Source organism: Triticum urartu, chromosome 4A (genome assembly GCF_056163025.1).
Source record: "Triticum urartu cultivar PI428250 chromosome 4A, HENAU_Tu73, whole genome shotgun sequence".
Classification (NCBI taxonomy): Eukaryota; Viridiplantae; Streptophyta; class Magnoliopsida; order Poales; family Poaceae; genus Triticum; species Triticum urartu.
This window is the reverse complement of record NC_141876.1, coordinates 161,922,000-161,994,088: the sequence shown is the minus strand read 5'-3', so window position 1 is coordinate 161,994,088 and position 72,089 is coordinate 161,922,000. Positions and strand designations below refer to the sequence as shown.

Genomic DNA, 72,089 nt, shown 5'->3' with positions numbered 1-72,089 from the left:
ACTCTTGCATTCTTTATAGACTTTACTGTTTTGGGAGATTGTTCTTATGTTTGCATTGTTTGCATATGTTTGCTTGTTTAATGATTCTATTTGAGGATAGGAGTACTAAATATGCAGAGGCATTTAGTGTGCAATGTTGAATAATAATTTTAGCGATTTGCTACAGTAGAGAATGATAAGGTTTTTGCACTGGTTTATACTAACTTATCTCACGAGTCCTTGTTGAGTTTTGTGTGGATCAAGCTTTGGAGATTTAGGAAAACCGTGATATGAGAAGAATTAAGGAGACACAAAAGCTCAAGCTTGGGGATTCCCAAGGCATCCCAAGATAATCTTTCATGAAGTCTCAAGCATCTAAGCTTGGGGATGCCCCGATAGGCATCCCACCTTTCCTCTTCAACAATTATCGGTTAGTATCGGTTGAGCCTAAGTTTTTGCTTCTTCACATGAGTTGTGCTATTCTTAGAATGTCATTTTATTTTCATTTTACTTGCTGTTTTAATAAAATGCTTAGATCTTAAAGTTTTTAAATATAATAGAGTCCTCAAATAGTTACCAGGGAGGCTAGGTAAGCGGCATTCACATCCCGTCAACGAAGCTCTTTTCTGTGGAATTGCTCTAGTGCTTCACTTATATCTTTTTGAGCACGGTGTGCTTTAGTATTTTTGAAGAAATTCTCTATTGCTTCACTTAAATTAATTTGAGAGAAAGAAATATTATGCTCATGATCTTCACTTTTCTCTTTTTGGAGTAGCTTGTCATTTACTCTTGTGCTTCACTTATATCCTATGAGTAAATTGTTGAATAAATTGAATGTCATGAAGTTAAAATCATATCGTTGGGTTTAGAAAGTGAAATATTTTGAGGCTTGACAATCACAATATTGGTCATACAAGCAATTCACGAATAATTAGTATAAGGAAGAGAAATTTCACATATAAATACACTATCATGGAAATCTTTTGTGATTGTGAGCCCCCATCAAAATATTATATGCCAAAATTGTTGACGTTGGATAAGGAAGACAACATAATGGTTTATGTTTGTTCATATTCACATAGAAGTTATATTGTCATAGATCCTTCAACATGTGGTGCTTGCCCCCCATCTTTGCTAGCCAAAAATTCTGCACCAAGTAGAGATACTACTTGTGCATCCAAAAAAACCCTTAAACCCAAATCTTATCTTCAAGAGTCCACCATACCTACCTAAGGATTGAGCAAGATCCTTCAAGTACGTTGTCATAGGTGCAATAAGGCAATAAAAATTGCTTCTAAAAATGTTAGATCATTTAGTGTAAGAGAAAATTGAGCATTGTACGAACTTGTGATGGCAAAGAATAAAAGCGACAGACTGCATAATAAAGGTTGCTATCATAAGGGGCAATGTAACGTGATGTTCTTTTGCACTAAGGGGTTGAGCATACAAACAAATAAGCGCATGGCAACATCTTCTTCCCTCTATGGAGGGCCTATCTTTTACTTTTATGTAATTTATGCAAAGAGTCAAAGTTTTTCTCTCTATTCCTTTTTTTTCTCTTTTGGCAAGCATCATGTGGTGAGGAAAGATCTAGGCACATATGTCTGGTTGAATATGGGTAGCATGAGTTATTATTGTTGACATCACCCTTGCGGTGAATACCTTGGGAGGCAAAACAATAAGGCCCTATCTTTCTATGTGTCCGGTTGAAACGTTTTGCTCATGTGTATGCGATGAGTGTTAGCAATCATAGAAGACTATATGATGGTTGAGTATGTGGAGCTCTTACTTAAACTCTGTTGAATAAGTTGAATTACAATTGCTTGGTGACTGAGAACATAGGTTATTGAGTTTTAAGAGAATTCATTGTTTGAACCTTAACATGTGAATTGGTTGCTACTATAACATGAGAAGTTTTATAAGAAAGAATTGCTGTTAAGATGCTAGGAAAAGTGATTAAAATTATCATTGATCAAACTTATGCACTTTGCTAGCATTCACACTTCATAAATTATTTCTTTTATCATTTACCTACTCAAGGACGAGTAGGAATTAAGCTTGGGGATGCTGATATGTCTCCAGCCTATCTATAATTTATGAATTATTCATGCTGTTTTATTATCATTCTTGGATGTTTTACAATCATTTTATAGCAACTTTATATCATTTTTTGGGACTAACCTATTGACCCAGTGCCCACTGCCAGTTGATGTTTTTTTCTTGTTTTCTACATCACAGGAAATCAATATCAAACGGAGTCCAAACACCGCGAAACTTTTTGGAGATTTTTTATGGACCAGACCACTTCCAATGGGCCAGAGCTGCACCTAGGGGGTGCCCCGAGGGGGACACACCCCACCAGGGCGCGCCTGGGGGCCCAGGCGCGCCCAGGTGGGTTGTGCCCACCTCGGTGGCCTCCCGCACCCCCTCTTTACCCTATAAATTCACAAATATTCCGAAAACCCTCGGGTTAACCTAGATCAGAAGTTCCGCCGCTGCAAGGCTCTATAGCCACCGAAAACCAATCTAGACCCCGTTCCGGCACCCTGCCAGAGGGGGGAATCATCTCCTGTGGCCATCTTCATCATCCCGGCGGCCACCATGATGAGGAATAGTAGTCCACCCTTAGGGTTGAGGGTTTGTACCAGTAGCTATGTGTTTAATCTCTCTCTCTCGTGTTCTTAAGATGTCACAATCTTGATGTATCGCGGGCTTTGTTAATATAGTTGGATCATATGGTGTTTTCCCCTGTCTATCTTGTGATGAATTGAGTTTTCCCTTTGAGATTTCATTTCATCGAATTGAATACTTTTATGGATTTGAGAACACTTGATATATGTCTTGCAATTGAATACTCGTGGTGACAATGGGGTATCATATTGATTCACTTGATATATGTTTTGGCACTCAACTCGCGGATTCCCAAGGTGACATTGGGGTAATATATGCATAGGGGTTGATGCACGTTCTTGTCTTTGTTTCTCCGGTAGAAATCTTGGGGCACTCTTTGAAGTTCTTTGTGTTGGATTGAGTATTATGAATATGAATATTCTTTGGTGTTATTTTAGTACGAACTCTAGGATAGATCGAACGGAAAGAATAGCTTTGTGTTATTTTAGTACGACCTCTTGAATAGATCGAACGAAAAGAATAGCTTTGAGATGGTTTCGTACCCTACAAACAATTTATTCTTATGTTGTCTGCTAGATAGGAACTTTGGAGTGACTCTTCGTCGCACTTTGACGGGTGGTTATATGATCCAATTACATTAGCACTGTTGAGAGATTGCACTAGCGAAAGTACGGACCCTAGGCCTCATTTTTAAGCATTGCAATACCGTTTTTGTGCCCGTTTACTATTTGCTACCTTGCTGTTTTTATTTATTCAGATTATAAAAATATATTTCTACCATCCATATTACACTTTTATCACCATCTCTTCGCTGAACTAGTGCACCTATACAATTTGCCATTGTATTGGGTGTGTTGGGGACGCAAGAGATTTCTTGTTTTTGGTTGCAGGGTCGTTTGAGAGAGACCATCTTCATCCTACACCTCTCACGGATTGATAAACCTTAGGTCACCCACTTGAGGGAAAATTGCTACTGTCCTACAAAACTCTGCGCTTGGAGGCCCAACACGTGTCTACAAGAATAAAGTTGCGTAGTAGACATCATGCAGCTCTCAAGAGTAATAGGAGGAGCGTATTAAACCACTGATGCTGAACCACTATCTAATTCTTCGGCTCTAGGGTTTTTCTCTCGGTGGATTTTGAACTCCAATCGCTCGAAGAGTGGGTTGCTCAACAATCTTCTCAGAATCAAACGAAGCAGCCGCCGGACAAAGCCGGCGCGGGGTGGCTATTTATAGCCACAGCCTTCCCAGATGGGAAATGACCATTTTGGACACGAGGGTCAGCCAATGGCCAACCGACACGTTCACAACGGTCAGATTTTTGGAGCAACGGTGACATTACTTGAGGAACAAGTAATGCTAACTCCTCGGTCCGAGTCAAATCTTTCGCAGCAAAGAAGATCACAATCTCTTGCTGGAGAGTATTTGCTCGGAGCACAAATGGATTTCTCTCACAGCTTTCATAGGTTTTTGGTTTAGCATCAGAATCAAAGCTTCGACCGCAACACCCCTCTTAATAGTACGGTGGTCCTTTGACTCAATGAAAGAAGAGGAGCCATGAAATAAATGCTATGTCTTCATCTCGTCTTCATTCTTCCTCGAGCACGGTCATTTGCTTCGAACATGCATCGAACCAATTGCTTAAACTTCAATAATTTTTAGGGGTCACTCTTGTTAGCTTTATCTTCGGTGATAACCTTCGCTGCCGCGCAGGGAGATTATCTTCGTCGTTTGCATCAAACTCCTCGATACTTCAGGGACCTGTTACTCCGTGTGCACTAGCAAACACACAAGTCCCATATTGTTTATGTTATGTCAACAAACTCCAAAACATAAGGGGGCCATCATTGCACCAACACTACCGTAGAGAATGATAAGGTTTTGCATTGATTTATACTAACTTATCTCACAAGTTCTTGTTGAGTTTTGTGTTGAGTTTTGCATTGATTTATACTAACTTATCAATGATCGGTCAGTTTTGGTTGAGTCTAAGTTTTTGCTTCTTCACTTGATATGTGCTATCCTTGGAATGTCATTTTATTTTGTTTTGCTTGATGTTTGAATAAAATACTTAATAACTGAAATTCTTAAATGAGAGAGAGTCTTCACATAGCTACTTAATTATTTGACTACTCATTGATCTTCACTTATACCTTTTTGGAGTAGTTTGTCATTTACTCATGTGCTTCACTTATATCCTATGAGTAAATGGTTGAATGAATTGAATATCATAAATCTGAAATTTATATGTTTCACATGCTTATCCCATGGGGAGTAATGACTTCACATATAAGAAGTATAGGAGGTAAAATTTATTGAAAGTTAGCACACACAACATTGGTCACTTGAACAATTCATGAAAGAACATTGAAGGAAGAGAGATTTCACATATAAATACACTATCTTGGACATCTTCTATGATTGTGAGCCCCATTAGTTATTTCAAACTTGAGCAAATTAGTTGAAGTTGGACAAGGAAGACAACATAATGAGTTGTGTTTGGGTATATTTATATAGAAGTTGTATTGTTATGGATCCTCCAACATGTGGTGATTGCTTAGGATCTTTTGCTAGCCTTCACCTGTACTAAGCGGGAATACTGCTTGTGCATCCACTTCCCTAAACCCAAAGTTATTCCATATGAGTCCACCATACCTACCTATATGCGGTATTTACCTGTCGTTCCAAGTAAATTTGCATGTGCCAAATTCTAAATCTTCAAATAATAATCTGTTTTGTATGCCCAGATCGCTCATGAAGCAACTAGGGGTGGTCAGTATCTTCCATACTAGGTACGTTATTCTCACGACGAGTGTTTATTCGCTTGTCATTCACGAGAAAGTGGTTGGTAATTGGGATGCCCAGTCCTATGATCAAAATCAAAATCAAAATATAATGATGAAACAAAACTCCCCCGGATCATTGTTGGTATGGAGGGCACCCAAGGATTCGGCTCGCCATGGCTTGTGTTTGTTGGTGGAGGGGGAGTACAAACTTTACCTTTCTGTTTGGGAACCGCCTATAATGTGTCTAGCATGGAAGATATTGGGAACTCTCGGTCGTTACATTGACAATGAAAGCATACCTCTCAAAATTATATTCACCTCTGTTTTAAAAGCTTCGAGCTCTGTCACCTCTGCAAATCCCTGCTTCCCTCTGTGAAGGGCCTATCTTTTACTTTTATGCAAGAGTCGGTACTATTCCTTCTCATTTCAACCTCAATTATTCTCTAGTTGGTAGGTATCATGTGGTGGGGGAAGACCCAAGCATATATGGCCATTCAAATATATTTGATCATGAATAATTATCGTTGACAATTATCTATATGATAAATAAGTTGGGAGGTGAAACATTAAGCCCCTATCTTTCTCTGTGTTCGATGGATGATAATTGTTCTAAAAATATGTTTTGAGTGTCGGCAATCATGGAAGACTATATGATAGTTGAGTATGTGGAATTTGCTAAATCAAATCTCTTACATAGACCCTTCCTGAAAATAAGATGAATTGGAATTGTTTGATGGCTGAGAACATAGTTTGTTAGTTTTCAAGAAAGTTTATGGTTTATGCTTTAACATGTGAATAGCTTGCTACTTGATCATGAGAAGTTTTATGAGATGAGCTACTATTTATGATATATAGTGATGCTAGAAAAAGTGTTTGGAACTATCATTGATCAAACTTGTGCACTTGCTAGCATTCACACTTCATAAATTATTTCATTTATCATTTACCTACTCGAGGACGAGCAGAAATTAAGCTTGGGGATGATGATACATCTCCAACATATCTACAATTTATGAAGTATTCATGCCATGTTTACAACAATTTTATATGGTTTTGGTATGATTTGATTAGAAATAACCCGGACTAACGTTGTTTTCAGCAGAACTACTGCGGTGTCGTTTTTGTACAGAAATAAAAGTTCTCGGAATGGGCTGAAAATTTATGGTTATTTTTATGGACCAAAAGAGACCCCCTGAAGCACTAGAGCTGGGCCAGGAAGTGATCGAGGAGGCCACAAGCATGGGGAGCGCGCCCACTGATAACCCACAAGTATAGGGATCGTTTGTAGCCTTTTTCGATAAATAAGAGTGTAGAACCCAATGAGGAGCTAAAGGTAGAACAAATATTTCCTTAAGTTCTATCGACCACCGATACAACTCTACGCACACTTAACATTTGCTTTACCTAGAACAAGAATAAAACTAGAAGTACTTTGTAGGTGTAAAGGGATAGGTTTGCAAGATACTAAAGAACGTAAAAATAAAAAGTAGGTGATGTTCTAATTAAAGTACAATTAAGTTTAGTAAAATGGGTGTGGATTAGTGGTGGTAGGATTTACATAGTTTCCCCTTAGCAATTAACTATGTTACTAGACCGATAGCAAGTTTTTATGTGGGAGAGGCCACTGCTAGCATGTCGTCCCTTACTTGGAATTCTATGCACTTATGATTGGAACTATTAGCAAGCATCCGCAACTACTAACGTTCATTAAGGTAAAACCCAACCATATCATTAAGATATATGGTGGTCCCCATTCAATCCCGTATGCATCAATTTCTATGGTAGGAAGAAGCTTCTGTCACCCTTGCCCTACAATGCATAGTCCTATCAACATACAACTAACCCTATGGTGTGATCCACATGTGCGCTCATATGATGGGCACCAAAGGACAGCAACATAACCACAAGCAAGTCATAGCATTTCACCAATTACCGATAGGACAACAAAAATCTACTCATACATCATAGGATGGCAACACATCATTGGATAATAATATGAAGCATAAAGCACCATGTTCAAGTAGAGGGTACAACATGTTGCGGGAGAGTGGACCGCTGAATATAGATGGGGGAAGGTGATGGAGTTGTTGGTGCAGATGACGAAGTTGTTGGAGTAGATCGTTGTCACACGATGATTGCCCCGACGGCGTTCCGGCGCCACCGGGAGAGAGGGGGAGAAAGCCCTCCTCCTCCTTCTTCTTCCTTGGCCTCCCCCTAGATGGGAGGAGAGTTCCCCCTTTGGTCCATGGCCTCCATGGCGGTGGAGGTGTTGGAAATATGCCCTAGAGGCAATAATAAATTAGTTATTATTATATTTCCTTGTTCATGATAATCGTTTATTATCCATGCTAGAATTGTATTGATAGGAAACTCAGATACATGTGTGGATACATAGACAACACCATGTCCCTAGTAAGCCTCTAGTTGACTAGCTCGTTGATCAATAGATGGTTACAATTTCCTGACCATGGACATTGGATGTCATTGATAATAGGATCACATCATTAGAAGAATGATGTGATGGACAAGACCCAATCCTAAGCATAGCACAAGATCGTGTAGTTCGCATGCTAAAGCTTTTCTAATGTCAAGTATCATTTCCTTAGACCATGAGATTGTGCAACTCCCGGATACCATAGGAATACTTTGGGTGTGCCAAACGTCACAACGTAACTGGGTGGCTATAAAGGTGCACTACGGGTATCTCCGAAAGTGTCTGTTGGGTTGGCACGAATCGAGACTGGGATTTGTCACTCCGTGTGACGGAGAGGTATCTTTGGGCCCACTCGGTAGGACATCATCATAATGTGCACAATGTGATCAAGGAGTTGATCATGGGATGATGTGTTATGGAACGAGTAAAGAGACTTGCCAGTAACGAGATTGAACAAGGTATCGGGATACCAACGATCGAATCTCGGGCAAGTATCGTACCGCTAGACAAAGGGAATTGTATACGGGATTGATTAAGTCCTTGACATCGTGGTTCATCCGATGATATCATCGTGGAACATGTGGGAGCCAACATGGGTATCCAGATCCCGCTGTTGGTTATTGACCGGAGAGTTATCTCGGTCATGTCTGCATGGTTCCCGAACCCGTAGGGTCTACACACTTAAGGTTCGATGACGCTAGGGTTATAGGGAATAGATATACATGGTTACCGAATGTTGTTCGGAGTCCCGGATGAGATCCCGGACGACATCACGAGGAGTTCCAGAATGGTCCGGAGGTAAAGATTTATATATGGGAAGTCCTGTTTTGGTCACCGGAAAAGTTTCGGGTTTTATCGGTAATGTACCGGGACCACCGGGAGGGTCCTGGGGGTCCACCAAGTGGGGCCACAAGCCCCGGAGGGCTGCATGGGCCAAGTGTGGGAGGGGACCAGCCCCAGGTGGGCTGGTGCGCCCCCCACAAGGGCCCAAGGCGCCTAAGGGGAGGAGGGGGGCAAACCCTAAGGGTAGATGGGCCTTAGGGCCCATGCCTGGTGCGCCTCCCTCTCCCCTCCACCTGGCCGCCACCCAGATGGGATCTGGGGGCTGCCGCCACCCCTAGGGAGGGAACCCTAGGTGGGGGCGCGGCCCCTCCCCTCCCCCTATATATATACTTGAGGTTTGGGCTGCCCAAGACACACGAGTTCCTCTCCTTCTTGGCGCAGCCCTACCCCTCTCCCTCCTCGTCTCTTGCGGTGCTTGGCGAAGCCCTGCTGAAGTACCACGCTCCTCCACCACCACCACGCCGTTGTGCTGCTGCTGGATGGAGTCTTCCTCAACCTCTCCCTCTCTCCTTGCTGGATCAAGGCATGGGAGACGTCACCGGGCTGTACGTGTGTTGAACGCGGAGGTGCCGTCCATTCGGCACTAGGATCTCTGGTGATTTGGATGACGACGAGTACGACTCCTTCAACCCCATTCTCTTGAACGCTTCCGCTTAGCGATCTACAAGGGTATGTAGATGCACTCTCCTTCCCCTCGTTGCTGGTTTCTCCATAGATAGATCTTGGTGACACGTAGGAAAATTTTGAATTTCTGCTACGTTCCCCAACAGTGGTATCAGAGCTAGGTCCATTGCGTAGATTCTATGCACGAGTAGAACACAAAGCAGTTGTGGGCGTTGATTTTGTCAATTTACTTGCCGTTACTAGTCTTATCTTGATTCGGCGGCATCATGGGATGAAGCGGCCCGGACCGACCTTACACGTACTCTTACGTGAGACTGGTTCCACCGACTGACATGCACTAGTTGCATAAGGTGGCTAGCGGGTGTCTGTCTCTCCCACTTTAGTCGGATCGGATTCGATGAAAAGGGTCCTTATGAAGGGTAAATAGCAATTGGCATATCACGTTGTGGTTTTTGCGTATGTAAGAAACGTTCTTGCTAGAAACCCATAGCAGCCACGTAAAACATGCAAACAACAATTAGAGGATGTCTAACTTGTTTTTGTAGGGTATGCTATGTGATGTGATATGGCCAAGAAGAATGTGATGAATGATATGTGATGTATGAGATTGATCATGTTCTTGTAATAGGAATCACGACTTGCATGTCGATGAGTATGACAACCGGCAGGAGCCATAGGAGTTGTCTTTATTTATTGTATGACATGCGTGTCATTGAACAACGCCATGTAATTACTCTACTTTATTGCTAACCGGTAGCCATAGTAGTAGAAGTAATAAGTTGGCGAGACAACTTCATGGAGACACAATGATGGAGATCATGATGATGGAGATCATGGTGTCATGCCGGTGACGATGATGATCATGGAGCCCCGAAGATGGAGATCAAAAGGAGCAATATGATATTGGCCATATCATGTCACTATTTGATTGCATGTGATGTTTATCATGTTTATACATATTATTTGCTTAGAACGACGGTAGTAAATAAGATGATCCCTCATTAAAATTTCAAGAAAGTGTTCCCCCTAACTGTGCACTGTTGCAAAAGTTCGTCGTTTCGAAGCACCACGTGATGATCGGGTGTGATAGATTCTTACATTTGAATACAACGGGTGTTGACGAGCCTAGCATGTACAGACATGGCCTCGGAACACATGCGAAACACTTAGGTTAACTTGACGAGCCTAGCATGTACAGACATGGCCTCGGAACACGGAGGACCGAAAGGTCGAACATGAGTCGTATAGAAGATGCGATCAACATGAGATGTTCACCGATGATGACTAGTCCGTCTCACGTGATGATCGGACACTGCCTAGTTGATTCGGATCATGTATCACTTAGATGACTAGAGGGATGTCTATCTGAGTGGGAGTTCATAAGATGAACTTAATTATCCTGAACATAGTCAAAAGGTCTTCGCAAATTATGTCGTAGCTCGCGCTTCAGTTCTACTGTTTAGATATGTTCCTAGAGAAAAATTAGTTGAAAGTTGATAGTAGCAATTATGCAGACCGTAGAAGGCTTATGTCCTGAATGCACCGCTCAGTGTGTTGAACCTCGAACGTCGTCTGTGGATGTTGCGAACATCTGACATACACATTTTGATGACTACATGGTAGTTCAGTGCGTAATGCTAAATGGTTTATAATTGAGGCACCAAAGACGTTTTTGAAACATCGCAGAACATATGAGATGTCCAAGGACTGAAATTGGGATTTCAGGCTCGTGCCCACGTCAAGAGGTATAAGACCTCCGACGATTTTCTTAGCCTGCATAATAAGGGAGAAAAGCTCAATCTTGAGCTTGTGCTCAGATTGTCTGAGTACAACAATCGCTTGAATCGAGTGGGAGTTGATCTTCCAGATGAGATAGTGATGGTTCTCCAAAGTCACTGCCACCAAGCTACTAGAGCTTCGTGATGAACTATAACATATCAGGGATAGATATGATCCTTGAGCTATTCGCGACACCGCGAAAGTAGAAATCAAAAGGGAGCATCAATCGTTGATGGTTAGTAAAACCACTAGTTTCAAGAAGGGCAAGGGCAAGAAAGGGATACTTCACGGAACAACAAATCAGTTGATGTTCTAGTGAAGAAACCCAAAGTTGAACCCAAGCCCGAGACTAAGTGCTTCTGTAATAAGGGGAACAGTCACTGAAGCAGAACCACCCTAGATACTTAGTAGATGAGAAGGCTGGCAAGGTCGACAGAAGTATATTGGATATGCATTATAATGTGTACTTTACTAGTACTCCTAGTAGCACCAGGGTATTAGATACCGGTTCGGTTGCTAAGTGTTAGTAACTCGAAACAAAAAGGCTACGGAATAAACGGAGACTAGCTAAAAGGTGAGATGACGATATGTGTTGGAAGTATTTCCAAGGTTGATCAAATATCGTACGCACCCTCTACCATCGAGATTGGTATTAAAACCTAAATAATTGTTATTTGGTGTTTGCGTTGAGCATAGACATGATTGGATTATGTATATCGTGATACAGTTATTCATTTAAGGAGAATAATGGTTACTCTGCTTATTTGAATAATACCATCCCGATCGTAGTGATACACATTTTTATGCCAAAGGTATAAGATAGTAATGATAGTACCACACAAATGTGGCACTGCAATTTGAGTCATATTGGTATAAAACGCATGAAGAAGCTCCATGTTGATGGATCTTTGGACTCACTCATTTTTGAAAGGATTGAGACATGCGAACCATGTTTGTTGGTAGATATGCATGAAGAAACTCTATACAGATGGATCGTTTGGACTCGCTTGATTTTGAATCACTTGATACATGCAAATCATACCACATGGGCAAGATGACTGAAAAGCCTCGTTTTCAGTAAGATGGAACAAGAAAGCAACTCGTTGGAAGTAATACATTTTGATGTGTGCAGTCCAATGAGTGCTGAGGCATGTAGTGGATATCATTATGTTCTTACTTCACAGATGATTTGAGTAGATGCTAAAGTATATTTACTTGATGGATCATGAGTCTGAAATTATTGAAAGGTTCAAGTAATTTCAGAATGAAGTTGAAGATCGTCGTGACAAGAGGATAAAATGTCTATGATATGATCATAGAGATTCATATTTGAATTACGAGTTTGGCACAGAATTAAGACATTGTGGAAATTGTTTCACAACTAATACCGCCTGGAACACCATAGTGTGATGATGTGTCCGAACATCATAGTTGCACCCTATTGGATATGGTGCGTACCATGATGTCTCTTATCGAATTACCACTATCGTTCATGGGTTAGGCATTAGAGACAACCGCACTCACTTTAATAGGGCACCACGTAATTCCGATGAGACGACACCGTATGAACTATGGTTTAGAGAAACCTAAGCTGTTGTTTCTTAAAAGTTTGGGGCTGCGACGCTTATGTGAAAAGTTTCAGGCTGATAAGCTCGAACCCAAAGCAGATAAATGCATCTTCATAGGACACCCAAAACAGTTGGGTATACCTCCTAATTCAGACCCGAAAGCAATCAGGTCCTTTCTCGAGGAAAAGTTTCTCTCGAAAGAATTGAGTGGGAGGATGGTGGAGACTTGATGAGGTTATTGAACCGTCACTTCAACTAGTGTATAGCAGGGCACAAAGAGTTGTTCCCGTGGCACCTACACCAATTGAAGTGGAAGCTTATGATATTGATCATGAGACTTTGGATCAAGTCACTCCCAAACCTCGTAGGATGACAAGGATGCGTACTACTTCAGAGTGGTACGTAATCCTGTCTTGGAAGTCATGTTGCTAGACAACAATGAACCTACGAGCTATGGAGAAGCGATGGTGGGCCCGGATTCCGATAAATGGCTCGAGGCCATAAAATCCGAGAGAGGATCCATGTATGAAAACAAAGTGTAGACTTTGGCAGAACGGTTCGATGGTCGTAAGGCTGTTGAGTACAGATGGATTTTAAAAGGAAGACAGACAATGATGGTAAGTATCACCATTAAGAAAGCTCGACTTGTCGTTAAGATGTTTTCCGACAAGTTCAAGGAGTTGACTACGATGAGACTTTCTCACTCATAGCGATGCTAAGAGTCTGTTGGAATTATATTAGCGATTACTGCATTATTTATGAAATCTTGCAGATAGGATGTCAAAAACATTGTTTTCTCAACGATTTTCTTGAGGAAAGGTTGTATGTGATACAACCGGAAGGTTTTGTCAATCTTGAAAAATGCTAATAAGTATGCAAAGCTCCAGCAATCCTTCTAAGGACTGGAGTAAGCATCTCGGAGTTGGAATGTATGCTTTGATGATGATCAAAGATTTTGGGTTTATACAAAGTTTATGAGAAACTCGTATTTCCAAAGAAGTGAGTGGGAGCACTACAGAATTTCCGATGAGTATGTGTTGTTAACATGTTGTTGATCGGAAATGATGTAGAATTTCTGGAAAGCATGCAGAGTTATTTGAAAAGTGTTTTTCAATGGAAAACCTGGATTAGGCTACTTGAGTATTGAGCATTAAGATCTATAAGGATAGGTCAAAACGCTTAATAGTACTTTCAAATGAATACATACCGTGACAAGATTTTGAAGGAGTTCAAAATGGATCGGCAAAGAAGGAGTTCTTGGCTGTGTTATAAGGTGTGAACATTGAGTAAGACTCGAAACCTGATCGCGGCAGAATAGAGAGAAAGGACGAAGGTCGTCCACTATGCTTTAGACGTAGGCTCTACAGTATGCTATGCTGTGTACCGCACCTGAAGTGTGTCTTGCCATGAGTCAGTCAAGGGGTACAAGAGTGATCCAAGAATGGATCACAGGACAGCGGTCAAAGTTATCCTTAGTAACTAGTGGACTAAGGAATTTTCTCGATTATGGAGGTGGTAAAATAGTTCGTCGTAAAGGGTTACACCGATGCAAACTTTGACACTAATCCAGATTATTCTGAGTAGTAAACTGGATTCGTATAGTAGAACAGTTATTTGGAATAGCTCCAAATAGAACGTGGTAGCTGCATCTGGGAGATGACATAGAGATTTGTAAAGCACACACGGATCTGAAAGATTCAGACCCGTTGACTATAACATCTCTCACAAGCATAACATGATCAAACCCAGAACTCATCGAGTGTTAATCACATGGTAATGTGAACTAGATTATTGACTCTAGTAAACTCTTTGGGTGTTAGTCACATGGGGATGTGACCTTGAGTGTTAATCACATAGCGATGTGAACTGGATTATTGACTCTAGTGCAAGTGGGAGACTGTTGGAAATATGCCCTAGAGGCAATAATAAATTAGTTATTATTATATTTCCTTGTTCATGATAATCGTTTATTATCCATGCTAGAATTGTATTGATAGGAAACTCAGATACATGTGTGGATACATAGACAACACCATGTCCCTAGTAAGCCTCTAGTTGACTAGCTCGTTGATCAATAGATGGTTACGGTTTCCTGACCATGGACATTGGATGTCATTGATAACGGGATCACATCATTAGAAGAATGATGTGATGGACAAGACCCAATCCTAAGCATAGCACAAGATCGTGTAGTTCGCATGCTAAAGCTTTTCTAATGTCAAGTATCATTTCCTTAGACCATGAGATTGTGCAACTCCCGGATACCGTAGGAATACTTTGGGTGTGCCAAACGTCACAACGTAACTGGGTGGCTATAAAGGTGCACTACGGGTATCTCCGAAAGTGTCTGTTGGGTTGGCACGAATCGAGACTGGGATTTGTCACTCCGTGTGACGGAGAGGTATCTCTGGGCCCACTCCGTAGGGCATCATCATAATGTGCACAATGTGATCAAGGAGTTGATCACGGGATGATGTGTTACGGAACGAGTAAAGAGACTTGCCGGTAACGAGATTGAACAAGGTATCGGGATACCGACGATCGAATCTCGGGCAAGTATCGTACCGCTAGACAAAGGGAATTGTATACGAGATTGATTAAGTCCTTGACATCGTGGTTCATCCGATGAGATCATCGTGGAACATGTGGGAGCCAACATGGGTATCCAGATCCCGCTGTTGGTTATTGACTGGAGAGTTATCTCGGTCATGTCTGCATGGTTCCCGAACCCGTAGGGTCTACACACTTAAGGTTCGATGACGCTAGGGTTATAGGGAATAGATATACATGGTTACCGAATGTTGTTCGGAGTCCCGGATGAGATCCTGGATGTCACGAGGAGTTCCGGAATGGTCCGGAGGTAAAGATTTATATATGGGAAGTCCTGTTTTGGTCACCGGAAAAGTTTCAGGTTTTATCGGTAACGTACCGGGACCACCGGGAGGGTCCCGAGGGTCCACCAAGTGGGGCCACAAGCCCCGGAGGGCTGCATGGGCCAAGTGTGGGAGGGGACCAGCCCCAGGTGGGCTGGTGCGCCCCCCCACAAGGGCCCAAGGCGCCTAAGGGGAGGAGGGGGCAAACCCTAAGGGAAGATGGGCCTTAGGGCCCATGCCTGGTGCGCCTCCCTCTTCCCTCCACCTGGCCGCCACCCAGATGGGATCTGGGGGCTGCCGCCACCCCTAGGGAGGGAACCCTAGGTGGGGGCGCAGCCCCTCCCCTCCCCATATATATACTTGAGGTTTGGGCTGCCCAAGACACACGAGTTCCTCTCCTTCTTGGCGTAGCCCTACCCCTCTCCCTCCTGTCTCTTGCGGTGCTTGGCGAAGCCCTGCTGGAGTACCACGCTCCTCCACCACCACCTCGCCGTTGTGCTGCTGCTGGATGGAGTCTTCCTCAACCGCTCCCTCTCTCCTTGCTGGATCAAGGCATGGGAGACGTCACCGGGCTGTACGTGTGTTGAACGCGGAGGTGTCGTCCGTTCGGCACTAGGATCTCCGGTGATTTGGATCACGACGAGTACGACTCCTTCAACCCCGTTCTCTTGAATGCTTCCGCTTAGCGATCTACAAGGGTATGTAGGTGCACTCTCCTTCCCCTCGTTGTTGGTTTCTCCATAGATAGATCTTGGTGACACGTAGGAAAATTTTGAATTTCTGCTACGTTCCCCAATAGGAGGGGCGGGAGCCCCTCTGAGACTGGATCTCTCCCTCTGTTCTCTTCTGTTTCCCGCTCCCTAGATCTGGCCGAAACCCGTTTCTTAAATATCTGGAGATCCATAACTCCGATTGCGCTGAGATTTTAACATGATTTTTTTTCTAGATATAAGCTTCCTTGCACCCGAATTAGAGTCCCAACCGATTCACGAGGTGAGCATAACCCACCACTGCGCGCCTGGGCCCTAGGACACGCCCTGGTGTCTTGTGCGGGTTGTGGGCCTCCTTTTGTGTTGATTCCACCTCCCAAAAATCACATATATTCCAAAATAATTCTCTATAAAATTTTATTGCATTTGGACTTCGTTTGATATGGATATTCCACGAAACAAAAGACATGCCACAAATACAAACTGGCACTTTAGTCCAATAAATCATATAAAATGTTGCCAAAAATATATGAAACGTGTATAATATTGGCATGGAAAAATAAAAAATTATAGATACGATGGAGACGTATCACCCACCTCCCTAGGGCGTGCCTTGATACGTCCATTTTGCATCATTCTTTTATATTGATATTTATTGCATTATGGGCTGCTCTTACACATTATAGGACAATACTTATGCCTTTTCTCTCTTATTTTACAAGGTTTATACAAAGAGGGAGAATGCCAGCAGCTGGAATTCTAGACCGGAAAGGAGCAATTCTGAGAGACCTATTCTGCACAACTCCAAAAGGCCTGAAAATTCACAGAGAATTATTTTGAAATATAAAAGAAATATTGGGCGAAGAAAGTACCAGAGAGGACCCACCAGGTAGCCACAAGGGTGGGGGCGCGCCCTACCCCCTGGGCACGCCCCTGCCTTGTGGGCCACATGGCAGGCCTCCGGTGCCCATCTTCTATTATATGATGTGTTTTGACCTAGAAAAAAGCAAGAGGAAGCTTTTGGGATGAAGCTCCGCCGTCTCGAGGCGGAACCTTGGCAGAACCAATCTAGGGCTCCGGTGGAGCTGTTCTGCCGGGGAAACTTCCCTCCCTGAGGGGGAGATCGAAGTCATTGTCGTCACCAATGATCCTCTCATTGAGAGGGGATCAATCTCCACCAAAATCTTCACTAGCACCAGCTCCTCTCAAACCCTAGTTCATCTCTTGTATCCGATCTTTGTCTCAAAACCTCAGATTCGTACCTGTGGGTTGCTAGTACTGTTGATTACTCCTTGTAGTTGATGCTAGTTGGTTTATTCGGTGGAAGATCATATATTCATATCCTTAATGTTACTCAATACCCCTATTATTATGAACATGAATATGCTTTGTGGGCAGTTACGTTTGTTCTTGAGGACATGGGAGAAGTCTTGTTATAAGTTATCATGTGAATTTGATATTCGTTCGATATTTTGATGAGATGTATGTTGTCTCTCCTCTAGTGGTGTTATGTGAACGTCGACTACGTGACACTTCACCATGATTTGGGCCTAGGTGAAGGCATTGGGAAGTAATAATTAGATGATGGGTTGCTAGAGTGACAGAAGCTTAAACCCTAGTTTATGCGTTGCTTCATAAGGGGCTGATTTGGATCCATATGTTTCATGCTATGGTTAGTTTATCTTAATTCTTCCTTCGTAGTTGTGGATGCTTGCGAGAGGGGTTAATCATAAGCGGGAGGCTTGTCCAAGTAAGGACAACACCGAAGCACCGGTCCACCCACATATCAAATTATCAAAGTAACGAACGTGAATCATATGAGCATGATCAAAACTAACTTGACAGTAATTCCCATGTGTCCTCAGGAGCGCTTTGCATTATATAAGAGTTCGTCCAGGCTTGTCCTTTGATACAAAAAGGATTGGGCCACCTTGCTTCACCTAGTTACTTTTGTTACTTGTTACCCATTACGAATTATCTTATCACACAACTATCTATTACCGATAATTTCAGTGCCTGCAGAGAATAACTTGCTGAAAACCGCTTGTCATTTCCTTCTGCTCCTCGTTGGGTTCGACACTCTTACTTATCAAAAGGACTAGATAGATCCCCTATACTTGTGGGTCATCAAGACTCTTTTTTGACGCTGTTGTCGGGGAGTGGAGCGCCTTTGGTGAGTGGAATTTGGTAAGGAAACATTTATATTACATGCTGAAATTTACTGTCACTTGTCACTGTGGAAAATAATACTTTGAGGGGCATGTTTGGGGTATCTTCACCCCAACCGGTAGAGCAAAGAGTTGCTCCTCAACCTACTGAACCTACTGAAAATATTTATTATGAAATTCCTTTGGGTATGATAGAGAAACTGCTAGCTAATCCTTATGCAGAAGATGGAACACTACATCCTGATATGCATCTAATCTATGTGGATGAAGTTTGTGGATTATTTAAGCTTGCAGGTTTGCCCGAGGATGATGTCAAGAAGAAGGTCTTCCCTTTATATTTGAAGGGAAAGGCATTGACATGGTATAGGCTATGTGATGATATTGGATCTTGGAACTACAACCGATTGAAATTGGAATTTCATTAGAAGTTTTATCCTATGCATCTGGTTCATCGTGATCGGAATTATATTTATAACTTTTGGCCTCGTGAAGGAGAAAGTATCGCTCAAGCTTGGGGGAGGCTTAAGTCAATGTTATATTCATGCCCCAATCATGAGCCATCAATATTCAGGATTTTTATGCTCGGCTTTCTCGTAATGATCAATCCATGCTCAATACTTCTTGCACTGGTTCTTTTATGAAGAAGACTATTGAATTCAAATGGGATTTATTGGAAAGAATTAAACGCAACTCTGAAGATTGGGAACTCGACGAAGGTAACGAGTCGGGTATAAACCTTAAGTTTGATTGTGTTAAATCTTTCATGGATACTGATGCTTTTCGTGAATTTAGCACTAAATATGGACTTGACTCTGAGATAGTAGCTTCTTTTTGTGAATATTTTGCTACTCATGTTCATCTCCCTAAGGAGAAGTGGTTTAAATACCATCCTCCCATTGAAGTAAAAGTAGTATAACCTACTAGAGTTGAAGAAGAAATTGTTACTTATAATGTTGATCCTATTATTCCTACTGCTTATATTGAGAACCCACCTTTTCCTGTTAGGATAAAGGATCATGCTAAAGCTTCAGTTGTTGGAGATATGTCCTACACGCAATCATGTATGATGATATTTCCTATGTATTTCTGAATAAAGATAGTCCTTGGACATTATCAATGATGTGTATCAGCAAGTACGTGACTTGTTTGTGGGACTATGCATTGTATGATGAACGTCCTAAAAGGTCCCTAGTCGAAAGGGTTGTGTGGACGCGCAGCCGACTAGACTAGCATATGACATGGTCGATGGCTTGGTATCACTAGCCATGGAGCATTGGATGCTAACTGGATAATATGGACTCGGAAGGATCTGGTCGGATTCGACGTAGTCGGATCCGAGTTGAGATAAGGTCCGAGTCGGACAAACCCAACTATGAGACGCAGCGATATGTCATCTATGAGTCTCTAGTACAGCATACGTTCTATGTCCTAAGACCTGAGTTGGCGCATGTACTCGGGATGGTGACAGACTTGCTTTGGGCCAACCAAACGCTACTCCATGACTGGGTAGTTACAAAGGTAGGTTTCAGGCTTGTCCAGACCCATGCTGTGAAGACATGGTCGAGCAAGATGGGATTTGCCCCTCCAATCAGGAGAGATATACTCTGGGCCCCTCGTGTGATCCGACCAAGATAAGCATGGCCATGTGATTAGGATTATGAGATAATCCGGTTTGTGGTCGATATCACTGGAACGAGAAAGAGGTCGGGCTAGCACAAGGATGACAGACTCGCCTTGAGCCCGACAATATATATCGTGTGGCAAAGGGAACAGATGTGTGATGTACGGGTTCGCCTAACCAGCTTCATCGGACACTTGGAGTCGGCACGCTTTGCTAGAGGCCGCTACCGACCAGCTGAGTCGGATGTGATATGACTCGCGAGCAAGTGAACGAGAACCTAAGGGGTCGCGCGCTTAAGGGAAGGAACCTGTGAGGCCCGGTCTGACTCCATGAGTCAGAAGTGATCCTACTCGGACTCGGATCCAGGCCGAACAGATTTTGGGCTTTAGGGTCTGTGCGAGGCCCAAGTGTTGAGCCCGTGACGGACGCCTATATAAAGTGGGGGTGCGGCACACTCATGAGATTGATCGCTTCGGCATTGTCACCAGGGTTTGCATGTGTTGCGAATAGCCACCTCCACTCGACCGCCGACTATGTGATCGGACCTAGCAGTCCGCCGCACGGTGTTCCTCCTGCGCGCGTGGATACCGTTAGTGGCAGTGCACTTGCGCCGCTCTGACGAACCTGTATGTGGGAACCGACGACCGGCTGTTTGAGGGAGATCGGACGAGGAGGAGACGCGCTGCCCCAACTCTTCTTCCGCTACACGGCACTGCGCGTCTAGTGGTAACAATCTGTGATCCATCTCCCATAGCATGTTCTTGGTTGTTCTGCACATAGGAAAATTTTAATTTGCAGTTGACGCACCCTACCATAGAACCCAACATCAGTTGTGGTTTGTAAGAGTTATACTAGAACACCTACACCCCCTGAACAAATTAAAGTTGAACCTAGTATTGCTATGGTTAAAGATCTCTTGGTCGATAATATTGATGGGCATGTTATTTATTTCTGTGATGAAGCTGCTAGAATTGCTAGACCCGATATTAAAGATAAACATAGACCTATTGTTGGCATGCCTATTGTTTCTGTTAAAATAGGAGATCATTGTTATCATGGGTTATGTGATGTGGGTGCTAGTGTGAGTGCAATTCCCTTTACTTTATATCAAGAAATTATGAATGATATTGCACATGCTGAGATAGAAGATGTTGATGTTACTATTAAGCTTGCCAATAGAGATAGCATATCACCAATTGGGATTGTTAGAGATGTTGAAGTCTTGTGTGGGAAAATAAAATACCCTACTGATTTTCTTGTTCTTGGTTCCCCACAAGATAATTTTTGTCCTATTATATTTGATAGACCTTTCTTGAACACTGTTAATGCTAAGATGGACTATGAGAAAGAAATTGTTACTGTAAGTTTTGGGGATATGTCTCATGATTTTAATTTCTATAAATTTCATAGACAGCCCCATGATAAAGAATTCTCTAGCAAGGATGAGATTATTGGGCTTGCTTCTATTGTCATGCCTCCTACCGACCCTTTAGAACAATATTTTCTAGACCATGAAAATGATATGTTTATGAATGAAAGAAAGGAATTAGATGAAATATTCTTTAACCAAATGCATGTTTTGAAACACAATTTGCCTGTTGAAAATCCTTGGAGATCCTCCTCCACCCAAGGGTGATCCCGTGTTTGAGCTTAAACAATTACCTGATACTTTAAAATATGCTTATCTTGATGAAAATAAGATATATCCTGTTATTTTTATTGCTAACCTTTCAGAGCATGAAGAAAATAAATTATTAAATACTCTGAAGAATCACGGTGCCGCTATTGGATATACTCTTGATGATCTTAAGGGCATTAGTCCCACTCTATGTCAGCACAAAATTAATATGGAGCCTGATGCTAAACCAGTTGTTGATCATCAATGACGGTTAAATCTTAAGATGAAAGAAGTGGTAAGAAATGAAATACTAAAGCTTCTGGAGGCATGTATAATTTATCCTATTGCTGATAGTAGATGGGTAAGTCTTGTTCATTGTGTCCCTAAGAAGGGAGGTATTACTGTTGTTCCTAATGATAAGAATGAATTGATCCCACAAAGAATTGTTACAGGTTATAGGATGGTAATTGATTTCCGCAAGTTAAACAAAGCTACTAGAAAAGATCATTACCTCTACCTTTTATTAATCAAATGCTAGAAAGACTGTCCAAACATACACATTTTTGCTTTCTAGATGGTTATTCTGTTTTTTCTCAAATACTTGTGTCAAAAGAGGACCAAGAAAAGATCACTTTTACTTTCCCTTTCGGTACTTTTTCTTATAGACGTATGCCTTTTGGTTTATGCAATGCACCTGCTACCTTTCAAAGATGTATGACCGCTATATTCTCTAACTTCTGTGAAAAGATTGTTGAGGTTTTCATGGATGATTTCTCCGTTTACGGAACTTCTTTTGATGATTGCTTAAGCAACCTTGATCAAGTTTTGCAAAGATGTGAAGAAAATAATCTTGTTTTGAATTGGGAGAAGTGCCATGTTTACAACAATTTTATATGGTTTTGGTATGATTTGATTAGAACTAACCCGTACTAATGTTGTTTTCAGCAGAACTACTGTTGTGTCATTTTTTTGCAGAAATAGAAGTTCTCAGAATGGGCTGAGAATTTGCGGTGATTTTTTATGGACCAAAAGAGACCCCCGAAGCACCGGAGCTGGGCTAGGAAGTGACCGAGGAGGCCACAAGCCTGGGGGGCGCGCCCACCTCCCTAGGGCGCGCCTCCAGAGCTTGTGGGTCCCTCGGGCAACCCCTTGACGTAAGACCGATGCCAAAAATTCCTATAAATACCTAAAACCCCAAAAATAACCCTAGAAGAGAAGTTTCGCCGCTGCAAGCCTTTGTAGCCACGAAAAACCAATCGGGACCCCGTTCCGGCACCCTGCCGGAGGGGGAAATCATCACCTGAAAGTGCAACTATCCCTGGGTGGTTTTGGTAATTCCTAACAACATATAGTTCATTGAGCTAATGCTATTTCAAGATAAACATTTCAAGAAAGCTCAATGATTGGCATGGCATGGATGAGAAAAGTGGACCCCTCAAAATGCTAAGGACAAAGAATTGGCTCAAAGCTCAAAGCTCAGGACTCTAAATCTTTTCATTTTAAGTGATCACATTGAGTCCATAGGAAAAGCCAATACTATTAAGAGAGGATGAGGTGTTGCCTAATGGCTTGCTTGCTCAAAGTGCTTAGTGATATGCTCCAAAACCCTCAACTACTTTCTCACATCCACATATGTCCCAAACCAAAAGTCAAACTCGGCCCCACCGAAATTTTCTATCCGGCGCCACCGAGTTCAGTTGACATAGCCACTGCCAGAAACCCTAGTCTTTTCGGTCTCACCGAGATGGGATTGTAATCTCTTGTTTCCCTTCGTAACATTTCGTTCAAACCGAGATGAGCGATCGGTCCCACCGAGATTGCAATGTAAACTCTCTGTTTCCCTTTCGTAACACTTCGGTCCAACCGAGATGAGCGAATCGGTCCCACCGTGTTTTCCTGACCAACTCTATGTTAGTCCATTACCAAAATCGGTCTCACCGATTTTGTGTAATCGGTCTCACCGAGATTATGTTATGGCCTAACCCTAACAAAATCGGTCCCACCGAGTTAACATGTCGGTCCCACCGAGAATCCTAACGTTCACATTTTGAACTAAATCGGTCTGACCGAGTTTCATGATTCGGCCCCACCGAGTTTGGTGATTTGTGTGTAACAGTTAGATTTTTTGTGGAGGCTATTTATAACCCTCCATCCACTCTTCATTTAAGGAGAGAGCCATCAGAACATGCCTACACTTCCAACATACATTTTTTGAGAGAGAACCACCTACACTTGTGTTGAGGTCAAGATATTCCACTCCAACCACATAAATCTTGATCTCTAGCCTTCCCCAAGTTGCTTTCCACTCAAATCATCTTTCCACCAAATCCAAATCCTATGAGAGAGAGTTGAGTGTTGGGGAGACTATCATTTGAAGCACAAGAGCAAGGAGTTCATCATTAACACACCATTTATTACCTCTTGGAGAGTGGTGTCTCCTAGATTGGTTAGGTGTCACTTGGGAGCCTCCATCAAGATTGTGGAGTTGAACCAAGGAGTTTGTAAGGGCAAGGAGATCGCCTACTTCGTGAACATCTACCCAAGTGAGGCAAGTCCTTCGTGGGCGACGACCATGGTGGGATAGACAAGGTTGCTTCTTCATGGACCCTTCATGGGTGGAGCCCTCCGTGGACTCGCGCAACCGTTACCCTTCGTGGGTTGAAGTCTCCATCAACGTGGATGTACGATAGCACCACCTATCAGAACCATGCCAAAAATCTCCGTTTCTCCAGTTGCGTTTGCACACTCCAAACTCCTTACTTTACCTTCATATGCAATTGTTCTACTTTCCGCTGATATACTCTTAGAATTGCATGTGTAGGTTGATTGCTTGACTTGTGCTAAGTTGCTAAAATCTGCCAAGAATTAAAATTGGGAAAAGGCTAGATTTTTATTTGGTCAAGTAGTCTAATCACCCCCCCTAGACATACTTTCAATCCTACAAGTGGTATCAAAGCTTTGGTCTCCATTTGCTTTGATTTCCATAGCTTTTGGCGGTCATAGCCTTGGTTTCACAACCTAGGAGAGTATGGCGTCTAGAGAGGGAAATTACCACCATAGAGGTCCTTACTTTGATGGTACAAATTTTTCTATTTGGAAGCATAAGATGAAAATGCATATTCTTGGATATAACCCCACCGTTTGGGCTATTGTGTGTATTGGCTTGCAAGGTGAATTCTTCGATGGGAGAGAACCAAACCGTGGAGCTACCATGGAAGAGTTGAAGATGCTACAATACAATGCTCAAGCTTGTGATATTCTCTTCAACGGATTATGCCCCGAAGAATTCAACAAAATCATCCATCTTGAGAATGCAAAGGAAATTTGGGATACTTTGATTGATATGCACGAAGGTACCGAATCTGTCAAGGAATCCAAATTGGACGTGCTTCAAAGTCAGCTTGACAAGTTCAAAATGAAGGATGGTGAAGGCGTCGCTGAAATGTACTCTAGGCTTGCTCTCATCACAAATGAGATTGCCAGCTTAGGAAGTGAAGAGATGACCGATAGATTCATCATCAAGAAGATCCTAAGAGCCTTGGATGGAAAATATGATACCGTGTGCACATTGATCCAAATGATGCCCAATTACAAAGATCTCAAGCCAACGAAAGTTATTGGAAGAATTGTTGCTCATGAGATGTCACTCAAGGATAAGGAAGAGCTTCACAACAAGTCAAGTGGTGCTTACAAAGCCTCGTGTGATGCTCCCACGTCATCAAGTGAGAAGCAAACCTTCAATGAAGAATTGAGTCTAATGGTGAAGAACTTCAACAAGTTCTACAAGAGTAGAAGCAAGAAAAGAAGTTTCAAGTCAAGGTCCCACAATGAAAAAAGATCTTCTAGTCGTGAGCGCAACTGCTACAATTGTGGAAGACCCGGACACTATTCCAATGAGTGTACGGCTCCCTACAAAAGAAGAGAAGATTCTCCCTACAAAATAAGAAGTAGAAGAGAAGAATCACCATCACGAGAAAGAAGGAGTAGAGATGATCGTTATGAACGAAGACCCTCTCGGAGAAGCAAGGACATGGAAAGGAAGGACAAGTCATCAAGCTCATGTTGGTGAATGGGTATCCGGTTCCGACTCCGACAATCACTCCGAAAGAAGTTATCACTCCAACTCCGAATATACTCAAGATGAAGGTGTTGCCGGACTAGCACTTGTGACAACCAACTCCTTCGACATATTTGACTCACCAAATGAAGGAATTGGGAGATGCTTCATGGCTAAAGGTCCAAAGGTAACACACCCGAGTATGTTGATTTCAATAGTGATGAAGATGATTTGCTAGGAGCTGATGATTTACTTGTTGACAACTCTAGTTATGAAAACTATGATGTGCTTTCTATTAATCATGATAATCAAGATAAAATGAATGACGATGATACGAAGGAGATTGAGCGTCTAACTAAAGAGCTAAACACTCTTAAGTTAGCTCATGAAACTACCTTGGAAGATCATCGAGAACTTTTAAAGACTCATGACAAGCTACGCTTTGAAAAGCTCAACCTTGAGCAAGAACATGAGTTTTTAAAGGCAATCAATGATGATCTTCACAAGAAAAGTTCTTCTTACATTGCCAAGCGTTTACTCTTGTCTACTTACATGCCACAAGTTAAATCTAGTAACAAGAACAAGAAAGATTCTTCATCTAATAGTAACAACAATCATGCTAAATCCAATGTTGTTGCTTCTAGTAGCTCTCTTGATTCCACTAATGATTCTCTTATCCAAGTTACACTTGAGCAAGAAAATAGCTTATTTAAGGGAATTATAGAGAAAGGTGTTTACAAGAGCCTTGCCAGAAGTAAGCAATTTGAGGAAATTGCACGCAAGCAAGGAAGACACCGAAAGAATCAAGGTGTTGGTTTTGAACGAAAGTTCAATGCCAATGGAGTTGAGTGGGAAGAAGATCAATACCCCAAGACGAAGTTTGTTCCTCAACAAGAGAAGTATGATCCTACTTCTTTCAAAGGAACACAATCTCAAGATGATCTTCCACCACAAGACCACAAGCAAAAAGGCGAGGACAAGCTTCAAGAGGAGATTGATGCATTTGAAGAAGCACCCAAAGCCTTGGTCAAGTGGGTTCCCAAGACCACATTAAGTTCTACTCCATCAAGTACGGCTACAACTCCAAGAATTCCCATCAAGATGGTGTGGATCCCGAAGAAGAACTAGAGAATTCTTGAGGGTGACTCCGCCAACATACTTCACTCATATCATTTTGGCGAGGACAAGTGCAAACAACTTCCATATCTTGCACTAGTTCAAGGAGTCACAAACCCTCTTATTGGTAAGACAAGGGACACGGTAACGTAATGCTTCCATGGACATCATCTTGTGTTCACATCACTCTGTGTCTATGGATATCCTTGTTTGTTCCTTGCGGGACTAACCCATGTAGGTATTGAAAGCGCAACTCACTCCAAAGGATTGCTCCGAGCGATCTACATAAACATTGAGCATCCACATCTTCAACACCTACATGAAGTCATCATCGACAAAACCCAAGGTTAGTTGATCCCTCTTATGGGGGATATCACATCTAGGGGGAGCTTTACTCTAATCAATTGAGTTAAAGCAACTCTAATGGTGTGAACACAACAATGCTTTATGTAAAAGTGGCATCCTCACTTGCGCTTAAACGATGAGTATGACCTACGATCAAATGTTCTCATTTGACTCCTAAGTCAATATACTCATATATAGATGACCTAGTCATCGCCAATTGCTTGATAGATGCTAGAGTGCTTGTGCATGCTTTGTCACATATTTCTTTTGCCATCTTATTGTGTGAGCATGTTGGTTGCATACTTTACCCATTCGAGGACATCCATTTGTTGCTTTGATTGTTTGGCCTTTTTCTCTTTTGCCAAATGGATGGACAAGAATGCCTAAGAACTCCCTCTAGCTATCTATGCTTTTCTCGTCTCAAAGTCTATTCATGCTACATCACAAAGTTTGAACAAGTCAGATTCGAACCACTCTGTGTGAGGAGCACTTGGAGTTCCCGATTCGTCATAGACTTAAACTTCCAAAACCTCTTTGTGTATCTCGGTCTGACCGATTCATCCTTTTCGGTCCTATCGAGATCACTTAGTTGATCTAGGTTTTCAATCTCGGTGCAACCGATTAGAACCTTTCGGTCACATCGAGTTGTAGCAACTGCCTGCAGTTTTGCATCTCAATACCACCGAGTTGTTCCACTCGGTCACGCCGACAGGGTCAGGTTATATATACTGACGGGCTAAATTTTGGAAAATTTTCCGAAACCCCTTCGCCTGCGCATAACCTACTCTGCCACTTCGGGTCGCTGGATCATCCTATCGTCGCCAGCGACCTCCCGCCGCTGGTCTCCGCCGCCCTCAACGGATATCTGGCCCGCCGTTGCCGCCATAGCAAGTTCACCGTCGAACTAGGGTACGAACTTGATCTTTGTGCTAATCCATAACTCTGATTCTTAGCACATTGCTTTGCCATGATTCTTGCCACGAATGAAATCATCTTGTCTAGCGAAAACGTCTCGTAGATTGGTTTTGATTTGAAAATTTAGGGTTAGGTCTCCGCCGAATTCATCTCGGACCGACTGAGTTGTAGAAATCGGTCTCACCGATTTGGCTTAGGCCATTGCACACGCGTTTTTGGTTTGACCAAAAATTACAAATCAGTGTGACCAAGTTCAATTCTCTGTGAAACCCTAGCAGTCTCGGTGCCACCGAACTGTGACCCGGTCTGATAGAGTTCACTAGTTTAGGTTCCAAAAACTGCTTCGGTATCACCGAGTTTACAAATCGGCAGATCCGAAATGCTTTCTGTGAAGAACTAAAACTAAGTTTTTGAGTCAATTGTTTTGCAAAACTCCTGTACTTTGTGATGCTCATCTACTCTACCTCATCTATAATATATTCACATGGTCTACTGACAGTTTGCCTGCACGATATCTGACCAAAGTGATAGCCAGAACAAGTCTGAGGAGCAGGTTCAACTGAGTGAGTGCACTAGTCCCTCCAGTTCATCTGATGATGGAAGCAGGAGCACACCAAGTAACTTGCCAAAGGCAGCCACCAGAACAAGAAAAAAGAAGACCTCAGATTCTGAGGATGAGGATTATGTGGCTGTTTAGGAAGAAGTCAGCTCCAAGAAAAAGGTGCTGAAAAAGGAGTATGGCTCAGCTTCTACAGCCAAGCCAGGGATGCATAAGAAGGCATCAGCAAAGAGAGTCCCCATGTCTAAGGCCAGAGCATCCACTGCTGAAACCTCCAAGCCATCTGAAGAGGCAGTTGGAGAAGGCAAGAAAAGGAAGAAAAGGGTCAAGAAGACCACTGCCAGAGTGCTTGGCAGATCATCAATTATGAGAGATGATGATGAAGAAGAAGAGGATGCTGCACCAGCACCCAAAGCTCAAAAGATCATGGGAGATGCAATCAGATCAGGGGCTGCTCCATCTAAGCCCAAAGCTGCTCCCAAGGCAGCTGCTCCAGCTCAGAAGCCCAAGAGAAGCACTAGAAACATTTCTGCTGAGGAAAATAACAAGGCCCCAGTGCCTGAAGCTGCTGAAGAAGATGAAACTCAAGTGCTAAGGAAGCTGAAACCCAAGATCCCTGACCACAATGATGCACATCTAGTTGTAGAAAACATGAAAATCAGGAAGGATGCAGGATTGAGACTATGGAGAGAGTCTGATCCATATGCTATCAGGAGAAGAACTGCTGTGGACTATAGGTTTCACACTAAGGAGCAACAGGACTTCTATGAGATAGTGTTGCTTGACAAGAAGCCCATTGTGTGTGACATGAAATGGGTAGACTGGGAGTACATCCAGAAGAATGAAGATCACTATCCTAGAGTGTATGACAGTTTTAAGGCATGTGGAGTTGATGAATTCGTTGCACAAAAGCTCACCAAGTGGAATGATGAGCTGATCATGCAGTTCTACTCCACTGCCCATTTCTATCCAGATGGGAAGATCGTTTGGATGTCTGAGGGCACCGGTCGTCTGTTGATGAATGGGCTCAGTTGATCAATGCCCCAAAAGAAAGTGAGGATGACTTGGATGTATATGCTGAGAAGAAGAAATACCACAACATAATGGCCAACATGTATAAAGAGATCCCAGATGCTGCTTTGGATACACACAAGTTTGGATCTATCCACTACTTGTTGTCTGGTCTGCCTACCATAAACTGGATTCTGAGGCACACACTGCTACCCAAGTCAGGTGATCACAAGATGATCAAAGGACATGCTATAAACTTGTTGCACATATTTGATGTCCCACGGAAGTTCAAGGTCATGAGTTTGATTGTTGAGACAATCAAGAGGACTGCTGCTGACCAGAAAAGAAGTTGTGGGTATGCCCCACAAATTCAGGAGCTCATCAACTCAAAGATGGGCACATGCACATATCTTTTGGATAAGGAGCACCTGCCCATATACCCTCATTTTGAAGACAACACCGTGGTGATGGATGAAAATGAACCATCTTTAGCTCAAGCACATGAGAAGAGAGAGAAGGCAAGGGCAGAGAAAGCTGCAAGGATGCCAACTGCTGAAGAGGCATCTCAGGCCTTCTTGAAGACCAAGCAAGATCAGCTTGAATATCTGATTCAAGCTACACTGAGGATTGAGAAGGGCTTGGTCACCCTGACTCAGAACCAGGAGAGCTTGGAGAGGATTGTTGAGCAGAAATTCTATGATCTGGATGTCAAGGTAACTGAGATCCAAACTGTAGTTGAGAAGCTACAGGAGGAAGCAGAGGAGAAGAAGGGCAAGTCCACTACTGATGCTTTCAAGAGAGTGCCACGAGGTCCAAGGTCTGCTGCAGTGCCTGTGATAAATACTCGAGCTTCGGTGTCAGCACCCGCAGCCAGAGCTCCAGTGCCACCTCCAGCACCCACTCCATCATCTCCAACTACTTCATCGGAAGCCTTCGTCCTTGGAGTTCTCTCTGCACCACCTCCCGAAGATCAAGCCTGAGAGTTGTTTAGCACTATGCATTTCTGAACTTTTTGGTAACTTGTTGCCAAAGAGGGAGAAAAATGTATAGATCATAGGCTTCGAGAGTGTGTTGTTCTTTTTATCTCTCTTGCTATTTTTGGTTGAACTTCTTTATTGAGTGCTTGTGTGAGATACTTTATGTCCTTGTGATATACTTGTTGATCATGTGGTTGATCATATGCTACATTAATGTTTGGTTGAACGATGTTATCCTTTACATTCCTTATATGATCATTCACTTGCTTGGTGATGAGTTCATGCTTTTAATCTCTATTATTTTGAGCGCTCCACCAAGATGTATGTGACATGGAAGAGTAACCCATGATCCTAATCGATTATGCATTTACATTCAAAAATAAATTTTAAATAATGCACAAATTTAGGGGGAGCTCTTGCTTATCACATACTTCTCAAAGCGACGATGTCTTTTCAATCTTATTTATCATTTGTCGAAGTTTTGATCTATATGTTGTCATCAATTACCAAAAGGGGGGAGATTGAAAGTGCAACTATCCCTGGGTGGTTTTGGTAATTCCTAACAACATATAGTTCATTGAGCTAATGCTATTTCAAGATAAACATTTCAGGAAAGCTCAATGATTGGCATGGCATGGATGAGAAAAGTGGACCCCTCAAAATGCTAAGGACAAAGAATTGGCTCAAAGCTCAAAGCTCAGGACTCTATATCTTTTCATTTTAAGTGACCAAGATCATATTGAGTCCATAGGAAAAGCCAATACTATTAAGAGGGGATGAGCTGTTGCCTAATAGCTTGCTTGCTCAAAGTGCTTAGTGATATGCTCCAAAACCCTCAACTACTTTCTCACACCCACATATGTCCCAAACCAAAAGTCAAACTCGGCCCCACAGAAATTTTCTATCCGGCGCCACCGAGTTCAGTTGACATAGCCACGAAACCCTAGTCTTTTCGGTCTCACCGATAGGGATCTCGGTCTCACCGAGATGGGATTGTAATCTCTATGTTTCCCTTCGTAACATTTCGGTCAAATCGAGATGAGCGATCAGTCCCACCGAGATTGCAATGTAATCTCTCTATTTCCCTTTCGTAACACTTCGGTCCAACCGAGATGAGCGAATCGATCCCACCGAGTTTGCCTGACCAACTCTCTGTTAGTCCATTATCAAAATCGGTCTCACCGAGTTTGTGTAATCGGTCTCACTGAGATTACGTTATGCCCTAACCCTAACGAAATCGGTCCCACCGAGTTGACATGTCGGTCCCACTGAGAATCCTAACATTCACATTTTGAACTAAACCGGTCTGACCGAGTTTCATAATTCGGTCCCACTGAGTTTGATGATTTGTGTGTAACAGTTAGATTTTGTGTGGAGGCTATTTATACCCCTCCACCCACTTTTCATTTAAGGAGAGAGCCATCAGAACATGCCTACACTTCCAACATACATTTTTTGAGAGAGAACCACCTACACTTGTGTTGAGGTCAAAATATTCCACTCCAACCACATAAATCTTGATCTCTAGCCTTTCCCAAGTTGCTTTCCATTCAAATCATCTTTCCACCCAATCCAAATCCTATGAGAGAGAGTTGAGTGTTGGGGAGACTATCATTTGAAGCACAAGAGCAAGGAGTTCATCAACAACACATCATTTGTTATCTCTTGGAGAGTGGTGTCTCCTAGATTGGTTAGGTGTCACTTGGGAGCCTCCGTCAAGATTGTGGAATTGAACCAAGGAGTTTGTAAGGGCAAGAAGATCGCCTACTTCGTGAAGATCTACCCGAGTGAGGCAAGTCCTTCGTGGACGACGGCCATGGTGGGATAGACAAGGTTGCTTCTTCGTGGACCCTTCATGGGTGGAGCCCTCCGTGGACTCGCGCAACCGTTACCCTTCGTGGGTTGAAGTCTCCATCAACGTGGATGTACGATAGCATCACATATCGGAACCACGCCAAAAATCTCCGTATCTCCAATTGCGTTTGCACACTCCAAACTCCTCACTTTACCTTCATATGCAATTGTTTTACTTTCCGCTGCTATACTCTTAGAATCGCATGTGTAGGTTGATTGCTTGACTTGTGCTAAGTTGCTAAAATCTGCCAAGAATTAAAATTAAGAAATTGCTAGATTTTTATTTGGTCAAGTAGTCTAATCACCCCCTCTAGACATACTTTCGATCCTACATCACCGGAGGCCATCTTCATCATCCCGGCGGCCACCATGATGAGGAGGGAGTAGTTCACCTCGAGGCTAAGGGTATGTACTAGTAGCTATATGTTTGATCTCCCTCTCTCGTGTTCTCGATTTGGCACGATATTGATGTACCACGAGTTTTGTTAATATATTTGGATCTTATGGTGGTCTTCCCTCTCTACCTTCTTGTGATGAATTGAGTCTTGTTCTTTGAGGTTTCGTTACGTTCTCCAATAGAAACTTTGGAGTGATTCTTTGTTGCATATTGAGGGATTGCCATATGATTTAATTATGTTAGCATTGTTGAGAGATTCCGCACTAGTGAAAGTATGAACCCTAGGCCTTATTTTTAACCATTGCAATACCTTTTTTGCTCACTTTTGTTACTTGCTACCTTGCTGTTTTTATATTTTCATATTACAAAAATCCATATCTACTATCCATGTTACACTTGTATCACCATCTCTTCGCTGAACTAGTACACCTATGCAATTTACCATTGTATTGGTTGTGATGAGGACACAAATTCTTTGTTATTTGGTTGCAGGGTTGTTTGAGAGAGACCATCTTCATCCTATGCTTCTCACCGATTGATAAATCTTAAGTCATTCACTTGAGGAAAAATTGCTACTTCCTACAAACACTGTGCTTGGAGGCCCAATACGAGTCTACAAGAATAAATTGAGTAGTAGACATCAGGTAGCTTCGCCACTAAATCCCTGTACCATGTCATCACGACCACACCCGGACCTAAGCCTCTCGTGGTGATTTGGTTGATCGGACTTCCGCTGAAGATTCAGATCTTCCTGTGGCAATGCATCCGAGGCCGGGTCCCTTCTGGTGTGGAGGTGCTCAAACGGAACGACCCGGGAGATGGGATGTGCCCGCTCTGTGGGACGGAAACCACATCTTCTCCCGCGTGTCCATTCAATTCCTATGGAGTTGCCTACGCGAAGCGGTGGGTGGTAGTTGGTGCCACAACAACTTCCCCGACCTCTTCGTCGAACTCCAGTCTTCACCGCCAGCTGTACGCCACACTAGGTGCCTGACTATTAGGGTTCTAGCCTGGACGCTTTGGGCGGTCCGAAATAAGTTTGTGATCCATCGTGTGCCTTTGTGACGTGCTACTGACGCTGTGTTTAAAATGTGTGGATATATGCAGCTTTGGCGGCCGCTTAGCCGCCCCCGAGACCGAGACGCCATCAACACCATCATTGTTGATCTTCGCGTGATGGCTCTATGCTTGGCGCCGCCACTATCTCCTTCACCATCAGAGTCGGATTAGATCTTCACTTACTGTGCCGCTACGTATATTTTATTTCTTTGGGCTTGTTGAGTTATGCCCTCATCAGAATCTATTTGTACCTTGTGTTATGCTATCGCGTGTGTGGCGTGTGTGTATGTGTGCCCCTGAGTTGACCGTGTGTGTATGCGTGTATTTGCAATGTGATCTTTGTTGAACCTATATGGCTTGAGTGGTTTGCTTTAAAGTGAGACGAAAGCTTTTTTTTTTAATGTCAGAGCCCTCGCTCATGTCACCAATGACCAATCCCTGCGTTTCAAAAGGAAAAAAAAAAGACCAATCCCTGCGGGCTCTCTCTCTCTTATTGCGAAAGCCCTGCTCTCTCCTTGTCGGCGCCGGCGACGAGGGGAGCTCTTTCTCAGCGTGCGCAACATCGACAGTCGGAGAGGTGAGAAGAAGTACCGCCGATGCGGTTGCTGTATGTGCTGTAGATTAGTGCTTTCTATATGTTTTGGGTGTTGTTGTCTGGATCGTAGCTGTCAATCCAAGTCGCAGCGGCAGCTAGCGATTCTGCTGTTTCTTGCCCCTAATCTTCTGGTGTACCTGTAGATTCGTTTTTCCAGCAGTGGGACTCCAAGTCATGTGTGCTGGGGACTGGGGGGTAAATTCCCTCTTGAGGAACTTAAGCAGATGAAATGGTGAACTGAGGGATAAGCTATGGGCAGCTGCAAATTTTTTGTATTTGATTTGACTGTCTAATGGTAGAAAACAATACATTGAAGGATTCGAAACTCCTATTTTCTTTCTCAGAAATGACCTAGAGCCTTCTGGTACTAACTAGCAGTGGAGTACTAAGCTTTGCATTATGTACCAATTCCTTTATTGAGCTTTCAGATTGATTGAAAATTGATGCTGTTGACTTTGCATCAAGTATAGTATGAGTATCTGCCCTGGGTGTTTTTACTGTTGGCCACTGGCTGCTCTGAAGGTTTTCCATGCTAATCAGATCTTGCGACCTGTTTGTACTTGTGATTTCCTCTTTGTTCATAATTATTATAAATCACAGGTGAATTTGAATGCTATGGTGAATATCTGCAGTTCTGCCAGGCCAGCATTTTGCTCCACTTGAAACAATATGAAACTGGTGTCCTTTGTTAATTTTTATTTGTTAAACATAGAAGAAGAATGAGAAGAAATATAACTTCTAAACTCTATCTCCACATCTAAGCTTTCATCTAGTTCTGAATGTTGTGGAGGAACACAGATTAATGATGGTTGTGTCTAGGTGGTCCAAGCACTAGATTCACTCAATCAGAAGAAAATACATGCTTATCAGTTGCAAGATAAGATACTACTTTCAGCAAAGTAGACGGCTATAGAAATCTGAAGTGCCAGTCACTTACCACCTCCCTTTATTTACCTTATCGCAGTGCTAACTTTCCTATTTGTTAAATGGGTGATCTGCAACTTCCTGCTCATCTTATGCGCCAGTCCCTTACCACCTCCCATTATTTACCTTGCCACAGTGCTAACTTTCCTATTTGTTAAATGGATAATCTGCGACTTCCTGCTAATCTTATGTGTCGAATACAATCTAGCATTCTTTTGTTCTATCAAAGTCTAGTGCTCAACCTTTTTAAGAGAATTGAAGTGATAGACCACTCACTCTGCACTAAGTCTGTCAATTCCACTCAGATCAAATATGCATACAGATGTCTGTACGGCAGCCTCAATTTGTATATTAAAAATATATGTTTTCAGGGTCCGTGTGTTTATTGGAGAAATACTTGTTCTCTTTGACGTTCCTTAGGTTTCAGAAGCCATTTTATCAAGAGCTTTCAATCTCAACATCCTGTAGAAGGAAATGAGAATGTAATAGCAAGAACGGTTTGAAGAAATAATGCTGATTCTGTACCCATTTTCCTCTTCTTTTGTTTGCTCCTTGAGATACGACCATAGAATCTCATGGCACTGTTTGTAGCTTTAGAATCAGGTGGGGGGAGATATTATAATTCCGATAGTGCAATGGTGTACAATGTACATTCGTGTCAATCTAACATTTTCACCAAAATATCATTGGAGATTGACTGCTGTATCATGCATATAAGTTGCTCTTGTATTCCATTCTGTGAAGGGCAAGAGACATAAGCTATTTTACACACTACATAGGCACACACATCATAAGCAGACCTGAAAATCTACAATGTTACAGTAGATTTGTAAATATTTAGATCACCCTCCATACTAATGCAAACATAGCTACTGGCAATTCCGGCAAGCATATATATGTATATGCAGACATAGCTACATAGGTAGTGGAAATCTGTTAAGCATATATATGTATCTTAGTAACCTGACCTCGATCCTGACAGCTTGAACCTTCAATAGCAGGAACGTTCTCCATTACCATAACCAAATTGTGGAGCTAACATCTTGAGATCACCATTGTCCATCTTCCAGACTACCTCAGGAGGGCAGTAGCGATCTCCCATAGGAGATGGCAGCAGAGGACATGGGAGATTGCTGCATGCTTTATCATCAATAGGCAGCATGGCCGGTGCCTCGATCTCCTTCCATATCTGGTCCATAGAATATCCATCCATGACACTCTGGTTGCTCTTAAGTACACTTGAGAAGCAGGTTGTGCCATTATGAGTGCTGCCTCCATCCATCCTGATTATTGGTGCTGTTTCAAGGAGGCAGGATTGGTATGTAAATGATGATGAGGAGGAAGAAGGTGACATGTCTATCTTCCTCTCTTGTGCTTTCTTCCTCATGTGTGTCCTCCAGTAGTTCTTAATCTCATTGTCCGTACGCCCTGGCAGTCTGCGTGCTATTCTAGACCACCTATACATAGAGAGGGTGTTAGTGCGTTTCATCTGTTGTAGATGAAAAAAAAGCTGCTTTAGTAAGGTCTTCTTTTGTATCAAACCTGTTACCCCATCGAGCATGGAGCTCAATAATAAGGTGTTCCTCTTGTGGCGACATGCGCCCATGCTTGAGGCCAGGGTGGAGGTAGTTGACCCACCGGAGGCGGCAGCTTTTGCCTGTCCTGTTAAGGCCTACATGGCCATAGATAAGGTGATGTATGAAAATAGTTGGTTAGAGACAATGATATTTGCATGCTGTTTGCATCTTTGTGCCAAGGATTGCAAAAATGGCTACCTAATTTGCAGGTCTCCCACCCCTCAAACCTGAGACTTTGGCAACGAAATCCCAGCGGCGGTCACCGAACAGGCGGACAGTGCATACCAGTTGCAGGTCTTCCTGCTCTGTCCATGGCCCCTTGCGCATCTCATCTTGCACTGTCACCATCTCTAACGTTGTTCGCTTCTACCTTGGATGGGCTGGGAGCCAGCCTTGTTGCTCTTCCTCCTCTGTGTGCTTGTGGGCTCCAGTTTCAGGCTTAGATCCTTGATGAACTCCAGCCTGATGGGAAGAAGGTTGGTAGTAGTGAGAGGAAGCCACTTTGTCTTAGTTGTGCACTGGTTTGATGGCTCTTGCTTCTCATTTATAGGCAGGACAAGAAGGCTCTCGTGAGGCCTCTTTACGTGGTGGGTCTGATTTAGAGAATCATCGATGAGGTTGTCCTCAGATTAAAATTGCCTTCTCATGCCTCTTGCTCTGTGTTACAAATTTTAGAAGGGTATAGTATTACATATACTGGATTTGGACTGCATCTAACTCTTGTTCTTGCCGGTTTACTCTGTGAGTTGACTTAACTCCTTTTGATTAATAGCACACTCATGTTCCCCAAAAAAGTGGAGTAATATGTGCATGTAGGTTTTGGTTAATTATTTTCTGTGTGGGCATATTTTATGGAAATTACTTTTGAAGTGAAGGCAAACACATGCAATTTTGTTAACTGAAATGCAAAATAAATGAAGCAAACAATAAAACGTGGTGTATTTTCATAACTGTTTGTTGAATAAGTGTATGCTTATTTCCTTTTTACTTGATTTGAAATATTTTAGTAGTCATTTTCTCATGGATAGATATCTGTACTTCATTTAAATAATTAGTCCAAAGGCATGACGAGCAGGTATTGTTACGTTTCTCAAAAATAGAAAGAGAAAACATAATTATTCTGGGTTCCATTTTCTATAATTCCATACAATAATTTCATGATCTAAGCTTTAGCATCAATTTCTTTGACAAAACAAACGGCAAGTTTTAAGTCTGAACTGGACTGTTGCCGGTGCATGTTTCTTACATGAACTTTCTTGGGAACATATAATCTTGTACATGCAGATACTGCAGTTTACGCATGCTGATAAGGCCCATTTCAATCTTTTTGTTTCTACATGGTTCTCGTGCATTTACAAATGGATCTTTAGAGATCTTTATGAATCAGAAAAACCCCGATACTGTGTATTTTTTATGGAAAATCCAAAAGTATGTTCTTATTTTGGTTATTTCTTACTACTCCCTCCGTTCCAAATTACTTGTCGCAGAAATGGATGTATCTAGAACTAAATTACATCTAGATACATCCATACCTGCGACAAGTAATTCGGAACGGAGGGAGTAGATAATAAGCTATGAAGCATGCCTGTTGAGAATTGTTTTGCCGCTACTTGCTTTAGGGACATATATTCGTAGACTCACAAGCCACATATGCTAGTCCACGATCTTTACGCAAATCAGGCCACATATGTAGGTTGACATAATCTTCTCTCAATTCTTCTGTATTTTATTTCTCCTGGATGTGAAAAGCATGTTTCCTTTCTGTCAGCCATTATCATTGGCACAGGGGACTTTATCTTTTCCTTTCTTTTCAGCCATTATCCCACGCATAGCAAAATATCTCAGACTATACACAACTCCAATACAAAGTGTATGCGATTGCACGACCTGCCACTCATACGCCATAAGAGCAAGCTTTTGTACATCTATATCGACTACTAGGGTGTGCTTTGTATTGGATATGCACTATACTGATGCTGTTTCCCTTTTCACTAAATGCTTGGGTATTTCTTTCGTCGGATTTGGTTCATGTAGGTCATACAACATAAGCCATCTGTGCTATATCCAGACACCCTTGTTGATTGAATCTGACCAAAATGTAACTAGATACTGGATCTTGTGTAAGATCCCAATTTCTACTCATTTGCTGACTTCTGTATACTACATCCGCCTTCGTGGAGACAGTAGCTAAGAAAAGTCAAGACAGGTATGTGGACAGTAGGGTCCTGAGCAGTATTTTATCCTCATGGCCTAACTTCTCCATTGCTATGGAATTAGTTGCTTTTTGTATGTTTCTGGAGGATCCCTCAGCACAAAAAGATAAATACAATTTTTCCATGACCAGGAGCAAGCCAGGAAGGCATGGAAGCAGCACTGATGTGGAGGCCACCAACCTGCCAATCTTGCAGTCCACTTTGTGGCCTCTCTACACCTTTTTTATCTTGGGCATCTTTACTTCTGAAGGCCCCCCCATACACTGCAGTTGTTTTCGCATCCGAGCTCTTCTCGCTTGCTTCTTTATTGGAACACTGATCGGTCATCATCCGTGTGGTGACAATTAGTTCCTGTTCCTATACCCATTGAATGCATCACAAGTCAGGTCCTTTTCTCATATATGTGTATCTCAAAATCCTTTCAATTATTTTTTATGCTCCTTGGCCTTTGGGAAGAAGGCTAAAATATTTTCTGAAAATAAAGGCTTGGGATCACATTATGTTTCTTCTCTCCTTTTTGTTTCTTTTATACATTTTGGCTATAACCTAGAAGTTCACCCTACATATTTTGTTTTTCAAGAAAAAGCCTTGAAATGGCTGGGAAGAAGTGTGTGTTCTTTTCTTTGCTCTGCACAAGTTTTCCATCAATTCTTGTGTTTTTCGGTGTCAACCTGAACCATGTGGCACTACTGCAGTCTAACAAAAGAAAAGAAAAAATAAGTCTTACTGCTACGCTTAACAAATAATTGGTAAAATGAAAATAATGGTTTTGTATATAGCTCATGACTCGGTATGTGAATTCTTGCAGGATGGTGAAATTGATCAGGAAGTGGGTAGCAGGGGTTATTGCCTTTGGTAGTAGATGGTGAAATGTTATTAGATTGGGATATTCTTGCTTTCGATTGAGCAGATTGATTTTTGGTTAGTTTTAATTCTCCATTTCTTGTGGTGCACATCAGTTGCCGGGAGGACTCTCTTGCTATGATGATGGTGACCACCGCAAACCACTGAGTCGACGGATCGTCAAGTTCGTTTCAAAGATTATTATGGTGACAAGCAATGTAAGTATTCAGAGCTTTTACACCTGGAGTGATTATCTGTGAAATGGTAGAAAAACCTCGGCTTCCGACTGATGATGTGAGCCTGTGGTGCTCTAATCTCGGTTATGATGTGGATGCCCGTGGCCACGGGGGGTGATAAGAAACACTGAATTTCCACTCTTTTTATCCTGATTTCGCATGTGGGGGTGACGACTGACGGCGACGGTGACTGCAAAATGCAGAGGGAACCAAAGGCCACCACCCAATTCCGTGTGATTTGGTGTCACCCCGCTCAAAGTTGGAGCAAAAGCAGCGCCCACTGGATGTTGGAAAATTAAGGATATATGCTTTTTGGCCTGTGCCGTGAGGTTTAATAACACATGATGGGATTATGGATTGACGCGACCGGGGGGCACCTGTCATGCCATAGGGCTTAGTGGATGTCATCTTATCGTCGACGTACGCCACCATTAGCGGGAAGGGAGAAGATTGCCTTGTGGCCATGATCTTGACATGTGGATCGATACTACCGGTACCAGTACCATAGAACAGTAAGCAGTCGGTCCAGATGGTCATTTGGCCCGCAAAATATGTGCCATCAGCAAGCCCATGCTATAGTTCTTTTTTTATGGTGAACAGTGGAGGAGCATGTGCCCCAGAGTTACTGTACTTATCACCGACCAGATGCCAGCCTTGTTGTTTTTTCTTTTTACTCTTCTTATAAATCAAATTTCTATTTTTTTTGCAAATTCAATCTTGTATGCTCAAGAAGTTCAGGGATTACAATCCACTGTCTCTGTAACTACTCCCTCCGTCCCATAATATAAGAACGTTTTTAACACTACGCTAGTGTCAAAAATGTTCTTATATTATGGGACGAAGAGAATCAAAAACGTTCTTATATCATAGGACAGAGAGAGTAAATATTAGACGTGTTTACAGTTCAATAAATATTAGATGTTTTTGCAGTTCAAATTAAACTGCAAAAACATCTTATATTTGGTTACAGAGGTAGTAGTTCACACAGAGTATGAACGCCCTTCGGGCCAGAGCCTAGCCATACAAACCAAACGTGTACGAAAAATTATTAACATTTACAATACCAAACCAATAGTACTGGATCCATCATGGAATATATTTTAATATTGTACCTATTTGATACTCCCTCCATTCCACAATGTAGTGCTTCCTTTATCCCCGTGCTTCAACTTTGACCGTAAATTTAACTACCAAGACCGATTGCGGCGGGAGCAAAAATTATATTGGTGAATTCGTATTCGAAAGAAGTTTTTAATTATGTAACTTTTTCTCCCGCCGCAGTCGGTCTTGTTCGTTAAATTTATGGTCAAAATTCGACCTCGGAAAGCGCGGGCACACTATATTTTGGAACAGAGAGAGTATTCCAGATGTTTATATTATTTTTTTCCACAAGCTTGATCAAACTTTTGAAAGTTTGATCCAAGACAAAGCTAATATACGGAGTAAAAAAAATGAAGGGAGTAACTTGTTATAGGATGGCCTAGGCCCTGCATGAAGTTGTGATGACAAGCTGATCGTCTTCTGCCTTACTCTGTTCTGAGCTCGAGTCGGCATGCTTATTGGCTTGGCCGTGGCATCACAAGCTACTCCCTCTGTTCCAAATTACTCGTCGCAGAAATAGATGTATTTAGAATTAAAATACATCCATATTTGTAATAAATAATTCAGAACGAAGGGAGTACATCCTAGCTGTTGGTCTACACATGCATGGACCTGGGGCATGTTAAACAGAAGGGGTAAAAGAGAGAGGACATGTTTATTTGGCTAGCCAGAGCAAGTTGTTCCTCCTTTGGCAGCATACTAATTGAGCAGAGGACTACGATGACACTTGTGTTTTGTGCTTCTTTGGGTCATCCCCTTCCCATATGTCAAATGTGGGAGACTCCGCCCTGTTTCATGATGCCCTTGTCGTGTACCCTAGTTCTTCTACTATAAACTGCGAGGTCGGGCCTTGGTTAATTTGTACGCACTATTATCTCTGCCATATGCCTTCACACACAATGGATCATGTACTGTATCGCTGGCCCATGGTTATGCTGCTGTTTATTACGGCTCTAAGCTCCATTTGCGTCCATGGTCAGCTTGACAGTCATGGTACAACTACTAACATCTCTTCTCTCAGCTACTCCCTCCATCCGGAAAAACTTGTCCCATAAATGGATGTATGTAGCATCAAGTTAGTGCTTGATACATCTATTTGAGGAACAAGTTTGGGACAAGTTTTCTTGGACGGAGGGAGTACTTGTTTGCATCAATTACTTGTCTACGTGGTTGTTACGTATAGTGTCGTAGAATTGTCACGGCAGATGTCTTAGGTGTCAGGACTTAGTCGCGAGGCCAACGCATCTATGTGGTAGCTTGAGAGGGGTTGAGCGGGACGAGAGACGCGATGTTTTACCCAGGTTCGGCCCCTCACGGTGGAGGTAAAAGCCTACATCCTGCTTCATTGATATTGATGATGATGATCACGGTTACAAAAGTGCTCTATCTCGAGAGCTATTGTCTAAACCTAACTTGTCCAACTTGTGGAACTTGTGAATCTTCCTCCCTTTGAGGAGCCCTGCCCCTCCTTATATATGTTGAAGGGGCAGTTTACATGTGGAGTCCTCTTAGGATTAGGACTAGTCTATCTCTAATACAAACCGTATACAAGTCCAGGTCTTAACTCCTTGTAAGATAAACATTCCTTATGCCTTTCCTCTTAAACCGGCCCACCGTTAAACGTGAACCGGCCTTCTGGGCCTTGGGCCTTGTCATCCGTCTGTCCCGCTCGCCGGATCACCAGTGAGTCATAATGATCAGGTGGGTTGCTTGTAAACCGTCAGGTCAGGGCGGGTCGCCAGTAACTCGCCAAGTGTCAGCGGGGTCTTCAGATAAACCGTCAAGTCCGGCCGGGTTAACTTTCGGCCGGTTTACACCGCGGGGTATATCCCCGACATTAGCCCCCAAGTTTAGCTTGGATTTATTCATGGTAAACTTATACTGCAAAATAAACACAAGAACAAATTTGACAGGTTATGCTCCGGGTTAAGAATTTTTGTAAACCGGTACCTGATCATCCTTAAGTCCTTGTTATTTCCTCCTTCTGGGAAATTCGGGTCAACAGACCAGCTTCATAATCAATTTGCCGACATTGGTTTGTCACCGAGAAATATTGTGAAGAATAACTCCTTTGACTCAGCTCCCAAAGCGCCGATTTAAGAAATATGGGTCTGAAAATACTTATCTGATATTCAGCCGGTTTGAAGATGTAAAACTTGCTGGTTTAATATTACCAAAATGGCCGGTTTATAAATATTGATGGCGCCGGGTCATAATTGTTGTCGACACCGGGTCATGTAATTGATCTTCCTGATTTGCTCAAAACTGATAAAATGAAGATGTTCCTCCTTTATATGCATAATACCTGTAGCCCCCAAGTCTTAAGAGGAGAACATAGTGATAACTTAAGACTTACTCCAATAAGTGTTTCAATCTTGAAGAAATCCGGTTTGTTCATCTCAATTATATAAACTGAATACTCCATATATGTAGCCCCCAAGTGCCGGGTTGTCATACTTGCAGCAACCTGGGACTTGTAATTGCTTATAAAAACTTCAATCAGTGTAGCCCCAAGGGCCGGTTCAGTAAGATAATATTGAGCTGGGACTTTATATATACTTTATTGAAAATAACATCATATGATGTAACTCCCATCATGGGGCTTGAATCCACGTCCACAAAGTTAAGAGCTTTGTGCTTTACCAACTGAGGAGTGGACCCTTCAATATAATGGATAAAAACTTGTGTACCTTGAATTGTTGACAGGAGCAATTGGTAGCCCCCAAGGGCCGGCTCATTATAATATGATGAGTCGGGTCTTCAATAAGACTAAAAATGACTTGGCATTGCCTCCAAGTGTCATGATGCATGCTTGCAGCGATATGAGACTTGCATGTAATCTCGATTTGAATAATGTAGCCCCCAAGTGCCGGGTTGTAAGCCTGCAGCGACTCGGGACTATTCCTTCCATTATAGAATAAATCATATCCTTTGATAAAATAGTAGACATTGCGCTATAGCGACTTTGAAAACTCAATAATACCGGTTATTAATAACCATAAAAATCCAGCCATGTTGGCTATTCAAGATAATATAATCCGGTGAAAACCTTATTCATTCAATATCATAATGAAAATTTAGCCAAGTTTGGCTATTTGAATAATATAACTCAATGATTTATAAGCGCATAATTCCGATGGCGCAATCCAAATATATATATATATATATATATATATATATATATATATATATACTGACGACTTATAGTTCAAAAACCAGACCGGTTTAACAAACACCGGATAATTTCTCATCATACTGGTGACTTATAGTCAAAAGCCAGGCCGGTTTAACAAACCTGTTTCTGCATACAACAAGTTTAAAGTGTTCTGGCGGTTTACCACCGGACGGGTCATAATGCCCAACATATAACCCGGGTTTATAACCAAGGCTGCACTTAAGAATAATCAAATATGAAATATATCATACCTGTGACATTGAATCACATTGTTTGTTTTACCAGCTTTTTGTAGTAAGGGTGATAACCCAAATCTTGAGTACTGATAACTCCTTCCATATTGTGCCGGTTTATGATAAAACCGTGTCGGGCTGTGATAAACACCGGTTTACTCCATAATAGGATGGTAACAGAAAATCAAACCGGCCAGATAGCCGCCGAATTAAAAATGGACCGTGTTCCGTCAATTGACAGTGTGAACCGGTTAAAAACTTTGTCGGTTTAAAAAAACGCAATAAAAAGAAAGAAAAATCTTTCAAAGAAAAGTGTGAAGCAAAGGCAATGATAAAACCGTTTGAAAAAAAAGCTTATTTGAGCTGATTAGATGGCGTTACCATGGCCGAACACGACCAAGCTCCCGATAGGTGTAACTATGGTTCTAGTCAGCCAGGTCCCCAAATGAAACCGTGGCATTTATGCCGATCAAGTGGCATGGCAATGGTTCGGGTTCGACCAAGCCCCCAAGTGATTCTGTGGCCTTAGGTCGATCAAGAGGCATGATTGGTTCAGACTTGACCAAGTCCCCAAGTGATCTGGTGGCTCTCGCCTATCAAGAGGTATTGTATTGGTTCGGACACGACCAAACCCCCAAGTGATATAACATGATACTTTTTTTTAAAAAGCCAACTCCAGGGGTAAACCGGAGGCCGCTTTAGAACAACTCTGTGTAACCACACATGATGTAAAAGAACAGAGACCCCGCTTTATGAAGCAGAAGCCCCCATGTGATCAATAATATGTCAGGCCAGTAAGGCGGGATACCCATGTTTGAACCACGCATCATGGCAGCAGGTCCTCTTTTTTAACTTTTTGCAAGAGATAAATTCTTCTTGAACCGGGATCTTGAACCGGATATGGAGACCTTCAAAGCTTTGTGGGAGACATCTTTCTCTTGAACCGGATTTTAAACCGAAATCTTCATTTTTAGCCGGAAATATTCTGACGGCCTTTAAACTCGAACTTGCGAGAAGTTAATTCCTTTTTGAACCGGAAATTCTTAAACCGGATTTGAGAGCTTCAGAGCTTTATTGGAGAACAAATTTCCCTTGTACCGGATTGTAAACCGGAATCCTTTTCTGATGACCCGAAACTTCTTCATTGAGCCGGGATTTTGTAACTGTCATATACTTTCTAATCCGGAAACCTTCTGACAGCACGATGTGAATCCGGGACCGGGTTATCTTCCCCTCCAACGTATTGGGGTTCTTGACTTCACTGAAAACCGGCAACGTTTGCTAAGTCATATCATTGTAGCCCCCAAGTCTCAAGGTGACTCGAGGAGTTGGCTTGAGATTCTCCATATTTGACCGTGATATAAACCGGCATAACTTGTATATCATTGGTGTTGACAGCACGATGTGAATCCACAGAAGGTTTAGGTGACTGCGGCGGGTTATAAATGATCCCGTATGAGCCATGTCAGCAACTCGGCCAATGGTTCCTTCCAACTGGATTCTTGAAGTTTAACCAAACTGTAGTAGCGGCGACTTGTGTGCATGTCCATTGAACCATCCAGTGCAGACGATGGTTGATGATAATTTGCCTCCAATTTGTGGGAAGAAAGGCGGGCTACTCATGTTCATACTCAAGAAACAGCCCATGCAGACAGGTGCGGCCCGGTATGTTGATGTAGACCAGGCCGCGAGAGACGGACGACCGCAACATCAGAGGCAGCTCGGATAGATGAGTCGGCCGCGGTATTGTAAGCTGGTGCAGACGGGGAAGATCGGCACCGGTGTCATAAACCGGCTCAGACGGGCGAGTTAATCGCGGGCGCGGTCCCGGCAAGCTGATGTAAACCGGGCCACAGGGACGGCGACCTTCTCACGTTCATTCACCGGGTGGTAGGACACGGACGAAACGCCAGTGCAGAATGTTGCTAGCGCGTGCTCCGTGCCCGTAACATAGCGCCTCATTTGTAATGAACAATTGTCCTGCATAAACAGTATTGCAGACCAAGGCAAAGATAAACTGCTCTTTGATAAAAATAATATGTACTAATAAAATATATTTCATATGGGTATCACCTGATGTGTTTAGGCCGGAAATAACCCGCCATGAAGTTGATGATAACTGTATGAAGCTGAAATTAATCACGGGTGAACCGGCCACAACGTGGTAAACCGGTGCGGACGGGTGAATCGGCCGTGATGTTTGTAAATCGGCGCGAACAATGAGTCGGCCGCACGCGTGGACGGATGTAAACCAAACAGCGGGGACGGTGATTGCATGTGTATCCGTCGAGCAGCATGGCCCGGAAGAATGCCACTGCAAAACTATGCTGACATGCGCTCCATGTCCACGGTATAACAATACATTTGTCATAAATAATTATCCTGCATAAAAACATTGCAGCAAAGATAGATTGTTTTTTTGAAAAAAAACAATATGTGTTAAAAGTAGACTCGGATGAATATCACCTGATTTATGGTACGACCGTGACTGCAACAGCAGCCACCCGATGGTGCGGCGACTCACGGCGGAGGCGGTTCCATGCGAGGGCAAGCCTGATCCGGCTCAGGCGGTTCGAGACGGCTACTGAGACAATCGGGCCGGCCCGCGGCAGCTCGAGGCGCGGTTAGCCCAGAGCAGAAAACGGTCCTCCGTGGTGGCTCGATGCAGGGAGACCCAGCGGCGCGAGGCGGCTCTCCGCGGCTCGTGTTTGATATGAACCGGAACGGTTGATTCCAAGTCCATGCCCATGACCTCATCCTCTCCGGATCGTGGTTGTTTTAATGATTTTTTGTAGGATACGTGGCCTCCTAAATTGTCCTCATCTGCACATGCTGAAAAGGATCCTGAGATCAAATTGATCCCGTGTCTTGTAGACGCTGGAATCCCTGATTTTAATGACCAGCGGACCTGAGTAACATAGAATCAATAAGGCTGCTCCCTTTACCGCCTCTGCTTTTATCTGCTTCAGGACTTGGGACGTACGTGGACGGCACGGACGCAGTAGTTGGACAGCTACTAAAAGCAATCGGATTCGACCATTGAATCTTAATCTCTTTTCCCCAAAATATTGTACTGCCAGCTCCAAAATTAATAAGACGACGGATTCATCGGCTCTTCCCAATGGTTATCTCATGCCGGGTTATCGTGTGTGGTTGTTTTGTACCGGCTCTTTTTTCCTCCGGCACATCGTGAGCTCCTAGATCCATGAAGAAATCCTTTCAAGAACTCAACACCATCGTGTGCCTGGCCCCACGGTGGGCGCCAACTGTCGTGGAATTGTCACGGCAGATGTCCTAGGTGTCAGGACTTAGTCGCGAGGCCAACGCATCTATGTGGTAGCTTGAGAGGGGTTGAGCGGGACGAGAGACGCGATGTTTTACCCAGGTTCGGCCCCTCACGGTGGAGGTAAAAGCCTACATCCTGCTTCATTGATATTGATGATGATGATCATGGTTACAAAAGTGCTCTATCTCGAGAGCTATTGTCTAAACCTAACTTGTCCAACTTGTGGAACTTGTGAATCTTCCTCCCTTTGAGGAGCCCTGCCCCTCCTTATATATGTTGAAGGGGCGGTTTACATGTGGAGTCCTCTTAGGATTAGGACTAGTCTATCTCTAATACAAACCGGATACAAGTCCAGGTCTTAACTCCTTGTAAGTTAAACGTTTCTCATGCCTTTCCTCTTAAACCGGCCCATCGTTAAACGTGAATCGGCCTTCTGGGCCTTGGGCCTTATCATCCGTCTGTCCCGCTCGCCGGATCACCAGTGAGTCATAATGACCAGGTGGGTTGCTTGTAAACCGCCAAGTCCGGCCGGGTTAACTTCCGGCCGGTTTACACCGCGGGGTATATCCCCGACATATAGGCATGCCCATCGCAGCGTACGCAGGGTCCATGATCTTTTGCTCATACTTTCTGCCCAATGGCATATCTGTGTTTTTTTTTCCAGACGAAGATCAAAGGCATATGAGTTTCTTGGTTTGTTAGCAAAAAACCGGGTGAAAATTATTAGCATCCACCACGATTGTAATTGTCATCTGAGTAGCCATGTGAAGCAAGGTCGGCCTATGCCGCAAAAATATTTAGGCAGCTCTAATTTCAAGATGAATGGGCGGAAGGGAGATATGCGAGGTTCGTGTCACAATGGATCATGAAAGACTACCCATCGACGGTCATTGTTGCCACCTGGATCACGTCGTACAACTCCAGCTCCATGGCAGACCAAACTCCCCAACATGAGAACAAACATAGGCCCCGGCAGACACGCCGAGAAGTCAAGTACCAAAACCTCATCGCTCGACCCCATCATCGTTGGCACACTAGCCACCACACCAACATCCTACACCGTTGGTCGGGCAACTGGCGACCACAAGATTGTGCACATCCAACATGCATGAAGCGCAAGTGGGATCAAATGTTCAAGATGATCCCCTCTTTAATACTACGTTGGAGACAACAGTGTTTCCCAACCCTATAGCAGGATCTTGACTTTCGCCTGAATAGACCCGGGAGCTGATGATCCACAAAATATTCCCGACGGCGCCTTCAAAGAGGTAACGACACCCGCGGATCCCGACATTGTAGACGACAAGCATCAGTGTTCGGATCTGCGCACCTATCACCCTCATGTAGTCGGTCAACACCGACAAGAACTCCATGGGCCAGGACAACCCCCCCCCCCCTCTTGTTGTGGTAAGCATGCCACCGCCGCGCAGAGCCACCTCCAGCCACGCCACTCACAAATGCAAGCACACCGAAAACGATCAACTGGCAAGATTTGGTGCTTGCTCCCAACTGCACCATCACACATCAGCAACACATGTTGCGCATCAACCAAGCTGGGTGAGGAGGGGGCTAACAACGTGTTTTGCGTGATCTGCTTGTGTCACCAGAGAGGAGATATGAGGAACGAGACGGATCGGTATCCAGGGAGCCAAAACTCTATATTTAGTGTCAGTAGTTTTTGCCTTGTAGTGAGTGTTTTGATGGAGAGCACTCGCACATCTCTTTCTGGCCCCTTATGATATGCAATTTTATTGGTTGTTTCGGGATTTGCGAGGTTGGTTTCTGAAAAAATATTTGGTCTTTTGGATCAAACAAATCCAGATAAAATAAGGATAGCTAGTGATCTGTGCTCGGAAGTTGTTCGAATACTAGCTAATCTTCCAGTTCCAGGGATTCACTCTCTGTTACACCGGTAGAGAAGTTAATGGGCTCATGTTTTTTTTCTAGGGAAGCACTTAATATCGTAGATGACTTAGTGAGTTTTGGTGTAATCCATGTTCATCGGGTTGAGATTGTTCAATCAGATCAAAAAATATATTTAAATCTCTGAATAAATGAAGTGTGACTACATAAGTACAAGACACAACAAATCATTTTTCTCGAGGCTGGCCACAAGGGGGGCTACCGCAAAACACTAGCCACCGTCATGGCACATCGTCGGGCAAAGCTCGCGTGGTGTCAGCGGCCGGGGGGGGGGGGGGAGGTCTTGATCCGGGTGGCTTGCTGTGGAGGCGTTGGAGGGTTGTTGTGCGATAGCGAATGAGATGGGTGCTCAAGCGGCGGTCTTTGTTAGATGGTGCGCGATGACATAGTTGGTGAAGCCAGTGGTGGACTAATGGATGCAGTGTGGCACTCTTCGTTGGTGGCCTGTCCTGGCTAGATCACCGGAGAAGAGGCTGTCGATGCATGGCTATGGGCGACAGTGAGCTCGACACTAGACCCGGATTTGTCGTATAACGACATGGGTGTTATTTTTCAGGTTTTCTTTAGAAAGTCGTCGTGTTTGGTCTGGGTTGTCGAGGTGGTGGCCTTGCCTCAAGGTAGGAATAATGTTCTTCTCGCTCTACCCCTGATCCATTAGTGTGCATTACACTAGCGAAGGGCACGCAGAGCCGTGTCTCCGACGGGTCTTCTAGTATCCATTCACTTTAGGTTTTCGATGGATCCATCAAATTCGACCGGCTTTCATTGTATTCAGAGTTTCTACAAGCCTTTGTTGGTATTTTTTTCTTTGGGCGGCGATTTGCTTCACAAGTCATGACTATTGGTGTCTCATGGACTGCATCGACGACTTCTGTGCCGCTGCTTCTACAAGCTTCTGGGTTTTAAAAAGTTTACTCCACTGATGCGGAGTTTTAGAGACGACATCACGCTATGCCCACAACACGCCGCCAATGGTTGCTGGAGGAACAAGACTTTGGCACCTTCCAAATTTTGAATGTAATTTTCTTATTTTGTAAGGATGTGTTCGTAGAACATGTATACTTAATATATGACCTTAGACCTTTTCACAAAAAAGTGCGTAGAGCACTGTTCTCTTTGATAGAATATTGCGCCATATACCAAAAACAATATTTTTCCCCAATGATAAAACATGTCGTCGAAATTTGATAGGATGGCACAAATTTTAGTTCTACTCACTCCATCTCATATTAAATGTTGTTGCTCAAACGGATGTAGCTAATGTACATTCGTTTGATCGACACTTATGGGACGGAGGGAGTACAAAACACGCATGCACACAAACACACACACTTTTGTAGGGAAAGGGCTTCACGCACATAGTAAACTAAAAAAATTTCGCGCAAACAAAACACACACACATGCAAAATCGATCTTGAGCCCACCTCACTACCCATGTCACCCCCCACCACCACCACAATTGGTCTTTTTTAAGGTTTGTTAATCGATAGGTGGTCGCCTTCGAGGCTATGTGATAGGGAAAAGGGTTACACTCTTCATACTTGTCCAGAGCTTGGAGAGAGTCCGGTGCCTTGACAAAGTCCAACATTTTGTGTGGCGTGATCGTTTATCTTTGTCGTGTTTGTTTGGATCGTCATTCTCTTCTTCCATTTTTTTTCTTTTTTTCTCCATGACGTAGGCGTTGGTGGGTCTCATGTTGAGTTTGGTGTGTGTGAAGATCAACTCATGTTTCCTCCCTAGCAACCTGGTTGTTGCATGCTCATTTGGGTAAACAGTTTGCATGTTGAGAATGTAGCGTCCATTGATTCGGGACGTGAGGGCAGGCGTCTTTTTTGATGATAGCGATGAAGGTCATTATATCTAGATTGTTCAAATAGCGAGTGGCCAAGACTTCGTTTTTTCTTACAACTGTGTCGTCTTCAAAATGAATAATATTTGTTAGTGTTAGCCACACCGTTGGAGAGGACCTTAATGGATCAAATTGCTCTTCATGTTTCTTTCTTAGCTCGTTGTTGATGTCTTTGGCCCATGAGCTTTTGGGTACCTTATATCAACTGTCTAGAACTCTATATTCTTAAAAGAAATATTTTATCTTTATAAGTTATTGGTTGTTGTAGTGCTGATCGGTACATAGCTTTGTTAATGTGAAGCTCCCAGTCTAATTTTAGAGAAGGGTTATGTTTTGCTAAATATTTTAGAAAATGACTAATTCATCTTTATTTTAAAATTGACTCCGAATGCAACATCCACGTCATAACGAAAACTCTTGTAGGATTACATTGAGAATCAATCAAGTCCATTAAATCTGGGCAGGTGGGCCTATAAGTCCTTCATTGAAGAGGCACACCACTTGATAAGAAAAGATGTAACATTGTGAAAATACTTTTTTTTCATGAAAAGCTGTTGTAAAAGAACAAAAAGCAATAATAATTATCATATTAGTGCATTAAAATTAAATATATAACTCTTCAAAAAATTCTACCATCGAGATTACATTAATTGTGCTAGGAAACTACATACTGAAATTTAATATTTAAATTTGTTTATGTGTTTCAGTGATATTTAAACATTGTAACTCTGTCCTTTAAAACTATACAAATTTTATGGTATGTAAATTTTTGAAATAAACTAATTAATACTGGCAGCAAAGTGCGGCTTTATACTAGCTTTATTTTATTATGAAAAATCACTCCCTCGCCACTCCCAAAGACGAACTAGCAGTTGTTCAGAAAAAAGGGGGACGAAGTTGTTCGCTCCGCGATTCCCCACCGCCCATTACGCCGGTGAAGGATGCCCAACGGTGCGTCGCCCCCTTCCGCGCCGGCGGAGACGCTTGTTCGGTGACCGTACCTCGATAGTTGCCATCAGCCCATCACTCTACTCATTATTAATCTGCTGCCATGACGACGCTGCTGCCGCAAACCGCCCGGGCCTCCCGGTCTCCGGTGAGCTCGCAGATACTCGCCTCCGCCGCGCGCCAGGAGGCATGCTTCCTCGCCACGGTCCGTACCCCGGCCCCCGCCCTTTCCTTCAATAAAGGCTCTAAAGTTGCGGGTGCCAGGCTGCCAGTTTAGGGCTTGCGATGGATGCAATGGTATATATGTGAGGATAGTATGCGTCTTTTCGTTTGATTGCTACAGATTAGCGATCTGGCACTCGGATGTGAGGAACATATCATCGAATGATTTCTGGTATAAAGAAAATGTGACGCTCATTGACATTGAGCAGACTGCATATGGAGTCAATTTCAGGCGTATACAAAATTGCAAATACAGCCTTTACAAACAAATTGAGCTTTTGCTAATGGCAATTTTATGGGAGCAGTGTGTTCTCTTGGTTTGTTCCAAGCCTTTGTCTCCAACCCTGTTGCTGCTCTTCAGTTCGAGTAGCAGGGGTGTTTATCGAAATACAAGTTTTGCTACTACATTTGTCACTGATTTGATTTCTTCATCTCCAAGAAGACAAACAAGTCCATTGAAATAGTTATAAAAGAAAAGATCAAAACTATGTTTTCCATATAAAAAACCATGTTAAATCACTGTTTCAGGCATGTCTGGTCTAAGGATATGCAGCACAGCTGCATTCAGATCCTAACATTATTTCATTTTCATATTTTGTTCTTGTTCATTTGGCAGGTTTCATAAGCATCGACTGTGGATATACTGCAAACCAGACCTACACAGATAGCAGGACAGGCATATCATATGCAAGCGATGAGGGTTACATTGATGCAGGACTGATCCACCCTGTTGATAAAAGTAATCTGCAGACTGACCTTGCAGACCGATACCTTAACCTTTGCTTCTTTCCCAGTGGAGAGCGTAACTGCTACACGCTGCGGTTCCTTACACCGGGTGGCAAGTACCTTGTCAGGGCTGCATTTGGCTATGGTGACTATGATAAACTAAACAAAAATCCTACCTTTGATCTCTATTTTGGGGTCAATTACTGGACAACAGTGACCATTGTCAGTTCCAGTACAGCATATGTGTTTGAGATAATTGCCGTGTGCCCTGCCGACTTCCTACAAATTTGCTTGGTGAATAAAGGATCAGGAACTCCTTTCATCTCAGGGCTTGACTTGAGGTCACTGACATCAGATCTTTATCTGGAGGCCAATGTGACACAGTCTCTGGTTTTGCTCAGCTTTTTCCGTGATACAGTTGGTTTTGGGCCCAACCGCTATCACTTTGGGACAAACTATCAGCACATTAGGTAAGCTGACCAAGCATTATTTAATGTTTCCTTCGTTATTGCATTATCTAGAGGTAATCCTGCTCAATGTTCTATTCAATTCAAGGTTCCCAGATGACCCCTACGACCGTATGTGGCAGAGGTATGAAAACGTAGACGGCTGGACAGACGTACCCAACAAATCCAATGGGGAAATAAAAAACTCCACAAACGACAACTATGATGCACCATCTGCAGTGATGCGTAGTGCATCCACTCCAGTGAATGACTCAAGGATGGACTTATCGTGGAGTTCAGATTCTTCCATGAATGTTGGTGTTGACCCCAAGTTCTTTCTTGTACTCTACTTTGCTGAGTTGGAAGCAGTCCAAGAGTTAAGGCAATTTGATGTCTCTGTGGATAAGAACCCATTAGCTTCTGCATTCAGCCCAAAATTCTTGCTGCCTACTGTTCTCTCAGGGATTGTGCAAGGCTCAAACGAGCATAGCGTCTCCCTTGTGGCAACATCAAACTTGGCGCTTCAGCCTTTGATCAGCGCGATGGAGATATACATGGTGCGGCCAGTGAATGAATCTAACTCTTTAGATGGTATATGCTATAGCTCTGATTATTTTTAATACACCATTCATTTGTGCTACCAAGTCTAACTTGGTCAGATGGGCAAAAAGTTAACGTGGTACTTAATTTTAGTGCATGCTATTCTAGTGTAATTTACTAATGTTTGAATTTGATCTTTGATTTATACTTCTAGTATTAGCTTTTGGAATTCGCCAATTTTCATTCTTTCTTCAGTTTGTCTCGTGCAAATCCATGCCTGTGTACTTTTTATAGCATTAATGTTTACAGGATTTGTCAATGCCATTAATGGCCATGTGTCTGTGACAAATAGGTTATTTGGGCAGGGTTAGTTTTGATTTGATGATAATGCTTACAAGATTCGTAGAAAAATGCAAACTAACTTTCTTACATTTGTTCTTTTGAGAACGTGCAAAAAGAAATTGCACATCTTTGCATTAAGTGGCATAAAGCATGGGGTTGGTTGGCTGTGACCTTGTGATAGGAGTTGCACAATTAAGCTCCTTTTGTTCTTGCTACTAGGATTCAAATCAAGTGATGCTTAAAAAATTCAGATGATGTTAAATTCACAAAAGTGAGATCTTATAAATATGTACCTTAATGATAACTGGTCATGTTTAACACATCACACGACCACTGTTCTGCTGAATTTGTTTTCAGAATGCATGACTGTTTGTTTATCTTGTTAAGTCTGACTAAATTGTGCATTGCCTCTTATATTTGGCATCTTCAGCCAACGCTATGATGACCATCCAGGATAAGTTCTCTGTGAAAAAAAATTGGGTGGGTGATCCATGTGCCCCTATATCTTTTGCATGGAATGGCTTGAACTGTAGTTATACTACCAACAGTCCTCCAAGAATAACAGCCTTGTGAGTTCTGATTTCTGAATCAACATAATCGTTCTATATTTGTCTGTCATTTTCTTCCTTTCTTGTACACCAGAAACTGCAGATGAGAAGTTACACTTCTATGGAAGATGATTGTTTCCTTTCCCTTGCAGAAACATGTCATCCAGTGGATTGGTTGGTGAAATTGATGCTTCTTTTGGTCAGCTAACACTGCTCCAACACTTGTATGTTCAAAAAATTGCCATATCAGACTTCCCCAGATAAGAAAGAGCGCATGTGTTTGTAGCTAGTCCGTGAATTACGAGTGCTTGCAGAGTAGAACATGTATGACCATTGATCACTCAATGCTCTGTGCCTTCCAGTAAATTTCGCTAAATAAAATCACCTTACCGTCCCTAGAAGCTACAGACTTGTAAAAGTATTGCTTTCTGTCTGAATTTCTAATCAAACTACGTCAGTCTGGCCATTTTAAACATAGTATAAAACATAAAGCATGGTAAATCTCTAGTTCAGTCATTTTTGTTCTTGAGTTTCAATTATCATATCTTGCATCGAAAGTTTTACTGCTAAAACATGGGCTGCCATACTTCACTTTTATATAAGTATATAATATTGATCTGCATTCCCAGGGATCTATCTCACAACAGTCTGTCTGGATCAATACCTGTTTTTCTTGGTCAAGTGCCAGCACTTCAATTTCTGTATGTGTTCCTGTATTCCTGCTGCCAATCCGACATATTTTTTGCAAACTTTATAGCACAGAACCGTTTCAATCTTTAGTTTCTTCGCCTCTCGCAGGGACTTGTCGAGCAACAACCTCAGTGGATCAATTCCTTGGAGTCTGCTAGAAAAAACTCAGCGTGGGCTTTTGACTTTAAGGTTTGCACATGTTTCGAGTATATTTTTGTACATCATCTCTTTGAATTACTGAATTGGAACATTCTTTGTTCATCAAATTATCTGAATGATACTTACAATAAGTCCAATATGCGATGTTTTGCTGCTGTTGTCAAATAAAAGTGGAAGTACTATTTTGACGAAAGAGGCAATTTAGTAGTTTAGCCAACAGTATTCAAGACAGTGTTTGTGTTTCTCCCCCAAAACAAATTACAGTGATTGTGTTTCTAATTTAATTCACTTCCAGTTACGGTACAATCTTTCACCTATCAGTATTCTGTTTTGCAGGGTCGACAATAACCCAGGCCTTTGTGGAAATAATACATGCAATCCGATTCAGAAAAAGAGGAGGAACAAGACAAAACTACTTCAGATTGTTATTTCAGTAATTGTTGCAGTATCACTACTAGTTCTGGCTGTATTTTTGTTTGTCATTTGGGACAGAAGGAAGAAGAGGCCAGGTAATGCAATTGACAGTACTTCATAAACAGTAGCATTGTTAAGGAAATTCAGTTGCTTGATTGTCCTTCATCCTGGATCTGTGCTATAATACGATTCATGTTTATGCTGCCCCAGATCTGGCTCATTCAACTAATACATTTGAGAACCGGAGATTCACTTACAAGGAACTTAAGCACATCACAAATAACTTCAATAGTGTAATTGGAAGGGGCGGGTTTGGCCTTGTCTATGTTGGTTGTTTGGAGAATGGTGCTTTGGTTGCTGTGAAGATGCGGTCAGAAACATCTTCACAAGGGAATACAGAGTTTTTGGCCGAGGTATATCTACATTATTTGCTCAGCTTAACAAATTAGTGGCTATGTTGCACGTATCGTATACATATTGCAGGCTCATCAATTATCATATCCATATTGCAGGCTCAGCACCTGGCCAGGGTTCACCACAAGAACTTGGTCTCCTTGATTGGCTATTGCAAGGACAAGAAACATTTAAGCCTTGTCTACGAGTACATGGATGAAGGAAACTTAGAGGACCGTCTCAGAGGTTTGTAAATTTGCCCACGTATATCATGTTGCGTAGTGTAAAATTAAGTTTGACGTAATTGTTAAGCATGTTCTGCTCGAGTAAATTTCAGCTAATAGGCATACCTTGTAGTTTTTCGTCGGAAAAAAAGAACTTTCAGATGCTCCGAGGTCATCACATTTGATATTAAACAGATGATACAGGCTCAGGGGTATTCATGACCCAAAAAGAGAGCTGGTTGTACAATGTGCGGCAATGCTTGGTCTCTTTCCAAAAGAAAAAAAAATCAATTATGGTTGAGTCTTATTGTTATGACCGGCCAGGTCTATGGCCGCAGGAGGCCCAACAGGCAGGCTTAGGCCCGCAAGTTATCTTAGTTTTATTTTCAGATTATGGTTATATATACGAGCTGTAAGACTATTTTGGGAATTAAGCAATAAGACTATTTCTATTGCCCGGCTCCCAGAGGAGCCGGAAACCCTAAACCCTAGCCGCCTCCTTCTCTCGCCGCCGCCGCACCGCGCCAGGACGGCGCCTCGCCGCCGGCCGCCGCGCTCAAGCCCTCGCCCTTCCCCCTCCTTTCCCTACTGTCTCCGGCCAAGACCGGGCAGAACCCTAGCCGCTAACACCTTGGTATCAAAGCATTCCAGGCCCTCAAGGGGGCCCTCACGACGGGACCCGTACTGCAGATGCCGGATTTCAACCCTCCCTTCACCGTCGACTGCGACGCTTCCGGTGCGGGGTTCGGTGCGGTCCTACACCAGGGCGAGGGACCCCTCGCTTTCTTCAGCCACCCCTTTGCCGCACGCCATCTCAAGTTGGCGGCGTATGAGCGTGAGCTCATTGGGTTGGTGCAGGCAGTACGCCATTGGCGGCCCTATCTTTGGGGTCGCTCTTTCCGGATCCGCACGGACCATTACAGCCTCAAGTTCATGCTGGATCAGAGGCTCTTGACGGTGCCCCAGCACCAATGGATCAGTAAACTCTTTGGCTTTGACTTCACCGTCGAGTACCGGCCGGGTCGCCTTAACACCGTCGCCGACGCCCTGTCTCGGCGTGACGCCGATGTGGACGACGGTGCGGCGGAGGGGGCAGCCTTGTGCATCATCACCGGGCCCTCCTTCGCCCTCTACGCCGACATCCGCCGGGCGACCGCTGCCGCGGCCGACTCCCTCCTCCTGCAGCAACAGCTAGCGGCGGGAGAACTGGAGGAGCCGTGGCGCCTCGCCGATGGCCTGCTTCTCCATGGGCGCCGGGTCTTCGTTCCGGCGCACGACGATCTTTGCCAGTAGGTGCCGCGCCTCGCTCACTCGGCGGGCCATGAGGGAGTGCAGAAGACGCTCCATCGTCTCCGCGCCGACTTCTACATTCCTGGGGATCGGGCCCTGGTCCGTGATTGGGTTCGGTCGTGTGTGACGTGCCAGCGCAACAAGACGGAGACTCTATGGCCGGCTGGCATGCTTCAGCCCTTGGAGGTCCCATCTCAGGTTTGGGCGGACATCTCCATGGACTTCATTGAGGGCCTCCCCAAGGTGGCGGCAAGTCCGTCATTCTCACGGTGGTCGACCGCTTCTCCAAGTATGCTCATTTCATCGCGCTTGGCCATCCATATTCAGCGGCATCTGTCGCACGGGCCTTCTTCGATGGCATTGTCCGTCTCCACGGGTTCCCTTCTTCGATCGTCAGTGATCGGGACCCCGTGTTCACGGGACACGTGTGGCGTGACCTTTTCCGGCTGGCGGGCGTGAAGCTACACCTAAGCACCGCCTTCCACCCTTAGACGGACGGCCAGTCTGAGATCGTTAACAAGGTGATTGCCATGTATTTGCGTTGTGTTACGGGTGATCGCCCTCGCGCATGGGTGGACTGGCTTTCGTGGGCGGAGTACTGCTACAACACCTCTTATCACTCCGCCCTCCGTGCTACGCCCTTTGAGGTGGTGTATGGCCGGCCACCCCCGCCGATCCTTCCGGTTGATCCGGCCTCGGCACGGACCAAGGTAGCCGGGGCTCTTCTGAGGAGCCGTGATGAGATGCTCGCGGAGGTCCAGCAACGACTCCTGCAGGCCCAGCAGTTGGCCAAACGTTACTATGATGGCCACCATCGCGAGGCGGAGTACGCGGTGGGTGATTGGGTATGGCTGCGTCTACTTCACCGCTCTACGCAGTCCTTGGACCCACGCGCGAGGAAGAAGCTCGGTCCTCGCTATGCCGGTCCCTTTGCGATCCTGGAACGCATTGGGAAAGTGGCTTACCGTCTGCAGCTTCCGACAGGCGCGCGGATCCATGATGTCTTCCATGTCGGGCTGCTCAAGCCATTTCGCGGCGAGCCACCCGCGGCGCCGCCGACCCTTCCACCGATCATGGACGGGCATCTCCTTCCTGAGCCAGAGAAGGCGCTGAAGGCTTAGCTGCGCCGAGGCTCCTGGTACGTGTTGATCCGGTGGACTGGACTACCAGAGGAGGACGCTACTTGGGAGCAGCGCGAGGAGTTCCGCCAGCACTACCCCGACTTTCAGCTCGAGGACGAGCTGTTTGCGCAGGCGGGGAGAGATGTTATGACCGGCCAGGTCTATGGCCGCAGGAGGCCCAACAGGCAGGCTTAGGCCCGCAAGTTATCTTAGTTTTATTTTCAGATTATGGTTATATATACGAACTATAAGACTATTTTGGGAATTAAAGCAATAAGACTATTTCTATTGCCCGGCTCCCAGAGGAGCCGGAAACCCTAAACCCTAGCCGCCTCCTTCTCTCGCCGCCGCCGCACCGCGCCAGGACGGCGCCTCGCCGCCGGCCGCCGCGCTCAAGCCCTCGCCCTTCCCCCTCCTTTCCCTACTGTCTCCGGCCAAGACCGGGCAGAACCCTAGCCGCTAACACTTATGCTCCCGCAAACATTTTCCAAACTCTTAAGAAGGAAGCAAGTTCTACTTATGTTTCCTTGTGTGACCAGACATGGAAGATGGAATGGACCCCATTCTCATGCAGGACTCTTTGACCACCAAACAAATCATTTTCCAAAATGTTTCTTCAGCATATAATATGAAATGCATGATTTCTTAAATAACATCAACTGAACTTGGTTGGTTACACCAATATTTTCTTATTTGAGAAATGCAAAAGCTTTGTGTTCTATGCATCTTACATTCTTAAGAAGTTGGTCCTGATTCTCTCAACATGCAAAGTGTCCACCTCAACATCCCACTAAGCAATGCATTTAAGTCATGCACACATGCCATATCAACAAGCATACAATCAAACACCCTATACATGCCCGATGCCACATCAATTTTTCCTCTACTCATGCAGCCACGTCATCTTTTTTACCATTCACTTCACGCCCATACACTCAACCATCGATCATGTGTTCCTGCTTGCCTTCCCATACTTCTTGCACATTTTTTTAGCAAACCGTACTTCTTGCACATGGGTTGATGCATTGATAGAATAAGAGTATGTACAAGCTGAAATGGGACACCCAAGATTACAGCATGACACCCCTAGCCTCTAGGCACCACCTCAACTGGCAGCAAAGCCGCAAGACCTTTCACGCCAGCTGCCACCCATTGTCGGGCTTCCGACTTGATCGTGTCAAGGAAGGAAGGCATGCTAAGTTGAGCATTGTCGAAGATGATCACGTTGATACACCAGGCCACTAGCATGATGGCCGAGGCCATGCCCTTCCAAGAAGAGGTCGGAACGGAGCGACACGTCCGAAGCCACCAGTCCGCGAAGTCGTCCTCTGCATCTGGATGGCTCGCCGTCAAACGCAGCCAGGAAAGGGCCTCGTGCCACACTAAGCACGAGAAGGAGCAGGCAGTGAGGTGATGAGCCATCGTCTCCTCCGATTTATCACATAACACACAACATGGTGTGTGCTAAAGGCCTTGGCCCGCTAGGCGTTTAGTAGTCCAACAACGATCCTGAGGGGCGAGCCAGATGAAGAATTTGATCCTCAGGGGAGCCCAAGACTCCTAGTTTAACTTCCAAGGGCTCGAACCGACGACCCCCTAAAACATGCTGTCATAGCAGCTCTTGGACGTGTACTGGTAATCATGGGTCCAACGCCACTGCAGGACATCCGAAGAGGTGGAAAGCTGCACCCGGCTCACCATCCTCCAGACCTGGATGTACCACCAAAGGGCCAGAGGGCTAAAGGCTCCCTAATGTCCGTGATCCATCAGCAGCCAGCGATAGCCTCGTTGACGGTCCGCCACTCCGTGGTGCGGCCCGAGACAAACTTAATGAGTTCAGGCACAATCCCTGAGTTGGCGTGGCCGTCGAGCCAACGGTCCTCGAAGAATAAGGTAGAAGTTCCACTGCGAACCACCATCTTTGTGGATGCGTAGAACACCCCATGCTCCTCGCGGGAGAATTGCATATCGAGGCCCCTCCAAGGGCGGAAGGGGTCGGTGTGCATCCTCCAGAACCAAGGATCCGTAGGCTGATCGTAGTCCAGCCAAGGTCTGAAACACATAAGCCCCTCAGGCAGAGTGGTCTGCACAACTTGAACAAGTTGATGTGGCAGTGACTGCCCTTCGTAGCTGCCCTACCCACCCAAAGGAAACCCCTAAGGATTTTGTCAACCTGCTTTTTGGTCGTCTTGTTCAAGCCTAGGACCATCATTTGATGAAGGGGCATGGTAGCCAAGACCAACTTGACCAAGGTTAGATGACCCCTTTTGCCATCATGGATACCCTCCACGCGGGAAGGCGATTCGCGATCTCGCCGGCCAAGGGCTGGACCGCCACACCCGACAACTTTCGCAGAGCGAGGGGGATCCTAAGGTACTTGATTGGGAAGGTAGCAAGCTGGCACTCCACAACCGATGCCACCTCTAGGGCCTCCTCGTGAGTGTTAAGCTTCATGCTCTAGCCAACGCAGCCGAAAGTCCGAACCGATGGAAAGGGCTAGGCAATCCACATATACACTTCAACCCCCCCTCTCGCGTGTGACGCGGGAAGTTAACACGTGGATAGACTCAAAGATATAGCTCAAGAGGCCTATACGTGGGCAGTGTTGAAGTGTATATGTGGATTGCCTAGCCCTTTCCATCAGTTCATACTTTTGGTTGTGTTGCCCAGTGCATGAAGCTTAACATGGTATCATAGCCCAAGGTCTTGAGTTCAAGTCTTGCCTTACGCAATTTATCCAATAAATGTTGTCCCCCCCCCCCTTTGTGTCCACGTATAAACCTCTTGAGCCATACCTCTGAGTCTATCCACGTGTTGACTTTTCGCGTCACACATGAGGGGGTGTTGAAGTGTATATGTGGATTATCTAGCCCTTTTCATCAGTTAAGACTTTTGGTTGCGTTGGCTAGTGCATGAAGCTTAACATGGTATCGGAGCTAAGGTCTTCCCCCGCTTCCACTGCTGATGGGTGAACTGTTTAGGTGCATACAACTTGCAACCAAAAGGTTCAGGGTTCAAAACCCAGTAAACGCAATAAAGAATTGCGGCCTTCCCCGGCCCGCTACCCACATCATAACTCCAAAGGAGCATAGACATGAGGAGGAGTGTTGGAGTATAATGTATGACCCTTTAGCACAGTTTGGACTTTTGGTTGCGTTGGCTAGTGCATGAAGCTTAACATTGTATTGGAGCTAAGGTCTTGAGTTCAAGTCCTGGCTTTCGCAATTTATCTAAAAATTGTCGCTGCCCCCCTTTGTGTCCATGTGTAGACTTCTGGAGCCATACCTTTGAGTCTATCCACGTGTTGACTGCATGAAGCTTAACAAACACAAAAGGGAGCAACAACAATTTTTAGATAAATTGCGAAAGCCAGGACTTGAACTCAAGACCTTAGCTCTGATACCATGTTAAACTGCATGCACTAACCAACATAATCAGAAGTCTTAACTAATGGAAAGGGCTTGGCAATCCACATATACACTTCAACAGTAAGAACAACCAATGGGAGACACTGAGCACTTTGCAGAATTGGTGTGCAACCTAGAAGTGTGCCCAAAAAGCACGAGCGAGCTACGAATGACAAGCAGTTCCTATCTATCCGGATGACGGAAGATAACGACTCGTCAATGTACAAAAAGATGCATGTTGTAGTTGTCAGGTCGACGGGTGCTAAGCGACGAAGCAATCCAACTTCCTTGGCCTTGGCCATCAACCTATTGAGTCAATCAGACCCTTGTGGTGCCAAACCGGCGGGCCCGTCTCTCCGTTGACCATCACCCTCGTCCTACTAGAGGATAGCATAATGGCAATCCACTTGCGGAAACACAGGCCAAAGCCAACCCCGCATAGGACCTCAAAGAGTAGCGGCCACGACACTGAATCGAACGCATGACCCATTCAAGCTTAACCATGGTGTTTGGCTCTCCCAACCGATGTAGGTATCTCACCATCTGTTCAGCCAACATGGAATTATCATGTATGCAGCGCCTCGAAATGAACACGCATTGGTTCTCCTCTACCAACGCCCCCAATCTCCACGAGAACCTAACAGCCGAGACTTTGGCCACCAACTTGGCGAAGATGTGAATGAGGCTGATGGGGTGGTAATCCTTCAAGGAGAGGCATCCGATCTCTTGGGTAACCGGATTACAAGGCCTGATCCAAACCCTGGAATCCTCGCCCACAAAGAGAGTGCAGCTTGGCGAAGGCGGCCAGGACATCGGCCTTCACAATTCCCCAGCAAGACTAGATGAACTCCGCATGAATTCATCTGGTCCATGTACCTTCCCACGTGGCAACTGACGCACCACCTCCCAGACTTCCTCCATAAAGGGTCCTTCGTAATGGGCGCATCTAGGTCGGCCATGTCCTCCGAGTGTGAGCCTATAAGTCCAGGTTAAGCGAGAACTCACGTTGCTCGAACGTACCAAGAAGCGAGTTTAAGTGCTGAAAGGAAGCCTCGGCCAGGGCCGCATTGCTGGAAACCATCATGCCATGAACTGTTAGGTTATGGGCTACCTTCTTCTGCTTCCTGTTGTTTGGCGTCGCCCTCGCCCAATCAGGAAATCTCCAAGCGCTGTCGAGCCATGGCGCACTCCATCGAAGCGAGCCCTTGGTATGCATGCTTAAGCTTAGCACACAGCTGACGCTAGGGATGTCAACCGGGTCCCGTTTAGTCCCGTTTAAAGTCCACTTATGATATGATAGTTTAAAAAAGTGTTTTGTTTGTTTGAGGAAAATGAACTATCAAGCTAGCAAAAATTGACTAAACGGGATTGCGGACGCCATTTATTTGCCACTTACATCCCTAGCTGACGCCCGAGCTCCGAGAGCTACCTCGACTCCATAGACACATCAAACCGAAAAATGAGCTCACGAGCCAGCATGGGATGGAGCTTGACTCGTCCCACCTGCCTGTTGCTCGAACTCATCAAGCGATGAGTTGTGCTCTTGAGCTGAGCGACGAGCCTCTGGAAGGGTCAGCCTCATCGGCCATGAGCGCCCAACCTTCCATGACCTTCTCCCCAAAGCTGCCCCGCTTGACTGAGAACCTCTAGAGCTAGAATCGCCGACGACACGGGGTGTGTGGCGTGCAATCTAGGAGGAGGGGGTAGTGGTCGGAGATGATTGTGGAGAGGTAGAGGAGTGAACAACAGTGGTGAAACTCCTCCCAGTCGACGGTGCAAAACAAGATTGACCAAAGTGGGAGCACCATGCTTGTTAGATCACGTGTAACGCCGACCGTGGAGGTACATCTCCTTAAGCATACCATGATTGAGGAATGAACAGAATCACCCCATCATATGCGGCAGTGGAGGTTGTCATTACTCTTGTCCTTATCACGATAGATCTTATATTGAAATCACCGCAAACCACCCAAGGGCCCGGCCGTGCCACTCGCACATCTCCCATCTCGTCGAGGAAAGCGATCTTGGGCGCGTCCTCCTGCGGTCCATAGACGCAGGTCAACCACCAATGGTCCCCCATGAGGGGGAAGACCAGATCCATGGCACAGTTGTCGAACAAGTGAACATGTGCACACACGCATTACCACCGTCAAAGCAACTAGGTCTCCTGGCCTCCCATTTCGGCAACTTCTGGTCTCCTGGCCTCCCATTTCGGCAACTTCTGGTCTCACACACCACGCAGCGGCGACCCCATGTGCCGGCGAGGCAAGTGGCGAAGATAGTGAAGGTCAAATCCGTCACCGGAGCAGCTTAGATCTTTTCCCCTCACTCATTGATTCTTGGTAAGTGGTAATCTAATAATCCTGTCTACATCATTAATTTGTTCTAGACCGTACACTGCTCTCTAGGTTTATCGAAAAAGGCTTTCGCCCCGCTTTGTATATAAAGCAAAGATCATCAACAACCCGATACAAACGCACGCCACCAGAACACATGCACATACCCAAGGCAGGACACATAGGCGCTGAGGGCAGCAACACCTCCCCTAGCACTACATGAGCAACCGGGGGCCTCAACCGTGACTACGCCACCGCAAAGAGATGCAACTACATACGACGAACCGTGGGCCTCCAAGGCGGTGCCTTCAGGAAGGTTACGACACCGAAGCGCCGCCACCACCCAACCCAAGGATCAGAGTTTCCCCTGGAGCAACACGATGGGCAATGAGAGCCGCGTCGACGACTTCAAGAAGGGAACGAGCTTCGCCGCCGCCGGTCCGTCCGAAGATAGAACAGGTTTTCACCCCGGCCAGTATTCACCGCCACTGAACGTCACACCCCGGCTACCACGCCGCCCACACGGCCATAGCCACCGGGCAACACCAAGCCCGGGCTCTGCCCAAGAGCACCGTGCTACCACCACCAGGGCCGCCGCCCCGGCCTCCAAGACCTTGACACCAGGGCCACTGCTCTCTAGGTTTGAGAACCACATAAGCTCAATCTAATTTTTTTTTTGAGGATTTTATTCTGCACTACAGATTTGTTCTATTCAGTATGTACTGTATACGTTATTTTGCAACTAAGATGGGCAAAATCAACATAAATTTGTTTGAAAGCTATAAATTCTAGCTTGTTGCGGTAGTATAAAATTTCTTGTCTCCCCTCCCCCGCGCGAAATTCCTACTTACCTCCGCCACTGACCAATACCCCTGTTTCGAGAGCCGGCAAGCAGAAATAATCATCAAAATCCATGCATAAGGCTTCCATAACCAATACAGAGGACACATCCGACAACTTAGTCTCCTTGAGACACAATAGATTTGCCAGTCGTAGCGACAAGGCTCCTAACACCCATGCGACAGGCCCGATCATTTAGCCCCGACACATTCCACACTGACTTCTTAAGGTCGTTCGGCATTGAAACACAACGGAACACCTGCACGGACCGTGGAAGTCAGACTGCAATGGGACCACCTCCAACCTGCCCGACATCCGCTGAGCCACCACAAAGTGATCCTAAGGACCAACCGTACAGCTCTGCCATAGCCTCGATCCTGTTGTCACTTGACAGGAGCTCAAACATCCGGTGGTAACTTAGTTCGCTGAAAAGCTCAGACTGAGCGAAAGGGTTACATACTTACATGTGATATAATACTTCATCAGGTTACCAGGTCTACTAATTTCTCTTATTTATTAATTCTTTATTTATGTATGTATTTTCTATTTATCTTGCCCACAGGTCAAGAATCCCTTAATTGGCTGCAGCGCCTTAAAATTGCATTGGACTCTGCTCACGGTACGCAGCAAGTATAAATAAATTTTGCAAATGTTGGATGTTGTCCATATGTGTATCCAAACGTTTTCTCTTTGATTTTGAGTTGTGATAGATCATCTATGCACTCTAACTTAAATTATCTATGCAATTCCTATAGGACTGGAGTACCTACACAAATCTTGCAGCCCGCCATTGATCCACAGAGATGTTAAGACCGGGAACATCCTTCTTACCACAAATCTCCAGGCCAAGTTATCAGATTTTGGGCTGACAAGGGCTTTCAGCAGTGAAATGGTAACACACATGACCACCCGACCTGCTGGTACCCTCGGATACCTGGACCCGGAGTATGCATGTTTTGACCCTAGTTTTTTCACATTTCTTGTAGAATAAACTGAGTTCTGAGAAGTCTGATGTGAGTTGACCCTGAACAGGTACTACGCCACCTCTCATCTCAGCGAGAAGAGTGATGTGTACAGCTTCGGCGTGGTCCTCCTGGTGCTCATCACAGGCCAGCGAGCGATCATCACCATTAGCGACACAGAGAGGAATAATATCACTATTTGGGCGCGCCACGGGCTGTCTGAAGGTGACATTGACAGCGTGATCGACCCGAGGATAAGAGGGGACTGCGACATCAACTCCGTGTGGAAGGTAGCGGAGCTGGCACTCCAATGCACTCAGCACACGGGGCGGGACCGGCCAACGATGACGGAGGTCGCGGAGGGGATCAGCGAGAGCTTGCAGCTGGAGACCTCGTCGCGATCCATGAGGTGCAGCTCGAGTGGGACAGGCGGTTCAGCACTCGCTGACGGCGAGCCTGTTGGTGCGCTTGAGACGGAACTGATTGGAGAAACATCAGCGCGTTGACTTTCCTGGATTAGAGGTTTAAGCCAATATTGCTGATATAGGAAAACATGTAGGCTTGAGACGTAGTAACTGATTGGTGAGCTTGAATAAAATAGGTGCTACGAAGGTTTATAGCAACCAATGCAAAGTGGCAAGAAGACTTAACAACTAATCTCCCTAGGCTAAGTGCAAGTGTATTAGGGCATGTATAATGGTGTCATATGGATACATATGTCCCATGACAAAAAATAATTTGAGGCACCTACATTAAATTTTTCTCTCCAATGCAAGCTATCATTAATGGGCCTCATTAAGAAATAAAAAATACAGACTAGTACACATGCATCTCTACTTTTCACTTCAACCTTTTCAGCCTTTATCATCGGACCACACCTTTTCTCTTCAAGCACCCGCCTCATGAAAAGGATCCCGCTTTTCTATCCGAACCTACTTTACGCCATATCCGATCCTACATGACATGCGAGGCATCACCTTGAGGCTATGCATTGTACATGCCCTTATTAGGCTTGGCAACTAATCTTCCTCATGCGTAGATGCTTAGGGTTCTCCCAATGCAGGTTTCTTAGTATTGGTTTCGTAGGTATTTTACTGAAGTGGCATGGTAGTTGACGAAGAGAGAGAAACGGGTTCCTCTTGTTTCTTTCCCAAACCCTAGGCGGCTAGGCCAAACTCTCCCCTTCAGGTTTCGCCGGCGAGCCTGTGGATTCGTCCCTCTCTGCTTGCCGCTCCGGCGATGGTGATGGGGAAGAGAATTCCGGTGCCTCCGCTCCGTTTAGTAGTTTAGGTTAGGGTTTTCTAGTCCTCGCAGGTGCGGCGCCGGGGCCGATGGCGGTGCTTTTTCTTTGAGTTTGTTTTTCAGGCTTTGATCCTCCCCAAGTTTGTCAGTCTGGACATAGTCGGCGGAGCTCTGACATAGATTCCTGCCGTCTTTTTGGGGTGATGGGATTAGGGTTTCTCATCATGCGGTGAGAGTTGGTGTCAGGTGTTTTAGATCTATGCAAGGTTTCAACGACGACAACCATAGCTCGAGGGCAATGGTCCTTAGGGGCACATGCACAGACTTCCTGGCTATCATCGTCAAGATCAAGTCTCGGTAGGGGAACGGCGACAGCGACACGTGGGTCGTTCTGGCGACAGTAGTGTTTGTTTGGCGGTCACGAAATCTTGATGTAATTTTTATTTTGTTTGAGATATTTTGTACTTTCGGTAATTTTTTATAATAGATCTGATCATTTTCGCAAAAAAAGAGAGAAAAGGAGGTTGTAGCTTAGCTAACATACAACCCTTGCATGTGATCAAAAGAGAGAAAATCTGCTAGCTCAATCACATGTATGCATGAGCCCAAAATCATTAAATTTTGATACAACCCTAAGAAACAATGCATTAGAGTAAGTCTAATAAGGTATAGTGAGCATGCTATAAGGATTAAAATATGGGTTGGAGATGAGAGAAGAGGAGAGAGGCGGAAAGCAGACTGTAGATTAACAATCAACTGTAACAGGGGCTTTAAGAAATATTGTGAGAGTCTAAGGTGGGTCATTTATTAATAAAGTAGCAATTCTTAATAACTAGTTAGTACTATGCATGTTAATTATTAGGTCAGCTATATATATAACGCGACAACCTCGTATAGCCGATTGTTGGCTATACTATTAACCATGCTCTTAGGCTTGTTGTCCTTTAGGCAGTGGCGGAATTAGAACTTTTGCGAAGCCTGAGCGAGCTTAAGCCTAAGTGCCCAATCTAGAATCAAAATCAGGTATTCAAATATTCAACATATCAAATATCTTCAAACATTCGAAGAAGCCCAGGTAAAAATGCAAACATATTGTAGTCATACAAATGCAAACATATGGTAGTCATACAAATGTAATTTTAAAGTCAAAAAATATATAATATAGCAATATTTGGTTCATAGACCACAATAGAGTTGATACTTGGCAACAAAAGTCATACAACCAAGACATGCATTGAACCAAATTTGCCATGTTACCATCAAAATTATAGACATCCAAATTATAATCCAAACATCCTTGAAGAAACTACAAGATAAGAAATTTGTAATTCATGAAAATTAAAAGTTGTGATTTGTGAGTATATTTAAATTTTGAAGTTAACATTCAACTATTAGAACCTTTTCTTTCGAAAAGGAGGTCAAAACCCCTAACATCTCCATCCAAGATTCCAAGGACACACATAACCATCTTTACTAAATTATTCAATAAAGAGTGAAGCCCGGGTCACTGCAACACTCCGCGCCGCCTGCCAAGATCCAGTCGACAAATCAGGGTAAGCACACCACCACCGGATATGCCGCCAGCCCCGCATGTCCGCCGACACGCCGCAACCACAAGGCAAGGCTGGCGCCTCCACTCGCTCCACTTGTCCTGCACCAGCCATTGACGAGAGGGCACAGGGGAAGGGAGGCCTCGCCACCGCCAGCGCCAGCTGGGCTTCGCCCGACGACACCTGCCGACGATGGTGAGGATAATGAACGAGAGGGAGGAAAGTTGGTGTGGCTGCTAGGGTTTTCCCTCGGGTCGCTCACCGGAGCGGCTCAAGACTCGAGAGGGATGAGTTGGATATCTGCATCACTATCGAGAACAAATACCTAAAGCAAAAATTAAATTTATGAAGTCATGATCATCCCCCATATAATTCCCCGCGCTTTGATCTCAAAATTGAAGTCTTAAGTCTATCGATCAATATCCACATGAATAGATCAGTTCTACCTACTCACGAAAGAGGAGACGAGTAGTCAAGGATGCAATCCGTTCCTGCCTTCTTGGGGATGGATCAGCTCTGCCGGCGGCTGGCCGCGCACCCATGCCAATGCCAGCCTCTGCTCGCCGCCAGTCTATCTCCTGGATACGCGGTCGTGGCGATACGCGTGAGCGAGAAAGCAAAGGAACGAACGAGGTGTAACGATCAATAGTGGGATATAGAAGTGGCTTTTTTAAAATCACTAATTAAGGAGTATTCTTTTCAAAGATAACTCTCATCTTCTCAGGTTATAACAGATGTCACACTGCATGTACGTCACTTCTTGTAATCTATGAGTTTTTTCTTTTTTCATACATCCTTTATTTAAAACGTTTTATCTCTTAAATTGTGCATCCAAATCTTAAACCGTTTTCATTATTGGATTCCTCGCGTAGAGATTTTCAAAACTAGATCTCATATTAATATGTTTTGATGAACTTTTTTTCCAGAAAAAAATGGACGGGAAAAACGAGTCAGGAGCACTTTTTTTTTCCTTTCTGAAAGAGGCACACCCGTGCCTCTCGCGAAAACACAACCGTATCTCTCGCGGAAGCAAAACCGTATCTCTCACAGAAAAAAAATAGAAAACATAATTTTTTTCGTTTCCGAGAGGCACGACCGTGCCTCTCACGAAAGCACAACCATGCCTATCACGAAAGCAAAACCGTGATTCTCGGGAAGAAAAAAAAACAGAAATCATGTTTTTTTCCGTTGCTAGAAGCACGGCCATGCCTCTCGCGGGAAAAAAAAATGTTTTTTTTGTTTTCGAGAGGCACAGCCGTGCCTCTCACGAAAGTACAACCGTGCCTTTTACTGAAGCAAAACCGTACCTCCCGCGGAAGAAAAAAACATGTTTTTTCATGTTTTTTTAATTGTCCAAAAGCTAAGGAAGACCGATGAAAAATTAAAAAAACATTTTTTTTAAAATTCATTTACAAACATAAAAAATGTGTGCGAAAAAATAAAAACTAAATAAAATCCAAAAGAAGCGTCCAGAGCATGTCAAGTGATGGGCTCTCAGCCCACCCCAAGTAATCGTTGGAAGGCTTTCGAAGGAGCACTTGCCAACTAGTTGCTCCGCATTTTTCTATTATGACAGCGCATCGTACAACGTGAGCGCATGCGGCGAGCCTGGGCACTGCCCAGGAAGGTCGGGTGCTGGCTCCGCCGCTGCTTTTAGGTTTTTATATCTTATATGATAATGTGCTAAGAGACGGTGCATTAGGAGAGACCTTAACTTTTGTATTTAAGTTTCATTTATTTGTTGAGCAACTAACTTTTTTGTGCATTTTTTAACATCAGTATAAACACAAGCACTCATATACACATGC

At 44.1% G+C, this 72,089-nt stretch overlaps 2 protein-coding genes and 1 long non-coding RNA gene across 9 annotated transcripts; 2 read left to right on the top strand and 1 right to left on the bottom strand.

Annotated features, from left to right (window-relative positions):
- Window positions 1-34,204: 34,204 nt before the first annotated feature.
- LOC125551445 (uncharacterized) lies at window positions 34,205-41,072 on the top strand. Of its 3 annotated transcripts, none has more exons than XR_015600614.1 (4): window positions 34,205-34,503; window positions 39,367-40,090; window positions 40,195-40,296; window positions 40,518-41,072. It is a non-coding gene; the product is annotated as an uncharacterized LOC125551445 (long non-coding RNA). The 3 variants fall into 3 exon arrangements; XR_015600615.1 differs by lacking the exon at window positions 34,205-34,503 and adding an exon at window positions 37,553-39,228; XR_015600613.1 differs by lacking the exon at window positions 34,205-34,503 and having other exon boundaries at window positions 37,553-40,090.
- LOC125551444 (myb-related protein MYBAS1) lies at window positions 36,154-37,536 on the bottom strand. The gene is made up of 3 exons (XM_048714691.2): window positions 37,250-37,536; window positions 36,988-37,117; window positions 36,154-36,902 (listed from the first exon to the last, which is right to left on the bottom strand). Exons 1-3 carry the CDS (start codon window positions 37,368-37,370, stop codon window positions 36,437-36,439), a joined length of 717 nt encoding a protein of 238 aa, XP_048570648.1. The 5' UTR covers window positions 37,371-37,536; the 3' UTR covers window positions 36,154-36,436.
- Window positions 41,073-52,717: 11,645 nt separating the features above from the next.
- LOC125551447 (putative LRR receptor-like serine/threonine-protein kinase At1g05700) lies at window positions 52,718-68,338 on the top strand. 5 transcript variants are annotated; one of them, XM_087518075.1, is made up of 13 exons: window positions 52,718-53,034; window positions 53,668-54,247; window positions 54,333-54,814; window positions 55,536-55,674; window positions 55,806-55,877; window positions 56,283-56,354; window positions 56,452-56,532; window positions 56,839-57,011; window positions 57,127-57,329; window positions 57,429-57,555; window positions 67,090-67,146; window positions 67,283-67,419; window positions 67,514-67,651. In XM_087518075.1, the coding sequence occupies exons 1-13, from the start codon at window positions 53,019-53,021 to the stop codon at window positions 67,547-67,549; spliced, it is 2,175 nt and encodes a 724-aa protein (XP_087374201.1). In that variant the 5' UTR covers window positions 52,718-53,018; the 3' UTR covers window positions 67,550-67,651. The 5 variants fall into 5 exon arrangements, 4 of the variants coding, with proteins under 4 accessions (XP_087374201.1, XP_048570652.1, XP_048570653.1 ...); XM_048714695.2 differs by having other exon boundaries at window positions 52,719-53,034; window positions 67,283-67,472; window positions 67,560-68,338; XM_087518074.1 differs by having other exon boundaries at window positions 52,726-52,832; window positions 67,283-67,472; window positions 67,560-68,338.
- Window positions 68,339-72,089: the final 3,751 nt, after the last annotated feature.

Bases quoted from the DNA above. Each gene is read 5' to 3' on its own strand.
- LOC125551444 (XM_048714691.2), bottom strand. From the start codon at position 37,370: ATGGTGACAGTGCAAGATGAGATGCGCAAGGGGCCATGGACAGAGCAG. The intron at 37,118-37,249 runs GTTTGAGGGGTG...ATGGCCATGTAG, and splicing joins TTTCGTTGCCAAAGTCTCAG to GCCTTAACAGGACAGGCAAA. The intron at 36,903-36,987 runs GTTTGATACAAA...CTCTATGTATAG, and splicing joins CATGCTCGATGGGGTAACAG to GTGGTCTAGAATAGCACGCA.
- LOC125551447 (XM_048714695.2), top strand. The intron at 55,675-55,805 runs GTGAGTTCTGAT...TTTCCCTTGCAG, and splicing joins CCTCCAAGAATAACAGCCTT to AAACATGTCATCCAGTGGAT. The intron at 57,330-57,428 runs GTATATCTACAT...TCCATATTGCAG, and splicing joins ATACAGAGTTTTTGGCCGAG to GCTCAGCACCTGGCCAGGGT.